General features: G+C 42.0%; 2 long non-coding RNA genes across 2 annotated transcripts; one reads left to right on the top strand and one right to left on the bottom strand.

Annotated features, from left to right (window-relative positions):
- Positions 1-23,348: 23,348 nt before the first annotated feature.
- Positions 23,349-42,604, bottom strand: LOC116456869 (uncharacterized). The gene is made up of 3 exons (XR_004244830.2): positions 42,480-42,604; positions 37,606-37,711; positions 23,349-30,110 (listed from the first exon to the last, which is right to left on the bottom strand). It is a non-coding gene; the product is annotated as an uncharacterized LOC116456869 (long non-coding RNA).
- On the top strand, positions 41,372-58,220 carry LOC116456870 (uncharacterized). The gene is made up of 6 exons (XR_009210581.1): positions 41,372-41,459; positions 48,344-48,456; positions 52,128-52,193; positions 52,846-53,008; positions 57,167-57,238; positions 57,332-58,220. It is a non-coding gene; the product is annotated as an uncharacterized LOC116456870 (long non-coding RNA).
- The last annotated feature ends 13,869 nt before the right edge of the window (positions 58,221-72,089 follow it).

The raw sequence follows: 72,089 nt of genomic DNA, 5'->3' as shown, positions 1-72,089 counted from the left end.
ACTATGTTTTAAGGAGGTATTCTCAGGATTATTTAGCAACTTGGGTAAATCTTAAGTAGCTTCTGCTATGACCTTAGAGAAAATTTTCTAACCCTGCCTTGCCATAATTTAGCCCATAAAATGAAGGTTCTTCAATTGTTTTTCCTAACCCTCTCAGAAGAAAGTCATACAACAGAGATATAAAATGGGAAAGACTTTGTAAGTTCCAGATTTCTTTATGAAATTGTCACCAATTATAGCAGTTGAAAAGGTTGACATTAGTCCAAAGTAACTTACATACCATACAAGTGAGCATAGCCCTTTAGCTCCCGACAGCCACCACTATCTGCTGAACCTGGTTCCTTCTCAGTTATCTGTTTGACTTCTTGGATGCACAGCAGAAGCCAACCTCAGTCTGTCTGCTGCTTTAGCATCTAGAGACCCCAAAGCCCTACATCACTTGGAGCAGAAGTTTCTGCATGCCCTGTCCTTCAAGCACATCTTATCCACTTTGCTTCTCCATATTTCAGCTCTTTATGCAGTGTATGGGTTAATGCAAACTGATGTTTTTATGACTTAAATGGGTCTTGTTATTCAAATTTAATGAAGATGATACTCTGGATCTGATCTCCACATTTTATGTCCAGATCTAAAAACTTCAACTTGATAGCACTTGTTGGCACATTAACTTCCATGCTCTCTTATTAAAAGTCATTTTAGATTTTTTGATTTTGCTTTTAATGTCCTTGATAATCAGGACCTTAATGGCTAGTATGTTCTCTAGAAGTAGAATTGAGTTACCACTTCTATAAATGTGTCATAAGTGGGTGTGGAAAAAGCCAGAGCTCCAGGAAGATTGCTCTGTTTCACTTTCCAGATATCAAGTAAGTTCATCTAACCGGGGAAACTTCATTCAAATCCAAACCCTAGCTGCAAGGGAGTCTGAAAACAGAGACTAGAGCTTTTTGATTTTTCCAAGTAGATCTGTCCTCAACTCCCTTGTCATCTCAGCAGCATTTGACATCTTCTTTGAAGTCTCTTCTTCTCTTGGCTTCTGTGATATAGAACTCTCCTGGGTTTCTACCTACCCTTTTGTGGTTTTTCTTCCTCTGCCCTTTCCTAAAATGTTGATGTTCCTTGTACTTATGCCCCAGATCCACTTTCTTTCTCATCCTATGTGCTTTTTCTAGGTCATCTCACATGTGTCCAATTATGATCTATTTGCTGTCAACACCCAAGTCTGCATCTGCAGTACATATGACTCTTCTAAATTGTAAACCTATGTAGCCAACTCGCTACTAAAATTGTGTGTCCCCAAAACAAAGCAGATTCAACATGTTTGGTATGAATCCATCCTATTTTCCCTTAAAATGTTTCTTTTCTCTGTGTTTTCATTATCCATCCAGCAATCCAACCAGAATCTTGAAATATCAGAGGATTCTAATTTTTATCTGGTGGCTGGCTTCCAAGAGGCAGGAAGCAGAAGTTGCCAGGTCAGTTAAGAGCTATGTCTGTAACTGGTGCATCATCACTTCTGCTGAATTAAGTTGCTCAAACTTAATCAAAAGATTGACCCAGATTCAGGTTACCAAGAGTAGAGAAACTGACTATCTCAGGATGGGTGAGTAGCGAGTCCATATTGCGAAAGAGTGTGTGGAATGGGAAATGTCATTGTAAGCATCTTTGTGAAGTGCAATCTGCAACAACATCACAATCAGAAATCAAATTCAGACTCAACTAACTCCCAAGCCAAAACATTTAATCATTGCTATACTGCTTCACATATTCAGAAAACACTTTCCTCACTTCTAGAAAATAGCTGAAATTAAGAAATTTTGGTGCTTCTCAATTATTAGTTAATTGTTTATTCACTTATTCATCCAATATCTTCAGGTACTATAGGTAGCCAGCATCTACAACAAGCCCAGGCATTGTTTGAGTGCACACAATAGTGAATAGAATAGACAAATCATTGGTCTCCCGGAGTGTAGAGTTCATTCTTCCACAATTGCATAAATCGTTTCATTGTAAATGATGGAATCAGAATCAGTTGTTATTAATGGCAAGGAATGGTCAGTTTTTGACCCTAAGGAATGTTGGAATGAAGCTCTTCAGAGAAGCAGAGGTCTGCACAGAGTTTAAAACTTAAGCCTGGCCCACAGTGCATAACATTGTAAAATATTTAGAGCTCTTGGTGGCATGTATACAGGGAAGAATGTAAATTTTAAATATTTACAGTTGATAAGTATAATTTATTATATGATAATACTTGACACATACCAGCTTACCAAGAAAAATGCTTGAAAGTTGCATTCAAGCAAATTAATTTTACATCCTGTCCTGGGGTCAAACTGTGGCTCTGGCTAAATGGCCAACAGTTGGTAGGCCAACTGCCAAAACAATCAGTGGGATCACTGTGCAATCCGATCCCCTCATTAAGACAACTGAAACGCTAACAACCAAGTCCAATGGACTCTATAGCAATCGAATCAATTGCTCCACCATCAGATAGAACAGCTCTCCAATCAAATTAATTTAATTGTATTTGGTTTAGTTAAGTGACATGGTGCCTGTTCTCTCCTCATACATAGCATGGCATAACGCTAGCTTTTGAAGGGATCCTGAAGAACATCTAGTTCTATGCTTCTCAAATTGGGAAAAAACTGTGGGCAGTGTACACAGTCACCAGATAAATGTGGTGTGTCTTTCCGGATTGCTAAATGTATCTTAAAATTTGATAGGAAGGGGGAGGATACATTTATATATGTAAACAAGTACATGTATATCATGGATTATGTATACTCTGACAACACTAACAAAAATGTCAATCTCAGTGATTTAAAACAGCGAAGCTTATTTCTTGTTTATGCTACACATCCATCAGGGTCAGCTGGGGGCTGAGTTCCTAGCATTCTTCATTCCATGATTCAGATGAACAGAGCAGCCTTTATCCAGAACTCTACCTATTGCCTTAGTGGAAGAAAAGACTAAAGTAGGCCACGTGTGGTGGCTCACGCCTGTAATCCCAGCACTTTAGGAGGCCGAGGTGGGCAGATCATGAGGTCAGGAGATCGAGACCACCCTGGCTAACGGGGTGAAACCCCGTCTCTACTAAAAAAAAATACAAAAAATTAGCCGGGCGTGGAGGCAGCCGCCTGTAGTCCCAGCTACATGGGAGACTGAGGCAGGAGAATGGCGTCAACTCGGGAAGTGGAGTTTGCAGTGAGCCGAGATTGCGCCATTGCACTCCAGCCTGGGGGACAGAGTGATACTCTGTCCCCCGCCAAAAAAAAAAAAAAAAAAAAAAAAAAGACAACAGTAAATCTAGAGGAAATAATGGGCTAGATCTTAATACTCCCACCTGGACGTAGAACATGTCACTTCCACACACACTTCATTGGCCAAGGCATGTCATGTTTGACTCAGCTATTTTCAAAGCGGCAGGGAAGGGGAATCCTACGATGTGTCCAGAAGAACTAGAAATATTTGGTAAACAGTAGAGTCACCTGTCAGCCAAAGATGGCTGCACTCAGGTGAGTTGAACAAAAGTTGCAGTGAGCCCTGGCATGTCTGAGGAAGACCTGGACAGGCACTGGAACCTGGAGGAAGGAGAATATAAGGCTCAAGATGGAAAATCAGGAGCCAGATACCACTTTCAAGGAAAACGTAACAATTTTAGGTATCATAACTAGAAAAATTAACCAGCTTCCAGAAGCAGAAAAGAAACTACTCCAACATGGATCAATATATGTTGAACTTAATGCTGTTCTCCATGGCCTAATAGCAAACAGTCTTTTTCTATGCATCTTGAACATGACAGAGGCTCATATAGCTGCCAACTCACCAATGGCAGAGATGCTATTTCTGATAGTACATGTATTTTACAGAAGTTTTGTAAATTTACCTTTGAATTGAGGTCATTGGAATTTGAAACCTGTACCATAAAATGAGGTGGATTGGTTGGTCTTGTTTTTGGTGGTCTTTTCTTGACTATACCTATGAATGGTGGCTTAGAAGCCAGATATGAATCAACTCTGTTATCAGAGAAAGGAAACATCTTAAGTTACTAGACCAGAATTTCTAAGCCTGACTTTAGAAAGATGTTGTGTATTAGTCAGGGTTCTCTAAAGGGACAGAACTAATAGGATAGATGTATATATGAAGGGGAGTTTATTAAGGAGTATTGACTCAACGCAATCACAAGGTGAATCCCACGGTAGGCCGTCTGCAAGTCGAGGAGCAAGAAGCCAGTCCGAATCCCAAAACCTCAAAAGTGGGGAAGCTGACAGTGCAGCCTTCGGTCTGTGGCCAAAGGCCCAAGACCCCCTGGCAAACCACTAGTGTAAGTCCAAGAGTCCAAAAGCTGAAGAACTTGGAGTCTGATGTTAGAGTGCAGGAAGCATCCAGCACGGGAGAAAGATGAAGCCTGGAAGACTCAGCAACTCAAGTCCTTCTACACTCTTCTGCCTGCTTTACTATAGCCTCGCTGGTAGCTGATTAGATGGTGCCCATCCGGATTGAGGATGGGTCTGCCTCTCCCAATCCACTGACTCAAATGTTAATTTCCTCTAGCAACACCCTCACAGACACACTCAGGAACAATACTTTGCATCCTTCAATCCGATCAAGTTGACACTCAATATTATCTCTTACATGTTGGTTCCCGTTTTGCTCCAGACTGTGTTTGCAGGATTCCTTTGGTATAGACAATATACAGTACTTATAAAAGCCCTTCAGTTACCAGAACCTAGCCTAGAAATTCACCGATTTTAAACAATATGTACACAAATAAAATGGTAATGAGGAAGATTTGGTGAACAGTATTAATGGTTACCACAGAGTAGGGTGCAAAGTTAAAATCTTCAGGGTAAAACATAAAACTTCAAAGTTTCTTACACATATGTAGCCACTAAAATATTGACTAAATAAGGGAATCATAGAAAATGACATGAACTTGCCTGAAATGTTTTATCTTAAAAAACATAAATGTATTTTCATCCCCTTATCTTTTGATGTCTAAGGGGATTTCTATGAGAATGGGTTCATCGATTGTCATTTCCCATTGTCTTTCTTGCTCATAATAGTTCTAAGTGCATTGTCCATGTGAGAAATTCAAGCCACTAGAAAAGCAAATGGTCTGAAAAGTCCCTCAAAATGTTCTACAATTCTTTAAAAGTCATCTCATCAACACATTACTGGAAGCAATTTTTTAATGACTTGCATAAATCATAAATTTCCAAGCCATTTAATTTAGTGTTTTCACATTCACTATTCATTTTAAAATACTTTAAATATACAGACAAGAATCTATCCTTGCATATCAACCACCTTGTTAGTTCAGCTTTCATAGAAATACCAGATTTACTTCTTTTTGTACTCATATTCTGTACATTTAAATAATATTTAATTAAGTCATGTTATGTAAGTACAAAAGACACAAACAGTTTTGGGGATAATATGACTCAAGTAGCAGGAACAGAAACATAACGGCATATCAGTGGCATATGGGCCACTAGCCTGAACCATTCCTGCACATCAGGAACTAGTAAGTAGAGAGCACCTGATGATAATCTGGTAAAGTGATTAAATTAAAAGAAATTGGATTAAATTTTGGTGGAAAAGTTGAAGAGCACTGATTCTAGTCCAATATTCTTATATTGCAATTAACGATTCTAAAGCCTAGAGGCTGTAAATTATTTAAATTCATTTATTCACTCATCCATTTACTTAGTGGTACATTCACAGGCAGTAGAGTATAGTGGATAAGAATGTGGTTCTGACACCAGATTGCCTGGGTTTTGATCCCAGTTCTGCTTGTGACCTTCAGCAAGTTTCTCAATGTTTCTTGTTCTCGGTTTCCTCAATTATAAAATGGTGAGAATAGGACCTATCTCATAGGGTTATTGTGAGGGTTAAATAAGATAATGGATGAAAGTGTTATGTAAACGTTAATTTATTACGATAAATTAATTCATCTGATGAATATTTGTTGAATAAATACCATGTGCCATGTATTGTCCCTTCCCTCATGGAGTTCATAGTTGAATGTTCAGAGACAGAAAATTGGCAGTAAGCTTTGAAATAATTTGTTACAATTTAGTTACATTCTGTCAGGAATTACAGGGTGGCATGAAGGAGGCTTTCATCTCTATATCCTCATTTTAGTACAGAGTATGGCACATACTAAATGTTCATTAAAATATGTCTGGAATTAACAAATAAACACATGACTTGCCAAAAATAATACTTATTTAATAGATAAGATGAACGAAAAGTAAAGATATCTAATCTAGTGTTTCCAGTTCACTAAAATGCCTTCTTTAAATAGGTTTTTTAAGATTTGAACTTAGGTTAGTAGATCCAGAATTGTAACTTTTACATGATAAGTATTAGTACATTTATGTTTATAAACTTACGAAAAATACCAATAGAATATTATTATACATTTGAACCATGACTTTTATGTGCTTCAAAATGAGTTTCTTCATTTGTCGTGGTTTTTTTTAATTATATGAATCTTTTGACTAGCAAGGGATGTTTTTGAAAGATAAGAAAACAATGAAAGTTGAAATGTTCTATTGCCCCCAAACCTAACCAAACAGACCCACCATTTAGCAGACCTCTGGGGCCTTCTCTAACTCTGATGACAAACACATGAAGGAAAACTTCGGCTCTCTGGGGCTCCTGGAGGAAATGGGGGAGGGATGTACAAGTCTAGGTAGCTCAGTTCAAACTGAAGGTTTACGCCCTATAAACAGTGAGAAAAGATGTAATAATGCCAAGATGCATGATATGTTCTCCTGACTTCTTAAATAGAATGTTCTGAAAATTCACTGTCCAGTTTTAGCACAGTCAATTATAGCTAAAAAATCCTCCCTAACTGGAGTTGTAAAGAAAAGAGTGGCCCCAGTCTATCTCTGTTTGTTCCTATTTCTCCCATGCGTAATCATTTCTGAGATGTGTAAAATGTGACATGACTGACAATGAGCAAACATATTTCTGGTTCCAGACATATAGTTACCCCAAATCAAGGCCAAATCAAGATCCCATTATCTGCTAAGTATACATGTTTTTATGAACATTACAGGGCAGAATATTTAATATTTGAGACTTTCGGTGTTTAGTTTTTTTATAGGCACCCCTTGATGCAGATATTTGGCAGCACTTTGCTATTTGGTTATTATCAAGAATTAACATAGATGATTAAGCCTTCAAAAGTCCATTTTGCTTGTGTTGTAGACTCCTCTGCTGTCCTTTGAAAGTCTGAACTATTAATACATCTCCTCACTCTTTACCTATTCCATTTTCCTTCCTCTCTCCCTCTCTGCTCCCTTATCTTTTCTGTATCTCCCTCTCATAATCTTTTTCTCTCCTTCTCCTTCTCCTTCTTCTTCTTTCTTTACCTTCTCCCTGTCTCCTTTCACTCCTCATTCTCCTTTCCCATTTTTTCCACCTTCCTTCCCTTTTACCCACACTCACTCCTCTTTCCCCATCAGCAGTAACCTACATAGTAGCTTTGGAGCTTTGTCTACAGTTGTCCTGGCGTTTTTTGTTTGTTTGTTTTTTATTTTGTTTTTCCATAAGTTATTGGGGTACAGGTGGTATTTGGTTACATAAGTAAGTTCTTTAGTGGTGACTTGTGAGATCCTGGTGCACCCATCACTCAAATACACTGCACCATATTTGTTGTCTCTTATCCGTCACCGCCCTCCCACTCTTCCCCCAAGTCCCCAAAGTCCATTCTATCATTCTTATGCTTTTGCATCCTCATAGCTTAGCTCCCACATATCAGTGAGAACATACGATGTTTGGGTTTCCATTCCTGAGTGCTTCACTTAGAATAATAGTCCCCAATCTCATTCAGCTCATTGCAAATGCTGTTAATTCATTCCTTTTTATGGCTGAGTAGTATTCCATCATATATATATGTGATATATATCATATATGTGTGATATATATCATATATGTGTGATATATATGTGTGATATATATATCATATATGTGTGATATATATATTATATATGTGATATAGATGTGTGATATATATCATATATATGTGATATATATATCATATATGTGATATATATATATATCACATATATATCACAGTTTCTTTATCCACTCATTGACTGATAGGGATTTGGGTTGGTTCCACAATTTTGCAATTGTGAATTGTACTGCTATACATGCGTGTGCAAGTATTTTTTTTAATAATGGCTTCTTTTTCAAACGGTAGTTTAAGTCACAGGATTTCATGGAGGTGTGTCTCCTAAGCCTGCCAACCATTTAGGACTTCAGATCTGGAGATAGAATGATACATATTTAAAGAAGAACTGATAAAAATAAATACAAACTGCCAGTCAACACTTGACAGCTTGCAAAAGAGCTCTCCTAAAGAAAACAGAATGAATGCAGTGCAGTGCAGCAGCGTGAGGAGGTCATAAAATTTCAAACTGACAGCCTGAGCAGCCAGGCAGGAGGAAAGACAATAGAAGCAGCTTGATTTAAACTTAGCAAAGTAAAAACACAACATCGGATCTGGGAAGAGTTGATGATAGCTAAACTAAGAATTAGAAAGTGGGTTCGAAACTTCCTGTGGGATCCCAGGCTTGGCCTGTCTTCTCACTCTGTGGACTCTGTGCCAGCGAACACATCTCCTTTTCATTTGTCAGCATTCTGTTTCTTGTTAGAGACCGGGATTCCCGGCAGTGGGAGAGATCAGCACTGCTTGAAATGCAGGACCTGTGTTTCTGCATGGATCTCTGCACGCTTGGATCCTCATGCTGATGCTGCGGGAGATGCTGCAGGTTGTCCCAGCTACCTGGGTGGCATCTGAGAACAAGCCCTTGTCTCTTCCAAGATGCAGCTCCCTTGTGGTGCCTCCCCTCCCTGCACATTCCCAATATTCTTTGCCTTGGACTGTTTTCTTTCATTCTGAACTTGCCTGAGCCACCTCTCCCCTTTGCATGGCCAAAAAGTTAAGCATTATGGCTCTGTTCTTTTTGTAGGAGAGGAGTGTTGGGGGACTGACTGGGAGGAGACAGAACGGAGTCACCCGGGATGATAGAAATGTTCCATATCTTGGTTGGAGTGGTGGTTGTATGAGGTGGTGTGTGTAGGTAAACGTTCATCTGGCTGTATATTTAAGACCATGCACTTCACAGCAGGCAAGTTACTCCTTAAAAAAAAAAAAAGTAAGAGGGTCTAAAACCAGGAGATCTGGGTTTGAATCCACTTAGGGTTGTATAATCTCTATAAACATGAATAAATATAGTACCTGCCACACAGGTGTTTGTGTAGATGAAAGGAAACAAAAAGCACTCCGCCACATGTGACATGCTGGGTATAGGGTTTCTACTCAACAACAGATTACAAGTATCATTATTATATTTTGAGAATAATAATCTCTGAGCATGGTAGTGATTGCAGCTTCTTTGATTTAAAATCCCTCTTAGCATATTGGAGCATCTGGAGGTCATGCTTCAGGGCCTTAGCTCAGAGGTACGACTAAGTGGGTGTTTTAGGTACCAGGACAGGTTAATAGGTGAAAATTATTGAGCCAGGGGCCTCTGGGTGTCTTTAAATTATACCAGCCAGGCAGCCCCAGTTGCCTGGCCCTTCCACGCAGGCTGGCCCCACCTGTATTCCACACTCATTACAGCCTCGTTTCTGGAGTCGTGGAGGCAAATTTTTGATGAATTCAGTTTTGGCAAACAAACTCTACTCATAGGCAAAATATAAACTCTTGAGCTATCCACTGTAACATCAGTGCTATGACTAATGGCATTATCTCAATTCAGCAGTGAAAAATTCAAGGCTTTCTGATTCTTTGCCGACCACCATTAACATCTGTTTTACTATGTTGTTTTGATCACTCTCCAGGAAACAAATGGGTCCCTGATATTTATTGCTGACCTCTACTTTGCATGTAACTGCCTGGAAACCCATAGAACCACAGAATTTTGGAGCTCTATGAGGTCTTGAAAATTAACTAAGTGAAAACCTCTTGATTTACAGATGAAGCAGGACAAGTAACTTCCCCAAAGTTCATTCGTTTTCAGAAAGTATTTAGCAACTGTGTGCCAGGATTTGTGGTAGACCCTGGATTACATAACCTGGCATGGAGAATTCCTTCCAGTTCTCTTCCAGAGTTCCCCCAAGCCAGACTACTCTTAAATCAGTACTGCCTGGTATGCATAGATATCTGTAATAAGCAACTTGAACAGAACAGTAGCCTAAACAGTACAGGATGGCTGGAGTGCTGAGTTAAGTCATCAAGGGAGAAGCAGGGGCTCAGCCAGCTGGCACTGAAACCATGTGGGCCTCTTGCCCAGGTAAGAACCTAAGGCCCACACGCTGAGCTGGGTGGAGGGAACACAGCCTTCACTACTGCCTTGCCTGTTTTCCTCTTATGATCTCCTCTGCTGCATACAACTCTTTGGGGCATCACCTTTGTTTCCTGATTTCCTGATTTCAAGGCTTCTCTAGACAATCATTCTGTTCTTAATTCAAGTACTTAAGTGTGCAGGAAAGGGAAATGGAATACACAAGTAGATTGGCCCCGGTCTCCAAAGGCCCAAATCAGGGACACTGAGTCCATTTGGTGTAGGGCATTAAAGCATACTTTATCACCCTACAGGCAAGTGACCTAAATAAGTGAAGTGGACCAGGAAAAAGCATCGAAGGCAATTAGAGAGATCTACCCTCCATCAAGGGATAGTAAATATTCAACTCATTGGGTTTTTCCATGAAGCACGGTGAACTCTGCATTGCCACATATTCAGATATTTCAGATAGGCCACAAATGTTGATTTTCTTAAGATGATGTTTCCCAGTTTTTAAAAATCACTCTGTGTGTCAAGTATAAAAACATCTGTGGGCTCCTGGGTTGCTTCCCCTCATCAACTACTTCCCTAACGGATGGCTCAGATATGGTGTCTTAGACCATTCTGGCTGCCACAATGAAGTACCATAGACAGGGTGGCTTGTAAAATAACAGAAATTTATTTCCATTCATTCTGGAGGCTGGAAGTCTGAGATAAGGGAGCCAGGGGGTGGGATCTGGTGAGGGCCCTCTTCTGGGGTTCAGGCTGCTGACTTCTCCTTGTGTGCTCCCGTGGCAAGCTCCCTTAGGACTCCTATAAAGACACTGATTCAATTCATATGGGCCCTACTCTCATGATCTCATCTAATTCGAATTATGTCCCGTAGTCCCAACTTCCTTAATGCCATCGCATTTGGGGGTAGAGTTTCAGTGTGTGAATTTGGTGGGGATACAACATTCAGTCCATGACAGATACTATTTCAAATTCAAAGTCAGCAGAGGGATAGAGAATGAGAATGGGCTGAGAGATGTTTGGATGCTAGAGTCTGTACCTTACCTCTTGGTTTAGGACAGGCAATGTCAATATTGATATTGTGAGAGAGAGCTTTTATCACAAAGAAGCTGAATTCCAGCCACACAACTCACCTGTCCCTTTGGGAAAGTAATTTATGCAATCTGAGCCTCTTCTTCTCTATTGGTGATATGGGCTCAGGCCATCTTCTCAGAGATTTGTCATTGAATCAATAAACTCAGTGTTGTTGAGTTACTCCATTCGGTCACTTAGTCATTCAAATATTTACTAAGAATCTACCATGTCACATGCTTGAAATCAGTAATGAGCAGAATAAACACAGCCCTGGATCTCAAAGACTACACCATGGAGAGGGGAAGACAGACAATGTCGAAAGCAGTAAGCATGCAGGGTGAAAGAGCGGTGTTGGGGGCATAAAGTGCCACTGAAGCGACTTGTGATCAGACCCTGGACCCTTGCTGGCCTTGTCTTCTTCCCCTCTCCCATGGCTTATGGTGTTCTTGCCACACTGGACTCCGAGCTACCTCCTGAGCACACCATCCTCTTCATGCCAATCTCTTTTTCGTCTTTGCTGTTTACTCTGCTGAAATAACTTTTCACCAGATATTTGCAGGGCTGCTCCTTTACGACGTCCTCTCAACAGTCCTAGTCTAAAGCAGCAGCCCCAAGTCCTTCGCTAGTCTTCCCTGTGACTCTGCTTTATTTTTTTATAGCACTCGCCACCACCTGACATTCTCGTGCATGTTTGTTTTGTTGTTGTTATTGTTCACCGTCTATCCGCTCCACTGGACTGTAAGCCCCATGAGAGCCTGTACTTTTGTCTACTTTGTTCACTGCCCCAACTCCAGTGCCAGATCAGAGCCTAGATCCTGGGTTTATTCATCAAACATTTGCTGAATGAATGAAGGAAGGAGACATACAGGGGAACCTAATTTAGGTTAAGGGAAAGCTTCCTAGCAAAGGAGATGTTTAAGCCAATGAATTGGCCAGATAAAGAAGTTATTTAGGCAAAGAAGGGAATACAAAATATTTTGGGCAGAAAACACAGCATGTGGGGAGTCCTGGAGATGAGTAAGAGCTTGTTCACAGCAGCGAAAGAAGTTGAGTGTGGTCAGTGACAAAGCGTGGAAAGGGTGGAGTAAGGGAGAGGGCTGTGAGTGGGGAGCCAGAGGGCTGGAGTAGAGAGCCCTGGAAGACCTGAGAAGGAGTTTGAACTTTTTCCCACCAGCAGAGGGATGCAAAATGGTACAGCTACGTTGGAAAACATTTCTGCATTTTCTTATCAAGTTAAATCTGTCTTTGCTGTACACCTAGAAATGTCACTCCTAGGTATTTACTTGAGGAAATGTGAACTTACATTCCACAAAACATTCTATGGGAATGCTTATAAAAGCTCTATTCTTAATTACCAAAAAGAACTGTTCTATATTTTTCATGCTGTGATTACCTGACTGTGTGTTTGTCAAAACTTACATAATTATGCATTCAAAAGAGTTATTTTCACTGTATGGATATTACTCTTTAAAGAAAAAAACATGGGAAATGGATATTACTCTTTAACTTCTAAGAAAAACACGTGGGAAATTATTAGAAGGTTTTCCGTGGAGAAGTAGCTCTGTCAGGTTTGTGTTTCCAAAAGATCACCTTGTCTCAAGGACAAGAAGAATGGAAACAGAAAAACCAATGAGAAGTCTATAGCAGTGGAGGAGGGGAGAGATAACGGTGGCTCCCACTCTGCTGGTAAAAGTGGAGATGTAAGGAGTAGCGGACTTGAGAAATATTTAGGAAGTAGAATTGGCAGGACTTGGCAATTAATTAGACGTGGGAAATGAGAAAGAGGGAGGAGTCAAGAATAATAAAGTAGTGGTTCCGTGGAGCATGCAGGAGGAGGAGGAGGAACAGGATCTGGCAAGCACAAGGTGTGAGGATAAGGTGAGATAACAGCAGCTAGGTACACGTCAGAGGTGCGCTTAACGTTTTCATCTGCTGGACTGGGTTGTTCAGTCTTATTTAGCTAAGTAGCGAAGTAGCACATGCCTGAGTGCTCACTTCTAAGGGCCTCTTTGCAGCCATAAAATCCACCTGTCTTATTAGTCATCCTTGTAATTTCACCTTCTATACACTCTCGCCAGAACACTCCCATCTTCCAAATTCAGTGCTGCTCGTGTGGGTGATCAAGCCCTGGTGCCAGCTCAATTCATGCAGGTCCAGCCACATCATTAAGCTAGTTATTAAGTCAGATGGCGGACCATTCCTCAGGTGCATCCCTACTTTCAAGGCATTTTTTTTCTGTATCCCTACAAATGCCCTAGTAAAGAGACCTGTCTGTCTACCCTCCCAGAGCCTTTAGCACCTGCAGTTGGTGTGGCTTGGGGAATTTTGACCCCACAGAGGAATGACGAGCCTCCACACTGCCCTCTGCTTTGTCAGCTCCTTTTATTCTCTGGCCCAGATAAAGCTGGATTGTGCATCTGCAGCCAAACCACCTTCTACTATTTTCATGTGGCCCCAATTCCTTGTGGTCTGGCCTGGCAAGGAGGAACCCAGACTGCATGAGTGTGGTTCCTGGAGACTGTAGATTTCTTTCAGAACATTTACAATTCCCAACCAATGTCATATTATTGATCCCGAAAATATTTTTGTGAAGTTAATTGGAAACTCTTGCTTATATTTAAGAATATGGGGCGGGGTGCGGTGGCTCATACCTGTAATCCCAGCATTTTGGGAGGCCGAGGCGGGCAGATCGTTAGATCAGGAGATCGAGATCATGCTGGCTAACACGGTGAAACCCCGTCTCTGCTAAAAATACAAAAATTAGCTGAGTGTGGTCGCGGGCACCTGTGGTCCCAGCTACTTGGGAGGCTGAGGCAGGAGAACGGCATGAACCCGGGAGGCAGACCTTGCAGTGAGCCGAGAACACGCCACTGCACTCCAGCCTGGGTGACAGACAGAGCCAGACTCAAAAAAAAAAAAAAAGGGAAACTGAAAACCCAGAGACATTCTGGATAAATCAGCCTAGATTCTAACTGAAGATAATGGCAGAGTGTTGGTTTCTTATCCTTGCCTTAGAGGCATGTGGCAACTTTACTGGCCTTTTGTAAATGTCAGATTCAATGAAATTGCTTTATAATGGTTACCTCTTGGTGGGTGGGATTGCGGAATGGTTTTGATGCTCTTTGTGATTGTGTGTTCTGTTTTTTCCATAGTAAGCATGGGTTCCTTTTATAATTGGGAAGAAAATGCAAGAAACTATTAAAAAGCAGCATGCCTAGTATGAAACCATTTTTAAGGAAACAAGTACATGTGAGACTATGCATCCAAATGTTTGCAGCAGGCAGTCAGCAGGTCTGTCTGGGAATATGGGTGATTTGTCTTTTCTTCTTCATGCTTTCTGTGTTTTTCCAGTTTCCTGTGATAAATGCAAATTACCTCTGTGATCAGAAATATATAAACTATTCTTTAAAAAATGATGCATAGCATTTCTCTCCTTGATTAAGTCAATAGGACTCGGAGAGTGAGGAAACCTGGCTTCGTCCTGACCCTGAAAGTAACTGGCTCGGTGAGCTGAGGCAAATCCATTCAGAACGATCCATTTCCATGGCTTTAAACAGGGGTAATGATATCAGTGCAATCTACCCCCTCATCAGTGTCAGCCCTGATGAGCTAATGCATGGGAAAGCATTTAGAAGGAAGATATGAAGCTGCATTCCACAACTAGAACTGCTGTCCCATAAATATTCTGTTAAATATTATTAAAGCAACATGTTGCAGTTTGAAAGCACATTATTTTTATTTTAAGGAAACAGACTAAATCACAGCTATTAAACCAATCTCCTGTACTTTGGCATTTCTTGTGCCAACTGATGTCATGTGAGAGCAGAAGGGAAAAAGGTTTGTCCTTATATTCCTGGGTATCTTGCCACCATCAGAGGAGGTGGCACTGGGAAGGCCAAGGTTCCTTGGGAGCACAGGAAGCCAGGCGTTGCCCACTCTAGCAGGGTTTCTCCCCTTGTCCTGGTCGTGGTCTGGTTTGAACAGGGATTGTGGGAATGCTGCACCCCCGTGCTTCTGAGCCTTGTGGGTAACCGTGCCCAAATCTTCCACAAAGGCAGAAAATCAGACCCTCTTGGCTGCACGTTGTCAGAAAATCTATGGCTAAGACGGTTCCATCAGGGAACTAAAGCTATTGTTCGCTTCCAGTTAAAAGTCATGTAATTATCAATGTTCAGTCATATAATTTTATGGCTATGATGACTCACACAGATTCTCTGTAAGAAGAAAAAAATGACACAGAGAGAACAGCTTATAGATCTCTCTGATATATAGCTATATGCATCACAGAGGGCGAGAGATTTATATTTCTTTGAATTTGAAGTTCCGCTGGTCATTTAAAAATATATTATTAGGGTGGTGTTGCCCGCTCTTCCCTCCTCAGAGGTAGAAATGGAAATCATTTAGTGTGGGAACTCAACTCATTTCAAGTTTTCTGTGGCTGAACACTAGTGGAGGAGGGGAAGGCTTCTTTCAAATGCTTCTATTCTGATCACACTTTTGTTAAGTTTTTCTGTTGTTAAATGACTCGCATATTGGTGGAGCTGAGGGTGCTTGAATCACTTTTCAGTATTATACCTGGCTTATTTTTTTCTATCTGTCTAAAAGAAATAAAAAGTAGTTTCCCCACTTCATAAGCAATTTAGGAATTATCCTAGGGTTAGAGAAAACAGAGGTTAAGTTTGTGAATATTAAAAACTAAGCATTGGGGCTGGGCACGGTGGCTCACGCTTGTGATCCTAGCACTTTGGGAGGCTAAGATGGGTGGATCACTTGAGGTCAGGAGTTCGAGACCTGCCTAGGCAACATGACGAAACCCTGTCTCTACTAAAAATACAAAAATTAGCCAGGCGTGGTTGCATGCGCCTGTAATCCCAGCTACTCGGGTGGCTGAGGCACGAGAATCGCTTGAACCCAGGAGGCGGAGGTTGCAGTGAGCCAAGATGGCACCACCGCTCTCCAGCCTGGCTGACAGAGTGAGACTCTGTCCCAAAAAAACAAAAACAAAAACAAAAACAAACCCCGAATGTTAGAAGAGAGCTTGGGGTAATCTGATCAGATTTCTGTACGTGTAAGCAGGACTGCGTTCAAGCCAGCCTGGAGAGATCGCTGTCTCTCTTTCTCTGTCACAAGATATTACATAGGATGGGTCCTGGTCTTGATTCAGCCTCCCAAGCTGAGGGCAATAGATATTAGAACAGGCACAGGACTTGCTAAGAGGCTGGAACCACTTTTGTAACTCATAGAGCACCACACACCTTTACCTACATAGAAAGAAGGCAATAACGGGCTGGGCGTGGTGGCTCACACCTGTAATCCCAGCACTTTGGGATGCCGAGGTGGGTGGATCACCTGAGGTCAGGAGTTCAAGACCAGCCTGGCCAACATGGAGAAACCCCGTCTCTACTAAAAATGCCAAAAAAATTAGCCAGGTGTAGTGGTGAGAGCCTGTAATCCCAGCTACTCGGGAGGCTGAGGCAGGAGAATTGCTTGAACCTGGGAGGCGGAGGTTGCAGTGAGCCAAGATCATGCCATTGCTCTCCAGCCTGAGAAACAAGAGTGAGACTCTGTCTCAAACAAACAAACAAAAAACAAAAAACAAAAAAAAAAAAGAAAGAAAGAAAAGAAAAGAAAGGTAATAACGATGCTGGAAGGTTAGTGAGGGAGAATTTCTCTGAACACAGAATATTCCCTCCCCTCCTCTTACTCAAAGCAAGTGTATGATGGGAGGGGAGGGGAAGTGAAGGTGCTGGTCCACAGGGGAGAATACCTCTCAATCTTGCCCACCTACTCCAAAGCAAGTTGCTTGCAGACTGCAGAAGGGCAAGGCTGCTATGGGATCAGAGATAATTCTTAGGAAAGTTCAGCAGACGTTCCCCAGGATTGGGAGGGCACAGAGCCTGCAAAAATCGAAAGGGGGAAGCTGATGGAACGAGCCTCGATGGTGGGTAAGAGAGAGAGCTAAAGGCAAAACAAATAGCATTTTCACCTGAGTTGGGAGGAATGAGTGTCATTCATGGGGCAGTAAGGACACCTCAAATGACAGCTGGACTCTGGCTGCCTTGAAAGGACCCAGGCCCCACCAGTCCAGTCCCACCTGCAGGGACTGGCCAGCCCAGCAGAAAGAGACTGGTGGGTAAACTGTCATGTAGGAGCTAAGGGGGTTTTGGAGAGATGGCCCTGCAAGGAGGTCTCCAACAAACCAACAAAACTGGGAGGATGAAAGAAAAAGCCAGGGTTTGCCATGTAGGTGGCACCAAGACTGTACTGCAGCAGTGCTCCTCAGATACGACTTTCTGCCTCTTCTCCTCTCTCTGTCCCCTTGCCCTGGTTCTGGAGGAGTTCGATGCGGCAGAGGAAGTTGGGGGAGAGTGTCACAGGTGAATAAAAAACCAGTCAATACCCTCTGCTCTTCCCTCATGCAAATATCTGAGTCTGGGTCAGGCCCGAAATGGCAGAGGAGAGGAGCTTTGAAGCACATGAGGAACTGAAGTTTGGGTTTATAGGAACTAGACTTTGTGATACCTGAAAATAAGACCTGCTTGGGATGTGACAGTAACTAGAAGGGAAAAGGTCTGCCTGAGATACTCTTCAGGTGTGGGGAAGAGAGATCTGATGGAGAAGTCAAACAGAAGTCCATGGATGAGAGAAAAATTAGTTTCAGGAGCTAAAAGGCCAGCCCCACAATATTTCCTTTATCTGAGCAACGATTGCAGGGAGAGAGGTCTTTGTATGCCATGATTTTGTGAAATTTTTGGAGGTGTGCAGTCTTGGGACTTGACATAAAAATACTCTTTTAATTTCTATAATACTCACCCTCTCTCTTTTTTGCAAGCCTCTGTCTGTGATAACGCTGCTTCATCTATTAATATTTCTGGGTTTAAAGAACTTTTCTCTCCCACTTACCGGACAGAGAATTTGATGGTAAGAACAGTCTAGATAGTCCAGAGTGTAAAACTGAGACTTTTAAAGTTAGTTTTCTGTTGAAATACATATTTAGAATTTGTAAAGTATAACCAGGAAGGCTTTCTCAGAAAGGCAGATTCAATTTTCATAGAATTCATACTATTTAATAACTAATGGAACAGTGACTAAGACACCAAACTCAGTCTGGTTCTGCCCCTTTTTAATTGTACAACCTTGAAAAAATTACACAACCTCTCCTCACCATATTTCCTCTTTTTTAGTAATAGTAATAGGTACTTACCTTATAATCGGGAGGACTAAATGAATGAATACATGGACTGTGGTAAAGACAGTGTCTGGTAACTTGGTAATGACTTAGGACTGTTAACTATCGTTGTAGACACCGTAGGAACCGAAATAATATCTTCTTGGCCTACACCAGAATAGCCTGTGATAATTCTCACGCACATCTATAGCTTTCTGTCTCTTCCTTCTCTTCCTAAGGGTGTTCTCTGGCAGCAGGAGTAAGCTCAGTTCAAGTATGGGCAGCCAGAGTGCTGGGCGTTAACATCCCGGATGAGACTTTTAATCAATGAGGGATAGGAGGTAGAAGATAAATGCCCCAGATCCCCTACCTTTCATTGAGTGGATTCTGAGCCACGTTCCACCCAATCTCTCAGGGAATCCCCAGTGCGATACAGCTCCAGTTGCCCATGGCAGTAACTCATTCATCATGCATCCTGTATCCACTTACATCTCCTCAAGCCCTCACGTCCCCACTCCTTTGTCATGTCTCCTGAGATTGCCTCTCAAATAAACAACTTAAACCCAACTTAGTGGGGAACCTTGAGGGAACCAAACCTAAGACAGTCCTTTTTTAGGTAAGTCCGCTAAGTTCTTGAAATTCTATTTTATACATTTTTCATATCACCTACAACACATAAGAATTGTGGAATTCACAACTAGAGCTCAAATACTTGTTGATTTTTGTTTTTTATTTTTATTTATTTATTTTTTGAGACAGAGTCTCTCTCTGTTGCCTAAGCTGGAGTGCAGTGGTGTAATCTTGGGTCACTACAACCTCCACCTCCTGAGTTCCAGCAATTCTCCTGCCTCAGCCTCCTGAGTAGCTGGGATTACAGGTGCCTGCCAACATGCCCAGCTAATTTTTGTATTTTTAGTAGAGGCAGGTTTTCATCATGTTGGTCAGGCTAGTCTTGAACTCCTGAACTCAAATGATCCACCTGCCTTGGCCTCTTAAGGTGCTAGGATTACAGGCATGAGCCACCGCACCTGGCCACTTGTTGATTTTTAAATCTAGATCTCCGTTATTCAGTATCTCTCCCTGCATCCCCACAAGCTTGTAATTAGAACTGTATTCCTTTTTTTTTTTTTTTTTTGAGACAGAGCCTCGCTGTCGCCCAGGCTGGAGGGCAGTGGCGCGATCTCGGCTCACTGCAGGCTCCACCTCCCGGGTTCACGCCATTTTCCTGCCTCAGCCTCCCGAGTAGCTGGGACCACAGGCGCCCGCCTTCTCGACCGGCTAATCTTTTGTATTTTTTTTAGTAGAGACGGGGTTTCACTGTGTTAGCCAGGATGGTTTCGATCTCCTGACCTCGTGATCCGACCGCCTCGGCCTCCCAAAGTGCTGGGATTACAGGCGTGAGCCACCGCGCCAGGCCATTTTCTTAAGATTTCTACTCAGAGCACTCCAGGGCTCTTAAAAGGGTTGCGTTTGCTCATCCTGTGCTCCTAGAGCAAAACCCAGTATCTGGCAATACTAATACTCAAAAAAAACTCTACTGCCTTACCAAACAAAGCCTTATTCTTTACGTTAAATTGAAAACTAGCTTGTTACAAATTAAACTCCAAATAATGAGAAAGCATCAGCAAACATTATATATTCTATATTAATATATATTAAATACATCAGTCTAATAATTGTGTCGAGATGGTCTGGACCTGTGCTGTCCAATAAGGTATTAAACACCCATGGCTAATGAGCCTTGTGATATACTGCAAAAATAAAGTGTACCCAAGATTTTAAAGATTTAGTACCAAAAAAAGAATGTAAGCTATCTTATTGCTAATTTTTTTATATATTACATGCTGAAATATTTTTGACACATTGGGTTAAATAAAATACCTTATTAAAATTTATGTCACTTGTTTATTTTGACTCTTTTTAATGTGACTACTAGAAAATATAAAATTACCCATGTGGTTACATTATATTTCTATGGGACAGTGCTGGTCTAGAGAGTTCTCACACCCATACCTATCAAGGATCACTCTTCTCAACTGCCTTTCATGCATGGCAGTTTTCTTAGTCAGCCTCTAACTGAACATTGTATGGCCCATGGGCCTGTCCCAGAGGCTAGATACCTGAAGGCTCGATACTGCCTACTGCTTGAGGCTGGGCTAGGGGCAACATGCCATGAGGAAGAGCAAATACAATGAGAGCCCGGGTCGTACCTGTTGGTCTTGTGCACATTTGTCTTGGATCCCAGAGAGGGAGTGAGGTCGTTAAAGCCATAATATATCAGTAACAAATCATAAGAATCCAATACCTGTGTCTTTGTTCAAATGCCTCTGCTTTCATTTGATTGACTGGCTGATTTCTGGCCTGTGGTGTGCCTAAATAGTATAATTTCCTCCTGACTCAATTGAATAATTTGAGAATTTGGAATCCAGAGAGATGTGCTTGAGTGTAGGCCACGCATTTTCTAGCTCTTTAGCAAGTTATTTTACCTTCCTAAACCTTGGTTTCCAGCTCTGTAAAACAGGGATAATGATACACGACTGTGTATTGCACAGAATTACTACAAGGAGCAAATCAGAGAGTGGGCAGCTTAGATTTATGTGGACTAGACTCTAGGATGAGTTCTTAAAGTGATAGTAGTTTAAGAAGCTGCAGAAGATTTGACTTCTGAGTAATTGAAATATCCCAGAGAGCATCCAGTGGCTGATGAACTGTTCTTCCCTTTGCTGACCATCTCAACACAAAGTCCATGGCAGAGTATGGACCAGAATACGTGTTATTGTTGAATGAGCTTAAATAAGTGTATATGCGACATATTGGTTAGTAGGAGAACTATCCCTATGTGTTTGTTTGTTTTTATAGCTATGTACACATTTTCATTCTTGAGAACCCCAAGGAACAAAATGTTATTGGCTTCCTCTCCAGAAACAAAGAACAGCTGCATTTGTCTGGGACATTTCCCAAGCTGCTCCTACTTCTGTGTGTGAAAGATGCTGTTGATCTACCGGCCCAACAATGAGGAGAGAGACTGAATTCCTACCACTCTCCTCCACAGGCACTCGTGCAGAACTGGGTGTGCCACGTGGATACTCTAGGGTGTCTTATGACCCCATAGCAATGGTGTTCAGTAAAGGGAGCATTACCTGCACTAGCTTTCCCCAAAACACACAGTGGAGACCATGGGGCCCCAGTGGAGGAAAGACCTGGAACATCCCTGCTTCTACCAGCAGTGGTCTCATTCTGACAATTGATGCTATACAGAGTGTGAAGCTGGTAGAGTCTTGAGAGGTGATTCTCAACCCTGGCTGCCCATTAGAATCTTTTGGACAGATTTTGAAAATACCCAATGTCCAGGCCTTGATCTTGATATTCTGATTTAAGTGAATTGGAACAGGGTGTTGGCACTTGGAGCTTTATAAAGCTCTCCCGGGTTGAGAATCACTGGTCTAAAATCAGGACTAGAAGCCCTGTCTCTCAATTTCTCATTCAGATAATTGGTGAAAACATGGGCTTCAGACTCAGATATCTTTGTATTTAGAATTCTGACTCATTTGTTAATTAATTCAGTCCTTGAATGAACTATTGAAATTCTCAGTTTCCATGTTTCTAAAATGGAATAACACTTAGAGCATTTTTAGAAAAATTAAGTGTCAAGACTTATGTCTATTTATTGTAAGCAACTTGAGGATAGGGACCTTCTGGTAATATAAATAACATTTAACTAAATAACTGTGATGTGTCAGACACTATACTAGACACAGCAAGGGCAACAATTATATTATCTCACTTAAGCCTCACAAGACAACTATATGTGAAATAAAGAACAATTCTGTGGGATGAAGAAAATAAGATGCAGAGAAGTCCCCTGTGGATGCCCAGGATCTCACAGGCTACAGCAAAGCTAAGATTTGGACTTCCATTTTTCTGACTTGAGAGTTCATTATTTTAACTGATGCAGTACAATGTCTCCCTAGCCTGTGCTAAATGCTGCATCATTAGCCCCTAGCATGATGCCTGCCACATGAAAGGTATTTAATAACATGCAACAAATGGATACAAATGAAAAGATGTAAATTAATGAATGAAGTACCTAGGTCATGGTAGACAGGTAACATTAATTCTCTTCTCTATTGATTAAATCTCTCCATTAGTCTATCAGATAAAAAAGGTTTATTTTAATCAGGGGCAACATCCAATAAGGAAAATTATAACATGCCTTATATTATTGCTGTTGCAAAATGAGAAACTAGACTTGCAGCAGATCAATCCCATTCTTTCATATGCTATTAGGCGGGTTATGATTTTAACTTGGAGTATGTTGATAGCTCCAGATAAGAAAGCAAATATTGGGCCAGATGCGGTGGCTCACGCCTGTAATCCCAGCACTTTGGGAGGCCGAGGTGGGCGGATCACTTGATATCAGGAGTTCAAGACCAGCCTGGCCAATATGGTGAAACCCTGTGTCTACTACAAGCACAAAAATTAGCCGAGCATGGTGGCTTATGCTTGTAATTCCAGCTACTCAGGAGGCTGAGGCAGGAGAATCGCTGGAACCTGGAGACGGAGGCTGCAGTGAACCAAGATCATGCCACTGCACTCCAGTCTGGGTGACAGAGCTAGACTGTCTCAAAAAAAAAAAAGAAAAAGAAAAAAAAAAAGAAAAGCAAATATTGGTTCATGCCCAGTTTTAAACTCTTGTTAATCTTCCAAATTACTATTTGGATACTAACTGTCAGAATGTTTTATGTATTTCCTACATGGATTCTGAACACAGCTGTGTTAAAACTCTGTGGGCTTATTTTAACACATTAGAGCAGCTTGGAATAGTTGGAAATACACAATAAGTGGAGTCAGCCAGCCTGAGTTCAGGTTTTGGCCATCCACTTACCAGCTGTGAAGCTTTAAGCCCAAGCATCTCAAATGAAGTATTCATGGCCTGGAGGTTTGGGACTTTATGGTGGAAGGTCTCAGAGATTCAGGATAAACAAGATTCATTCATTCATGCATTCACTAAGCAAATATTTATTGAATGTCAGGCATTGTCTTACAAGTGAAATGAATAAGACAGGGAAAAGTTCTGTTCTCATGGAGCTTTAGATTCTTCAAAAAGAGACACATAAATAAAATAATTTCAGGTACAGATTAATGTTTTTTTTTCAAATGAAAATAATATAAAACTATTTTAAAAGCCTGATAACATTGATTAATGAATGCTGATAGTTGACAACCAAAGTACACATTTTCCTTTCTAATAGTACCTTGTTTTCAATTAGGTATCTGCCATTCCTACACTTTACCTATGGAATGGGTCTGGTTGGCTCGTAACAAAGATATTCAACTTCTCATTGGTTTAGGGTGGCCATGTAACCTAAATAGTTTAATCAGGGTAAATCTCAAGACTCTGGTATTCTGGTGTGTAATGTTGGCATTCAAGTTTTTTGTTGTTGTTGTTCTGCCTTTCCTCTCAGAACCAGAGGATGAGGATGTAAAACAAAAACTTTTGGAGCCATTTTGCCACCAGGATGAAAATAGTTTAAGGATGAAGCTGACATGACAAAGGTGCAGGTAAATGAATTCCATTCAAAAGTAGGCTTTCTCTTAAGCTTGCTTTATCTCTGAACTTCAATTCATAAAAGCAAATACATTTCTTTATCATTTAAGCCAATTTGAACCCGATCTTCTGTTTCTTGCAGCCAAAGAATTCTCTAACTGATACAGAATTTGGTACCAGGAGTGGGATGCAATTAAATATAAACTCTAAAACAGACTTGTCTGAACAGGGATAACTAGGCAAAAAGCCTGTTGAGACTCAGGCCATATGTCTGCAAGGTATATCAGGGGAAATGGTAGGAAAAATTCAGGAGTTTGGATTACAGTAATGTCTTATAATAAAGAGACAATCTTAAGACGAAGTGGCCTATCTAAAAGCAGAGAAGGAAAAAATATGGCCTTACTTAGGAAGACCCTCTCTGAGTATGAACTGCAATCCAAAATGACTAGAATCTAGTGGTGTTGCAAAGACTAAATACTCCACTCCAAGTTAAGGTTCATACATGTGAAAACAGGAGGTAAGATGGGTGCAACAGACAACACTAACCCCTCAGGCTACTCCCTAATACTTCCTACTAAAAAGTCTCCATCTGACAGAGCAAACAAGTACAGTTGTGATAGAACCTGTATTAGTCTCTTCTGCATTGCTATAAAGGAATACCTGAGGCTGGGTAATTTATAAAGAAAACACATTTCTTTTGGCTCACATTTTCTGCAGGCTGTACAGCAAGCATGGTGCCAGCATCTGCCTCTGGTGAGGGTGTCAGGAAGCTCACAGTCACGGCAGAAGGCAAAGGGGAACCAGTGTTTCACATGGTGAGACAGGAAGCAAGCAGGGGGTGGGGGAAAGTGCCACGTTCTTTTAAACAACCAGATCTCCCATAAACTCGGAGTGAGAACTCACTCATTACCACGAGGAAGGCACCAAGCCATTCATGAGGAATCCACCCCCATGACCCAAACACCTGCTACTAGGCTTCACCTCCAACATTAAGGATCGCATTTCAACATGAAATCTGGAGGGAACAAAACATCCAAACCATATCAGAACCTGAGGGCAGGGAGCAAATCATTATACTCCAAGTTATTGTCAGAAACTTCCAGAAGAAGAGCCAAGATAAAAGTGGTGATTACACTAAAGCCTGACGTGATGATGATATAACAGAGGCCTGTTTTTAGACAGTGGAAATTGCTGACTCAAATAGAATGAGCAGAGACAGGCTTTCTGTCTATGGTTTCTAGCCCATGGAAGTGATTTGTCAAATATACTGATGATAATTAAGTTTTGTAAAAAGCTATTGTATTAGTCTGTTTTCATGCTGCTATGAAGACATACCCAAGACTGGGTGATTTATAAAGGAAAGAGTTTTATGTTTTTTGTTTTTGTTTTTTTTTTTTTTTGAGATGGAGTCTCACTGTGTCGCCCAGGCTGGAGTGCAGTGGTGCGATCTTGGCTCACTGCAAGCCCCGCCTCCTGGGTTCACGCCACTCTCCTGCCTCAGCCTCGCGAGTAGCTGGAACTTCAGGCACCCGTCACCATGTCTGGCTAACGTTTTGGTATTTTTAGTAGAGATGGGGTTTCACCGTGTTAGCCAGGATGGTCTCGATCTCCTGACCTCATGATCCACCTGCCTCGGCCCCCTGAAGTGCTGGGATTACAGGTGTGAGCCACCGCGCCCGACCAAAGGAAAGAGTTTTAATGGACTCACAGTTCCTCATGGGTTGAGAGGCCTCAGGAAACTTACAATCTTGGCAGAAGGGGAGGCAAACATGTCCTTCTTCACATGGCAGCAGAGAGAAGAAAAATTAGTGCCCAGCAAAGGGGGAAGCCCCTTATAAAACCATCGGAACTCGTGAGAACTAGCTCACTATCACCACAACAGGATGGGGGAACTGCCCCCAGTATTCATTATTTCCACCTGGTCCCTCCCATAACACATGGGGATTGTGGGAACTACAATTCAAGATCAGATTTGGGTGGGGACACAGCCCAACTATATCAGCTATATTGCTAAAGAAATTCCAATCCTGGATAACCACAGTCCATGTCTGCTCAAGTCCTAAGGCAATCTCAGGCTCTGTAAAGTTACACACACAGAAAAGGAAAAGGGGATGCTAAACTTATACAGCCCCTGGGAAGGGAAACTTCTCTAGATATGGCTATGGAGGTCAATGAACAGAGAAGAGTCTCCCAGAGATGAAAACCGGAGCCTGCAAGATTGCTTGACTAAGATACTCCCCCACTGTCAGAGCATTATCAGACCATAATGCTGAAAGAAAGAAAGAAGATCCTCAGTATCAGCATCTCTAAGTCAGAAGCTCAAGATTCACCCTGACTGATTGGATTGTTTAAGTCATGTTCTCATCCCAAGTCACATACCCGTCCTGGGGGATTACGTCTTGTATGTACTAATGTCCAGTGTGTGTGTTTGTGTGTGTGTGTGTGTGTGTGCGTGTGCACGTGTGCGTGTGTGTTTTCTCAATTCTCTTTGTAATTGACATTTTTTATTGAAGTCATTCTTGTTCTTTTCTTTATTGTGTATTGAATGTGTGGGTGATTGGTAAATTTGCTATAGCCATAGTTTTGTCTAACTGCAAAGAACTACATCCAAAATGAAGTAAGATTTCATATCATCCAGAAGTCCTGGACTTGGAGACAGATGCTGCAACTGGATAATACTTTGGTTGTGTATTTTTAGGAGACAGAGTGAGAATGTTTTATTTAGATATGGACATTTTTGAAAACGAATGTATGGAAAGATGAGTGGACTTTCTAAACCACTTCTATGTATCCAAGGATTTAGCAAATAATGTATTATTAAAATATTAGGGCTGCGTTTCTGACAGTCAGAGAAAGGAGTTACAAATAAAGGTGGGAAGCTAGAATGAACTCTGTAGTGTTGAATTGGAGTTGGAGGTATCAGCATGAACTCATGGCTTTTAATTTATAGATACATACAGAAATAGACACAGATATATGCATGTGTGTTCCCACATGTATTTCCTATTTCTGTCTGCAGAGAGAGCTTAGAAGCAATGACACCCAATACCAATTAACATACCAATTGCCCAGATCTTGGTTTCTTAATACCATTTACCAATAAAAGTTACTAGGTCTCTTGGAGAAAGTGGCTGATTCTAGGTCTGAGACAGGGTAAGTATAAGATGGGCATGAATTGCCTTATAATGGCAGAAATAAGAAAATACACCCACAAAAAGATTGAGAATATGTCAAAAGAACACAGGAGGCTACTTGAAGAAACTCCCAACAGTCAAATCTGGGACAATTTGAGCAATAAAATAATGTTAGTAATGGATTATAATCCAAGGAATAAAATAAGAATGCACAAGACTATACTGATATTAACAAACAAATAAATGGGAGAGAAGAAGAAGTACAGTAGAATTCCAACTAATAAATATAAAAGAAATAATGGAGTTAGAAAATCGCCATTTGGCAAATACTACCCTAATTGCTTTAGGCAAGATTCACCAATAAATTTTAAAATTAGTGAACAAAACTATGATGACTAACAAGATATTTACATATGTCAAAATATGTCACCTCCCTCATCTTCTATCTGCTGGCTTTATCCCTATTTGAGCCTTCCTATATTGGTTAGCTTTCACTTCATAAGTTTCATATTAATTACAAAGCAAACAATAGTGACATTATAGTAGGGAAACATGGCAGGCTCCATGTTAATTCAGTGATCAAAATTTTCATGACCTATAATGGTCCAAATTGGCATCATATGTCTGATTACGATGCACTAAGATGGATACAGCATCACTCTGTAATATTTATTCCAAAAATATATAACCCAAATTTAAATTGTGAGCAAACATTAGACAAACCCAACTGCAGTGCCGTTTCGTGAAATAACTGACCAAAATTCTTTGAAAATACTAAGGTTACCAATAACACACACACACAAACCTCCTCCAGATTAAAGGAAACATAACAACCAAATGCAAAGTGTGATCCTGGATTAGGTCCTGAGCCAGAAAAAAAGATCATTAGGATAACTGATGATATTTGAATAAGGTCTACAGATTAGATAATAGTATTATATCAGAGAAAAATTCCCGATCTTAATCATTGTACATAGTCCTGTTAGATGTCAACATTTGGAGAATCTTGGTGAAGAATATGGAGAAAGCCTTTGTACAATTTTTGAAGCATGTTTGTCAATAAAATCCTTTCCAAATGAAAAGTTTTTTAAATTTAAAGATGTCAAAAAAACTGCTCAGCCTTTAAAATATTTCCATGTTCATTCCTTCTTCAAATCCTTTCCTGACCCCTCATTTATTGTAATTCTATACTTATGTTTACTTCTCTATTATAATGGTTTCTATTATGACTCAGAGTTCCATAAACTGGCAGCCTGTGGGCTAAATTGGCCTTCAATTCTTTTCTTTTGACTGCCACAAAGCCTCCTCCCTAAATCTGATTTGTCATAGCTCCCCACTACTCCTTATTGTCTCAGTTATCAGTCTGGCTTCCTCATTTAAGATATTTCTTTTTTGTTAGTTTAAGCCTTTCTACCAAAATCTTGAAATCTTGTGTAATAACTTATGCAAAATGTATTTCCATAGATAACTTCAGGCTCTGTTCAAATGATCATATTCGCTGATTCATGGGATCGATCTGAGTTAACGTGCACTTGAATTTTATTACATTATGAAAATAAGTGCTATTTCATTTTTGACTCAGAAATAGCCATTAGTCATCAAGTCGTAACACTGATCTTTGAGGTTAATAGCAATTTAGATCAATCACAAAATATATGAAAATGAGGAGATTCCGAGAGATTCTGTATTTACTCATTTCTCAGAAACCTGATGGGTCTTGCTCTAGGGATTGCATCATCTCTTCCAGAGTCTTCTCCTACTCCATAATCCAATCACCTGGGAAGCTTTTAAATACTCTTTCAAAGCTTTTTTTCAATGCTTAAAAAATACCTAGACCCTACTCTCAGAGATTCAGATTTAATTGCTGTACAGTAGGGTACAGGCATTATTAGTTGCTTCATAAAAAAAGGAGGACCTATGACTTCCTCTTGCCCAAAGCTTTATTTCTGAATCGCTTGGTCTAACCCATTCATTTCTCCCACCACTTGGTGTCTTCTTAATCCCACAGACTTCCAAACTTACTATTCATGCTTCAGTTTCCATCTTCAATTTTCCCATTGAACTTGACTTCTGGCATTTTCTTTTTTGTGGCTCTCCATCGGCCATAGTAGGGTCACCCTCTGTGAACTGCTTTAGGTTTTCTTAGGAAACTGCCCACACAACTGGCTCCAGAGATTTTGCTACCTCAATGTCACCTCCCCTGTCTTCCATCTGCTGCCGGATTTATCTATATTTGAGCCTTTCCATATTGGTTAGCTTTCTCCGCCTTAAAAAACCACCTCAAAACTTAATGGTTTAACACAATCAAATGATCCTACGGAAGAACTAGTATTTCTTCTAGTCTGAGCCAGTTGGGCTGGAGTGGAACTCAGTGACATCTTTGAGACCCTCAGCTGGGCTGACTGGGACAGCTGGGGCTCTTCTCCACATAGTCTCCCATCCTCTGATCAGTCAACCCGGGCTCATTCATGTAGTGATGGGAGGGCTCCATGGAAGCAGCAAGAGAGGGCAAGCCCTAGGGAGCGAGTGTTTCTCCAGGCCTCTGCATGCATTGCATGTGCTGATGTCCCATTGGCAGCCATAGTCATTCACATGGCCAAGTCCAGAGTCAACGTGGGAAGGGGCTACTTGCAGACTGAGGGCCTGAATCACTGGTGGCCATTGCTACAAAAGTAGACAATCGTCTTCCCTGAAATTCCAATTATTCACAGTCCTTTCACATGCAAAAATATACTGATTCCCACCAGGATCCCCATGAATTGCATTCAATTATGGCAAAGTCTAGGATCCTGTGATTTCTGTCAAGTCCAAATGAGGGTTAGGCTTCTCACATGCATTTCCTTGGCTGTGACTTCCCTGGATCCAGAGACCTGTAAATTAAAGAGATAAGTTATATGCTCTGCACACACTCAACAAACAATAGTGAGACAGGGATAGGACAATGGCAGTAAATACGTCCCTTAAAAAGGGGAATTAAAAGACATATAGCAGTCACCAATTCCAATTCATAATCCTGCTGGGCACATGTTGCCAGGTCCCCCTATTCGGACAGCAGGATCCACTCTGCTCCAGGGGAGTAGCTCCCAGTCCATTGTTCTCTATTACTCTGGGCTCCTCCACCTGGGCTCTGGGCCTTTCCTCCCGAGACAGCCTCCTTTTTCCATAGAAATGGCCTGCGTTGGCAGCTGAATAGCCTTCTGAGCCTACTCCTCACTCAAAAAAATTGTGGGACCCAAAGTCATTTTTCAGTTTGTGAAATCTCAGAGCCTTTTACTCCGATCTGGCTAAGTTCTCCACCGCACCCCCCACCACCCCCCAGTAAAATTCTCTTTAAAATATAGGTCTTCTATTATTTTCACTGAAGTCTACCACATGCTCTAAAGTCAGGTCCATAATTCTTTTTGTGAGTGGTCTCTCACTGCTTTGGGCCTGTCTGGCTGCTGTGGAACACCTGATGATTCTTAAAAGCCTTTTCGTCTAGCTGAGATGTTCCATTGGGAATCACTTTGTAAAACACAAAACCCAATATTCAAGAATAAGTAAGGTTCAAATAAAGAAGAAGGGAACCTTTCTGCAAAGGTAGCAATATAGGGAGAGGCCAGGAAATTGCAATGAACACATCTGGGACACTCAGTTCTCCCTGGATGCTGTGTGGATGGGTAAAATGAGATGAAAGGAACAAGGTTGAGTCAACAGCCAAAATTTGACAGCTACCATCTCAATGTATATTTAGCATCCTGGAATTTTTTTTTTTAATTTAACATTATTTTACAAGTATGTTTGCAAATTATTGCATGGTATTTATCATATATTATTTGAAATGGCTGGATGGTTCTCCATCAATTTAATATACAATCATTTACCATTCCCCTATAGTACTACATTTAGGCAGTATTGGTTTTCTGCTGTTTAAATAACTGCTATGATCATCTTTATACATTTTTATGTTTAAGTCACTGATTACAATGTGTTTTCCAATCTTTCAAGAATTAGATCACTGGGTAACATATTTAAGGCAAGTGACTTAAGTGGCCAGTGTTTTCTAGAAGACTTATACCAACTCTCAACCCTTTAATCTACCTGTTAAAGTCCACTTTAACCTACCTGTTTCCCTGAAGGCTTAGCACCATAGGGTTTTATCACTTTTCTTTCTTTTTTTAAAGAATTTTAGCAGACACAATGGCATCTCCTGATTTCTATGTACATTTTTTAAATTTATAAATACTACAATCATTTATCCTTTTGCTAATTTAGCAAAACTAATTTTCCTTGTGTAAAGTTAGCTCTAATCCTAGAGTGTAAAAGATAAAAGGCCCAGCTGCAAATGATAGAAATGAAAAAAAAATCCAACAATAAAAATATTAACACTGGCTTTTTTCTTTTTTCTTTCTCACATAAAAGAATTCTGGGGATAGCTCAGGGCTGCCAGGAACTCTGTATTGTCAGCAACTTGTGCTTTATTAATCTCATCACTCTGTTATCCTAGGTGACAGCTTCTGCCTTATGATCTGCATTCCAGTCAGTGGGAAGGAGATGGGGTGGGAATGTGATAAGCCACTTCCCTTGAAGGACATTTTCCAGAAGGTGAGCGCCACATCTGTTTATATCCCATTGGCCAGCACTTAGATTTATTTCCAAGAAGAAAAAGGAGAACAGATACCATGTTGACCAGCAGTCTCTGCCACAGACAGCTAATCTCCACCTTCCACTAAGGCTGAGAAATTACCAGCATGGGAGGAAAAGGTGGTGCAGTTCAGCAGAAGAAGTAAATGTGAGAAGAGAGGCAAGACTTAGACTGGCAAGGAGAGGCAGGTGTGCAGAGGCGGGAAAATACCACTTGCGTGAAGTCAGCTTCTCCCTGATTCTAGACTCTTGGCTGCTTCACCCTCAGCCCTCTCTGATAGACCTTCCACCTCCTCCCCAAATTTTAAACAGTTTTTAATGCCCGGCTCAGATCTCAAATCTTCCCTGACCAGGACCAGACCAAACAGTCATTTAAAGCTAGACACCAAGCTGAGTCTTCTTATATATCATTTCTGTAAGTTTAATTGACCCCAAGAGATTACAAATACATTGCAAACAGACATAGTACCTTTCATTTTTCAGTGGCCACCATCACCTACCAATCTAGCTTTCTGTATTCTCTTATCTCAATTTAGTCATCCCTAGCTCTTCCCAAATATTCTGTTTGTTAGGAACCCAGGATTTTAAAGTTCAGTGAATGTAATTTTCCCAAGAAGGTAGCAGATGTTTATTTACACCATCAGCTTTTGTGGACTTGTAGTTGGTAAACAGACAATATGGCACTAGGATAAGAACACTTGGAACTTAGTAATATGACATGCTTTTCATTTGGTTGTTTTGTTTTAATTTCCACAGATCTGCTTTTTAGATAACCCACAGTTGCCAAATCGTATATTTCTGAAAATCACTGTGTGTGACTTGAAATTATCTATCAGAACACATTATGTGGCCGGGCGCAGTGGCTCACGCTTGTAATCCCAGCACTTTGGGAGGCCGAGGCGGGCGGATCACAAGGTCAGGAGATCGAGACCACAGTGAAACCCCGTCTCTACTAAAAAATACAAAAAAATTAGCCGGGCGTTGTGGCAGGCGCCTGTAGTCCCAGCTACTCGGGAGGCTGAGGCAGGAGAATGGCGCGAACCTGGGAGGCGGAACTTGCAGTGAGCCGAGATTGCACCACTGCACTCCAGCCTGGGCGACAGAGTGAGACTCCGTCTCAAAAAAAAAAAAAAAAAAAAGAAAACAGAACACATTATGTATATGGAAAATTGTGAAATGATGCTTGATAAGATGCAATAATTTGTTTCAGGAAAAAGGGGTATTTACTCATTTTTTCACAAATATGTAATATATATTAAGTGTCTGCTACCTACAAGGCACAATGCCAGCTCATGTGGTGTCAGATAATATGGGGGACCCAAAGATGAATCAGGCCAGACCAGGATTCTGCTCTCAAGAAAGTTTTAGTCTTCTAGGTGAGAAACACATACATATATGCTAGCATATAACCCTTTAATTATTCCTTTCACTGTTAGAAGATGGAAGAACCCCAGTGGTAGAGGGAAAACCTTGCCATAGATTGATCAAGCACAAATAGGCAAACAAAGAATGGCTCAAAGCAGACCTTGACTTTAGCCCCTGAGTCTCCTCTCAGTCTATAGACTGTGGGAATTTGGGCCCACTACTTATTTCTCTTCTGTAAAATGAGGATAATAACACCGACATCACACTCAATACCTGTCTTGTTAGTCCGCAGAAGTCATTAAAGATTCTGCTGGGCACAACATGCTGTAAGATAGCTAATGGCCTTATTAAGCAGGCTATAAACTACAACTTGATACAATTATAAATGAATACATTCTTTTATAGCTACAGAATTATTCAACAGATCACTCATTCCAGATCAAATGGGTCAGCTTGCTTCACTTCCAGAAAGTTCTTGGCGTTTCTTGAATTGTCAGGCTGAGGCTTGAAGAAGGAGGAACCCCTGAATTCCGGAGTCAAGGTAACCACCGGAAAGCCAGGTGCTTGGGCGTTCCTCTTCCCTGGTTGCCACTAGGGGAGGCCCCCGGACCTAAAAATACCTCTACTGGCAGCCAGGGAAGGGAGTAGGGAAGAAGCCATGTGGGGAGATGGGATGAGAAATTGGGAAAAGAAGGTGAGAGAATGCCAAGGAAATCTTGTTTTGCCTAGAGATAGTGTCTAAGGTCAGTCCTTTCCTTCTCCCTTTGTCGTTGGAAGTATAGCTGAAGACTGAGGAATTACCACCTTCTTCTTTCCCTTTTCCATATCTAGTTCTGTCTTCTTCACTCTGGGAATTCTGATGTGGCAGGAACAATGGGAAGGGAGTGTAGTGGGGGTAGAGGTGAATACCAGCAGGATCCCTTGGTTCTAGCACCTGAGCTGCTCATCTGGACAATGTAGCACCCTCCAATTCTGTACTTTTGTCATGACCACACTTGGGAAACTCTGTTCCTCTTCCTCCATCTCTCCTTCCAGAAACTGGCCTTTAAAGGTGCTTCTGAGCTATGGACCCAGATTAATCACCCAGTAAACTGAAGTTATATTTGGGGTACTTTTCTGGTTGCTGCCTTATTTGTGTATATTGCAGCTTATTGTGTATAGCAACCTTGAGATACTGAAGAGACCTGGGTACATGGGAAGAAAGGCAGAAAGGACACAGTGGGTAAGAGCATAGGAGTGCTCCCAACTACTTCACCAATAAGAGGCAAAGCCTTTAGAAACTGCCTGCCTCTCAGTTGCAAATGATATATTTGGATGGACTCAGGTCATTGTGTGACAAATCAGAAACCAAGGTCTGAAGTCCCGAGAATGAGAGTTGTGCCTGGAAGATTGAGGGTGGGGAGAGAGGAAGACTGCTGTAGTGGGGTTGTTGAAATGGGGACCCTAGATCTTTGGCTTGAAGGAAGTGGACACTGGGATAAGTGCAGTCAAAGAACTGATGATTGACAGAGGGTGCCCCAGAACAGCCCACTGGTAGGGATTACTAAGTCTAAAGGGGTACATGGGCATGGGTAATTTTAAGAGAATTACATTCCAAATCCTAGTTTCCATATATACTCTTTCTCAAAACTGATCATGTTTGGACACCCCTTGGCTGTCATGCTAGTTCTCATACTTGATTCCTTTTGTGCGATGGCCTCAGTGGCACTTTTTAAAAGGAAAGTCTACCTGTCATGCATGCCAAATCTCACCAGGGTGTACTGTCCCCCAGAGGAAAGCCCTGGATGGTGCCAGAGAGGGTCAACCTGAAATATCGATGCCTGTGTCTCACATACATATTTTGCATTGATTTTAAGTAGGAGGAGGTGAAAGATTAACATTATAGTTTCAAATTAAAGCAAACTAGATGGACATATTTGCTTAAACATTTACTCAAACTCACGGGTGAACCATTTCTTTCAACTTTTGCCAAAAGACTGTGTACTCTAAATTCATGTTTATTTTTAAATTTGGATACAAGTTTCCTGTTTGCTTCAACTTTTCTGTAGATTTAGTGGCACAATGGCTCCTCTTTTTTTGCTAATAATTTCCACAAAATATAATCTTATTCTAGCAATAAGCAACATTCATTCATGATACACCAATGTATCTTTTTATTTAAAGACTAATTTCCTCTGTATGTTTAATGGTTATTTTAAAATGTTATATTATAATGGCTTTATTTTATCCAAGTATGTGCTAATATAAATTGTAATGATAAATCAATGCAGAATATTTATTAACAAGCATAGTCTTCTGGTGACAGAAAATTTCAACTAATTTTGTATTAATAATAATAAATATTCAATCTAGAAAAAATTAAATACGTTAAATTTTAACTTATGAACTTATTTTGCTGCCAAGAATTATGATGTGGTGCTCAATAAGAGATTATCAAGTTTAAAAGCATCTTATACTAATAAAATTCTGTGGGTAACATAAGATAGAAATATGAGTTCAAGGAGAAAAAAATAAAGGATGGAAAATTTCTGACTGTTACAAAAGAGCTTATTCATGTGCTTTTTGAATACAAGAAGGTGGGTATTTAATACATTTAATTGAATGATTTAACAGTTTTAAAAGTCAATGTGCCAGAAATTATATCCTCTTTAATTATTTAAACCTGCAATAAAAATTTTATGTTAATTAAAAAATATGTGATGGGGATACATAATTTTTCCAAAAATGTTAGGAGGTCTCAGAACAAAGCATCGTGTCCAGTTCTGCCCTAGGAAGAAGGAGATGAATGTGGAAAGGGAACAGGGTGGGGGAGGAGGGACTGCCAACTCTGGAATTTTGCCCAGGGGCAGGGCCCTTACCTGTGTCCCCTAGCCTCTCTGGGGTGCCTCTGCCTTGTGGTGAGGGGATCTTGTCTGGCTTTCTAAGAGAATATGAAGCAGATGAACCTCCAGTGCAGACACTTCATTCTGCATAGTATTTGCTCAAACTGGCATCCCAATGGATTCCAGTGGTATGTCCTTGACTCTGTATAGTACTGTGAAGTTCATCCTGGAGTGGTCAATACCCTACAGGAGAAAGAGCTGGTGGAGTGGGATATGGCAGGGGGGCAGCTAATCAGACGCCCTGGAATGCTAAAATCTTGGCAAAGCTGCCAGACAGATGAAAACATGTAGTGTTATAAAACTGCATGATGGAATGGATAAGACACATGGATGACCTTCTCATCCTTCACTGTCTAGAGCCCTAGGAGACTCTGAGCACCAAATTCAGGTTTCTCCATGCCTCAGCCTCCCAAGCACAGATGGGCCTCTAACTATCCCTGTTGGTGGTGCCTGCCCAGCCCTCTCCTTGCCCTCATCAACCCTCTGCCAGTGCTGCCTGCTCCATCCATTGCCATCTCATCTCCCATGGCTCCCCAGAGTCTGGCCACTCGCACAGGACTTTTGCCAGCAAATGCTGACTTGGCATAAGGTGCACTGGGTTTTCTGGGTTGAAGAAAAAAGCCAGTCCCATCCTATGTCGGTTTTCCAACTGCTCCAGAAGTTATTTCCATGGTGTGCCCAGTTCTCATAAAGTCAGGCTGTGTCCCTGAGTGTTGACTTGGGGTCTGGATTGGCAGGAATGAGGCAGTTGGGGGAGAGAGTCAGACCCACTGACACACCCTGTTGGCAACAACAAACAGGACACATGGAAATGAAGGGAGTTCTTAGGCAGCCACAGCCCTGTGGTCCCCATGGCTCTGAAGGCCAAAGGAAATATGTGAGAATGTGAGGTGGCTTCTGCATCTTGGAGTTAAAACAATAACCTCTTCAGTCTTCCTTTTTCTTAATGAAACCTAAGGTCACCTTCATGATGGGCAGGTATCACTGCACCACAGCCCTTTAGATCGGGGGTCCTCAAGGTGGAGTCTGAAGTCAGCAAGGTGGAAGCCATTTCCACCATGATACTAAGATGTTTTTTCATGACCACTCTCCCTCAAGTGGATCATGGGATTTTCAAAGGCTCCATGATATATGGTGACATCTTCGCTCTGATGACAAACAGAAGCTGTGCTTGTATGTTCTTCCGTTTTAAAGCTGTCTCAGTTCTAATGTCTACTACAGTAAATATCAATAGACATAACTCAGTAGATATCACAAAATCTCTTTGGTTGTTTTCAGTAATTTTAAAATGTAGAAAAGAGTCCTGAGAACAAAAAGTTTAAGAACTGCTGCCACAGGTCTTATGTTCCAGAATAAGCTTCTAAAAAGAGGCTAGAAATTGCTCAAAATAGCACAGAATTTGAGGCAGAGTCAGAAAGAAAACTCTGTACCACACCACACTGCTCAGGTTTGCTTCAACTTTAATTAATGGGATGCCATTAATGTTCATGCCTACCGTGCTGCACTCTGAAGAATGTTAGGTTTCCCTGAACGAAGGCAGGAGCAGGACCCTCTGGGACAGGAGCAGATCTGATGGAAGCCAGCAGGAGAATCACTTTGGGCTGCAAGGTGACCACATGGGAACAGTCAAGGAAAAATATGCCTCATCTCCTGGATTCCAATCGTAATCTAATCTGTCATGGGTAAGATTCCCTTCTTTCTGTTAATGGACGGCTCCTGCAGTCTTTCTAGACGTTGAGGGACATAACAGTTGGGGTACACATAAAAGAAGTCTTAGAAGTATCTAGAACATTTGTCCATTCATTCAATGATGTATGTATAGTACCTGCCATGTGCCTCAGACAGGTGTGGGCCCCAGAAATACAGCAGCCACAGATAGACATGGGTCCTTCTCTCTACCAGCATGGCCCATCCCCTCCATTTCAGATGCCAGAGGCTGGAGGGATAATGTGACCTGCCCAAAGCCACACAGCAGTTGAAAAAGAAGCATCTACTGTACATATGTCCTCTGGGGGATAAAACAGAAATAGGTGGCACATTTATGGCCCCAAATGAGTTTATGGTCTTGTCAGAGAAATGAGAGTTATACTCAAAATGATATAAAGACTTGGATGGCAAAGCCTAGGTATTCCACAGTGGGATAATAAAATAGTTGTTTAACTGCTTTAACTGCTTTAAGGGCAGTTTTTTTGGGGGGGAAATCATTCAGGGGGATAGGGCTTTTGATGGTTTTCATTTATTTAATATTCAATTTATCGGCCATGTATGGAGGAATTAAATAAGAAATTATGACGGATATGTACAATCAAGTGGAAAATTGGTGTAGAATTGATTGAGTAGAGACATAGAGTGAAGCTTAGGCTCTGAAGTGTAATCCCAGCACTTTGAGAGGCTGAGGCAAGAGGATTGCGTGAGCCCAGGAGTTCCAGGCCAGCCTGGGCAACGTGGAGAAACCCTGTCTCTATAAAAAAAAAATGCAAATATTAGCTGGGCAAAGTGGCACTCACATGTAGTCCGAGCTACTCAGGAGGTTGAGATGGGAGGATCACTTGAGCCCAGGAGGTGAAGGCTGTAGTGAGCTGTGAATACACCACTGCACTCCAGCCTGGGCCACAGAATGAGACCATGTTTTTTTTTTTTATCTTTTTTTTTATTTTTTTGAGATGGCGTCTTGCTCTGTTGCCCAGGCTAGAGTGCAGTGGCGCAATCTCAGCTCACTGCAAGCTCCGCCTCACCGGTTCACACCATTCTCCTGCCTCAGCCTCCCGAGTAGCTGGGACTACAGGCGCCCGCCATGACGTCTGGCTAATTTTTTGTATTTTTAGTGGAGATGGGGTTTCACTGTGTTAGCCAGGATGGTCTCGATCTCCTGACCTCGTGATCCGCCCGCCTCGGCCTCCCAAAGTGCTGGGATTACAGGCGTGAGCCACCGTGCCAGGCCTTTTTTTTTTTTTTTTAGAAAAAGATTCAATTTATCAAATTACACATGTGAAACTCAAGCTTCTAATTGTGAGGTTTTAAGTTCTACCTATAAATAGAACAAGATCTGCAAGCCTAGCAAATTTTAAAATTACCTTTGAAGTCCTTAAATTAATATTCTGTATCACTTATAAATTCAGTTAAATGCCTTTAAACATTTTAAGCTGCATGTACAAATTTAATATATTTTATTTCCTTTTTAAGGAATTCAACTGCCTGATTTAACAAAATTATCTGATTATCCTGATTACTGAAATAACATCTTAAAAGTTAACAAGTCACCATCTTGTAAGTATGGTTAAGCTTAAGTTTTTAGTTGTTTGCTTTTTTTTTTTTTTTTTACTTTTCAATATTAGGTAAAACTTAGTAATATTTTCACTTAAAATTAAAAGTCTAAATTAGTTAATTAACATTTTAATTGAAATGTCAAGACTGACCTATTTATAACTCACATGCCTAAAATACCAAATGTGCACAGATTCCTAACACAAAAGTATTAATACTGTTGAGTTGATATTCTTAAACATTTCTATATCCAATTCTACCTCTTTCTGAAATAAGACTTAGCTGGGGAATAATCTGGGTCATTCTGTCAATTTCTGGGCATCGCTTTTTTTTTTTTTTGCATTGTTTTCTCAACTTATTGGAAGTTGCACAGCAATCAAATATATTGGCCTAGATCTTTATTAGATTCTTACTTGCTGCCTCAATCTTGAGAACACTTAAAAGTGGTGCCCCTCAGCCGTGGCCTTTACATTCAGGTGACAATAACTCATTCTTTTGCTGCTCAAGCAAAATTTCAACTTCTGCTCAAAATGGTCCTTTAATTAGATTTTGCTTTTCTTTGGATCCTAAGATATGTGAAAGTATCTGATGTCAAACATAAAACACCCTTGAATTGAGGAAAGCCTGTATTCTTCTATTCCCCCTATTTTTAGAACTTCGTAACTCTTAGGAATGTTAACATGTGGTGTCTGCTGTGCTAAGCGTAGTGAGTCTTTTCCATATGTGAGAAATAAAAAGTCCTGCTTGTACTTTATATTTACATTTTGACCCCTTCCACTCCACTCCCTATAATCACATTTTAAGTTGAGGCCCCGGTCTTCAAGGAATTTAGTTGTGCATTCTTTTCTCTAACTCTACGATAAGCTCTTTAAAGAGTTACATTCACCAATAGATCTCTTGAAATCCTCAGCACCTAGCACAGGATGCCCAGTGTATTTGTTAACTTAGCAATGTTTGATGAATTAAATAAGGTATTATGATAAAAATGTACAATCAAGCGGAAAACTGGTTTCAAATTGATTGAATAGAGGCATAGAGTGAAGCTTAGGCTTTGAAGAAATTTGGCAGCAAAGAGGATGTAAAGATACGTGAGGTCTTAGGAAGAATTCTGTGGATTGCTGGGAATAAGTGAGTTAGAGAAAGAAAATAACAACGAAGGTACTGAGTGTGTAATTACTACGTGCCAAGCTCAATTTCAAATGTTTTATATGTATTAACTAACTCATTTAATTCTCCTAACATTTCTGTAGGGTAGACAGCATCATTATTGCCATTTTACAGAATGAAGAAACTGAGGCACAGAAAGTTTAAGTCATTTACTGCTATACTGTTTGTATGATAATTTACTTTAAAATATTTCAATGTAGGCTGGGCACGGTGGTGCACGCCTGTAATCCCAGCACTTTGGGAGGCCAAGGTGGGTGGATCACCTAAGGTCAGGAGTTCAAGACTAGACAGGCCAACATGGTGAATCCACCGTCTCTACCAAAAACACAAAAATTAGCCAGGCGCGGTGGTGGGCACCTGTAATCCCAGCTACTTGGGAGGCTGAGGCAGGAGAATCACTTGAACCTGGGAGGTGGAGGTTGCAGTGAGCCAGATCATGCCACTGCACTGCAGCCTGGGTGACAGAGCAAGACTCCATCTCAAAATAAATAAATAAATAAATTCAACACAAACTTCAGTGCGACATTTGTATGTATAACTTTAGCCCTTGGGGTAGGTAGTTAACATCAGGAATCTATACCCCAAAAGTGGCCATGTCCCCCAGGCCCCTTCTGCCCAGTCTTGCCTGGCTGGTTGATATGGTTTGGCTCTGTCCCCATCCAAATCTTATTTCCAATTGTAATCCCCACGTGTCAGAGGAGGAGCCTGGTGGGAAGTCATTAGATCATGGGGGTGGCCTTCCCCTTGCTGTTCTCATAATACAGTTCTCATGAGATCTGAAGGTTTAAAAGCAAGGCACTTCCCTTTTCACTCTCTCTCTCTCTCTCTCGCCGCCATGTAAGACTTCAGTGCCTTGCTTCCCCTTTGCCTTCCGCCACGATTGTAAGTTTCCTGAGGCCTCCCCAGCCATTTGGAACTGTGAGTCAATTAAACCTCTTTTATTTATAAGTTACCCAGTCTCAGGTAGTTCTTTACAGCAGTGCGAAAATAGACTAATACACTGGTCCTGCTGTCAGAGTATTGTTCCATCTATGTGCAAGGTGCTTGTCAGAGTGCTTGAGGACAGAGCAAGGAGAAACCAAGTTTGCAATAACAGATTTGTGGTAGTTTGGTGCCTGCTTGCCTATAAATATTTGTACTTTTAGCAGAATTTGACCTCAGACTTGCTGTCATGTTACCATAGGCTTGTTAGAGGTTGCCAAAGACTGCTCTACCTCTGATCACCAGAGGTTACTAATATCTACTACATTGCTGAAGGCACTCTGCAACTGCCCCAGGTCACACATCTGGCAGGTGGTAGCACTAGCACTCACTCCAGGCCACTAGCGCCCTAATTAGCATGCCAAACTGCCTCTCTGGAAGAGGATTGAACAGAAGCGAGCAGGGCATGAGTGAAGGAGAAGGGTTTTCAGGCAAAGGGAGATATTCCAGGGCATAGCTAGAGACAGCAATGTTTTAAGAGAAAAGATTTCTTTCAGTCAAAAAGGGAGACAGAGAAAGGTATGAAGACAGTGGGTATCGGTGGGTAAGTTTAGAGGCAGAGGGAGGAAATCAGAGCTTCTGCCTGGTGGATCATATTTCCTTGGAGAAGTAGAATTCAAGGGCTTGGATTGAAAGTAAAGGTGGTGGGGATGGTGCTGGCTTACGTTCGGGGGCAATGGGGAGAAAGTCCCTTCTGTGTTTCCCATGTTATGTGAAGAAGCGTTGCCTGGGCCCAGGAGTGTGGAGCTTGTAGGAAGGGAAGCCTCAGAGGCTAAGCGTGGCCCCAGGGTCAAAATGGGGAATGTGTTCCAACCTCCAGTACCTGTCAAGATATCAGGGCCATCCAGTGGGAGGCCTGAGATACAGCCTGTCCCAATGAACATCGAGAAGAGGAGCAAAGCACAGCCCAAAGGCCCCAGTAGCCAGAGATATCCGCTCAGCAGGACTCAACCTTACCTCGAAGGGGAGGACGATCAGGCGCTTTCCTGTCCCTGTCCAAAGTGCGTTGGAGAGTTGAGGATGCTCGCGGTGAATTTTAAGATTTCCTGAGGTCAAAGAGTAGGACAGTCAGTTCTGGAGGAGACAAAATGACTCTGCATTTTGTTCCTCTGCAAGAGCTGATGAATAATTCAAGGCAATGCTAAGTAAGTGAGTTCTGCCAGGCAGGCTGGCTCTGAGCAGGGACCTCCCGGCGGGTTGCCATGGGACTGTGTTCTCAAAGACCCCTTGTTCGTCTTACATACTCCTTAGTGTCCCTGGTGCTGATGCCACATGGCTCCCAGGGAACTCCTTTTCAGCCAAGGGGTTGAATGCCTGCTACAGAAAGGCCCTGGAGGAACTTCCAAACTGAGGCGGAAACAAGAATGGTTGGAGAGACCGTGTGACTCTCTCTTGGGTATTTGCATTGTACTAAGAGGACAAATAGAGGGGTCTTGCCAAAGAAAAGAAAAGAGGTAAAGAAAGTGGGCTGCCCGGCTGGGGAATCCCAGGGACCTAACTGGTCCTCCCTACTGCCTGCTGTTGGGGAAGCCATGGGGCTTCCTTCCCTGCTCAGGGAGACAATCTCCTTCCCAAGGGCAAAACCCCGTACATAACACAGCCCTGCCCCATCGTGTCCCCTTTGGACTAGATTTGTTGATTCTTATTTGAAGGAGGAGATGTCAAGAGCCCTCAAAAACAGTAGATGCCCACCTCCAGCTGGCGAGAAACGTAAACGCCAGCAAATCAGATGCCTCAGACAGAAAGATGATAACCATATTGTCTTGACTTTACCTCCAAATTCAGCTGTTCAGTTATTATTATTGTATCCTATTATACTAAGAAAATACCTTTGAGGCACTTTAAATGAGCAAAACCTCATCTGCTTCCTTAGTAAGGGCAGCTGTGCAAAATCCTGGCACCAAAACCCATTATCACAGAGAACTACCCAATAGAAAAACCGATGCTGTTCCCAAGTGGCCTCTCTCTTTGCCTCCTCACCATGTGGAAGCCTGACCTAGTCCGTCATTCATGAAGTTAAAAAAAAAAAAAAGATGCTTGTGTCATTAGACTGAACCTTCAGAGTATAATATAGTATAATATTCATGGTATTCATATAGGTTTCAGTATAAAATATTCAGTTTGATAAAAATGTGTTACAGCAACTCAGCCGTAAACTCATTTAGGAAATACTTGCAACCAAATCCAGGTCTTGCATGGAACAAGGGAGTGGAGGTTGATCTCAATAAATCTCTCATTCATCTTCAGCATTCCCCAAAACACAGAGTAAGGCAACAGCAGCAGGGGGTGCAAATCCTACTCAGTGAGCCAACCCCCCCACCTGCTGACTTAGAGTTAGTTACTCCTTGGAGTCAGTGTGGACTGAGAACTCTCTGGCCACCCAGGGAAAATTAAACATATTATTTTATTACAACAGATGTCCCCACTTTTTTGTAAAGGGATGCTCCCTTTTATTTTCCCAAAACCATGTACCTGGGGGTAGGAGGCATGTTACCAGGGAAGTCACCATGTGTGTGTGCGGTTGAGGGTGTTGTGTATGTGTGTACTGGTGCAACAGACTGAGTGTGTCCCCCCAGAATTGATATGCTGAAATCCGAATCCCCAGTGTGATGCTATCAGGAGGTGGGCTTTGGGAGCTAATGAAGTCATGAGGGCAGAGCCCTCAGGGATGGCATTGGTGCCCTTATGAAAGAGCCCCCAAAGAAATCTCTCGTCCTCTTTCTGCCACGTGAAGAGGCAGTGAGAAGACGGCAGTCTGCAATCCAGAAGTGAGTCCTCACCAGTTCCTGACCATGCTGGCACCCTAATCATGGACTTCCAGCCTCCAGAACTATGAAAAATAAATCTCTGTTGTTTATAAGCTACCCAATCTATGGTATTTTGTGACAGCAGCCTGAATGGACAAAGACAATTGGGGTGGTAGGGGGAGGGCGGCCTTAGGAGGAATTACCACCTATTAAGATGGAGCATTGAGGGTCCACTCAATGTAGCAAGCAGAGATCAAGCACTGTGAGCCATTCTGTGAGAACGGCTAGGATTTAGGAAAGAGATAAATGGAGACAATAACAATAATGATAATAGAACACTTTCTGTGACTAAACTCTATTCTGAGTCTATGTATTTTGAGAAATGAGTCATCTGGGGAGAAGAGCAACAACACATATCTAATTAACAATAAACTCAGGCCTAATGTAATACACAGTATATTTAAGAAAAGAGCTATGAAATTGCAAAGGAGGGAGCTGGAGAACAACATTCTGCAGTTGGAGGAGAGAGACAGGAAAGGCTTCCTGGAGCAGTGCATTTGTGTTGCAGCACCTGCCCCGGCCCAACCCAGCCTCCACCCAGAGGCACAGTAACAAGGCAGAGGCCCTCACCCCTGCCGGCCACGTGGGAGGCCATGGCACCCATTTGGAGGAGCGCCCCCAACCTCCATTTTATCCCCTTTCTATCTGGAACGGTTGCAAAGCTAAAAGCCTTCCGAGGCTGCCTTGGAACTCAAGCTCTACAAGAGAGCTTGGTTTAGCCAGAGAGCTGCCCTTGCCAGAGATATGGGAGGCAGACAGGAGGCAGAGGCCATTCTCCATGGCTGTAGCGGCTGATGAGTGAGCGTCAACAGATGTGGGTGTTTCGACAGCAGACCTCCAGCTTCTGCTTCAAGGGGTGAGGTGCTTGAGGCAGCAGCCCTGGTAATTGTGAAAGCAGCAGCAGCCTGTTCTCTGGATGCTACCCATGGTTTGGCCTTGAAACCTACACTCGATCAGCAGCCTCGTGACTTCTGCCCCCGCAGCCCCTCCTGTTTGAAATACCTAGAATGGTTTCTGTTTTCTGTACTTTACTCTGAGAAATAAAGATGCTTTGGAGGACTAATTAACAGCTCCTACAGATAAGTAATAACATAGAGAAAATGACAGCTAGTTTGGACCTGGCCACAATCACTACATCCATTTGTTAGCCTCTTACAAATTGGCCTCTGTTCTACCACCCTAAGAGAAAAACCCTATCTGAGATATCCAGCGACCCCATCCTTGAAGAGAGACCCCTTAGTGACCTCTCTGCTTATTTGTTGCCCCTCCCTTCCTTAATATGGTTTCTTCCTGTATCTGACCTTTCTGTGACTACCTTCTCTTTTTCTCTGAATTATCTTTTTTCCTACCTCTATCAAATTGCCTAAGTTCTTGGCCTTCTACACTTCTAACTTTGCGTTCTGTCTCTTGGGAAAATATATTCATGCTTTCTTTTGTCATTTCTGATTATCTGCTATGTGCTAGGAGCTATGGCCCAGGTGAAGTTAAGTTGCAAGATTCTTGTAAGAGAGGCAAGTCAGTTACAGAAAAGGCACTTTCTAGTGCAGTGAGCATTCTAGGGAAGGTAGCCATAAAGGGCTTTGAAAATGGACGGTAGAAAATGGAAGGTAGAAAATGAAGGAGGCGGCTGGGCGCGGTGGCTCACGCCTGTAATCCCAGCACTTTGGGAGGCCGAGGCGGGTGGATCACGAGGTCAGGAGATTGAGACCATCCTAACACGGTGAAACCCCGTCTCTACTAAAAATACAAAAAAATTAGCCGGGCGTGGTGGCGGGCGCCTTGTAGTCCCAGCTACTCAGGAGGCCGAGGCAGGAGAATGGCGTGAACCCGGGAGGCGGAGCTTTCAGTGAGCCGGGATCGCGCCACTGCACTTCAGCCTGGGTGACAGAGCAAGACTCCGTCTCAAGAAAAAAAAAAAGAAAATGAAGGAGGCTTCACGAAGAAGACAGCTGCCCCCGCAGCTGAACTGGAGAGGACTTTGATAGGTGATAACAGGCTTCAGGGAAAGGAAAACATTTTAACAGGAGGAAATAACATGAGAAGAACTGAATGAAAGTAAAAAGGTACAAGGCACATGGGGAAATCCTACTCGCATCCATAAAGCAATCCAGTAAACGGTGTGCATCACTTAATGACGGATATATGCCCTGAGAAATTTGTCCTTAGTCTACTTTGACATTGTGTGAACATCATGGAGTGCACTTACACAACCCTAGATGGTATAGCCTACTACACACCCAGGCTATATAGGGTAGCCTCTTGCTCCCAGGCTGCAAACCTGTGCAGCAGGTTACCGTACTGAATACTGTAGGCAACTGTAACACAATATAAATATTTGCACGTATATGAACATGTCTAAACATAGAGAAGGTACAGTCCAAATACAGTATTATAATCTTACGGGGCCACCACTGTATAAGTGATCTGTCATTGACCAAAATGTCATTTTGGGTGCATGACTGGTTAGATTGTGAGCTCCGTGGGTGAGGAACCTGTTCACTAGCTGTCTCTCTTCCCAGAATTCAGCATTGCGCCTGGTACATAGTAGGCCCTCACTAAGTACTTGTGAATGAAAGACAAGAGAGACGAGTGGATAAGTCTAGTTCAGAGCCCAAACACTCTCTTCTGCCCACACTGCTGCAGTTACGTCAAGACAGGGAGACAGAGCCCTGAGCGAAGAACTCTAGTCCTCAGCATTTTCCATGAACCCCAGCCAGAGAGCTTCCTCCTTACTTTCCCTTCTACTCCTCTGTAGTTAACCAATCTATTGGGTCGAAGGTACCACTAGCCATCAGCTAATGTTGATGGTTCTACCTTTAGAATTTATACAGAATATAACCCACTTCATATTCTGGATTCTGCTACAACCAAGTTCATTGCTCACATTCCACCTTGATCCCTGACAAACACAGCAGCCAGAATGGTCCTTTCAGGAACATCAGTCCCAGCACATTACACCTGTGCCCTATCCAGCCCCACATGTTCTCCAGGGCCTTACATGGTCTCCTCTGTGATATGGTTTGGCTCTGTGTTCACACCCAAATCTCATGTTGAATTGTAGTCCCCAGTGTTGGGGGAGGGACCTGGTGGGAGGTTATTGGATCATGGAGGTGGATTTCCCCCTTGCTGCTCTCATGATAGTGAGTGAGCTCTCACGAGATCTTGTTGTTTGAAAGTGTGCAGCACTTCCTCATTTACTTGCTCTCTCTCTCCTTCTTTGCCGTGTGAAGAAGGTGCTTGCTTCTCCTTCACCTTCCACCATAATTGTAAGTTTCCCGAGGCCTCCCCAGCCATGTCTCTTGTACAGCCTGTGGAACTGTGAGTCAATTAAACCTCTTTTCTTCATAAATTATCCAGTCTCAGGTAGTTCTTGATAGCAGTGTGAGAAGGACTAATATGCCCCACTAACTTCATGACGAGCATGTACACTCACTGCTTCGACTTCAGCTATTTCCATGCTAGCTAATTTCCTTCTCACGCACGGTGAGACATGCATTTCAATTATCTTCCTAGTTTCTTCCAGCTCTTGCCTATTTACCTCATTCAAAGAGTGTTATTCCCTCTCCTTTCTTGGTCCCTTTTGTGAGCCAAGAAATAAGCTGTATTAAGCCTAATAAACCTAAGAATAATTTTAGAGATTTAACTACCCTGGGGTTTGCAATGAAATTAGATTAAACAAAGAACCTAGTTGGCATCCGCTGAAGTTTGTCAGAATCTTACTTCTGTAGAGTATATCAGCATTCCCACAGAGGTTTCGATTGCCTACTTCTGCTCTCCTAATTAAACCTGCTATTCTTTCGAAGGCCAGCCTCCTTCAAATTATATAATCTTTCCAAAATAATGTCTTACTTAGGATTATTGTTTTTATGATTGTTTAAATAGTAATATAGAAAAATAGGGTTTTCTTATTTCTTTCCTTTGCAATAAAAAATTTTCAACAATATAATAGCTTAAATAGGCGATTGTGATGTCACCCTTAGGATATAATCACTGCTTGTCACATTGTTTCTGTAGAAAAACCAACTCACATAGGACGAAATGTGATGGAGTGAAATCATGGCAGTGTGATTTTCAACCACCAACTTGCCTTGGAAGGGAATGTGGGGATGTGCACCGCTGGAAGCCATGTGAGTTTTGAGAGTATGTAAATTCAGATGACTGGAGGGAATGTGGTGTGGTAAACAATTACGCAGTGCCTATTTGTGTGTGCATAATTGGTTGCTAGGACTGAGCCATGATTAGTCACCAAATTACAAAAGCATGACTTTTCCTTCAGTGGATGTAGCACTTGCCCAGGATACACAGCTTGGAGACAGTAGCATGGGTTAGATTTTTGCCCCATTGGCTCACTCGGCAGAGGTCTGTGTGCAGTGTACAATTTGCACAACTATATTTGGACCCCTGCTAATTTATCCAGAAAAATTGCATTCATATGATGCCCTACAAAATGCCAAAATCTACAAAGCAGTCAACCCGTATAGTCTACAGAGAAAGGAAGGACACGCTTATTCTAGTGACCCAGATTCAAGTCATAGCCAAAGAAGCAGTGAGGATAAAAGGTCAAAGACAAAAGTCACACAATCCTGGAGCTGGGAGAGAAAGAATGGGTCATGGATGAGGCAAAGGGAGACAAAGAGGAAATAGATTGGAGAGAGGGAAGAGAAAGGAAGGAAGGAAAGAAGGAAGAAAGGAAGGAAGGAAAGAAGGAAGAAAGGAAGGAAGGAGCAAAGAAGATTCATGCATAAAAATTATAAGTTATTTCTGAAACATTCATGACCCCCTTCCCCTTTTTGAGGCATTGTTGTGGGGAGACAAAGATGAGTCCTGATCCTTGAGATCGATCTACTCACATGCAAAAGAAGGAGCAAAGCAATTACACACAAACACACACAGACACACACACACATGCGATGAGGCAGCCATCCTTGTAAATTTCAAACTGCAGCAATGCACAAGAAGTCCATATTAGTCAATATTAGTAGCTATGCCAATGAAAAGTTCTTGCTTCTCAGACCAGCACACCACTCTCAGAAGCCAAAGGAGGAGAAAGCTTCAGAGAGCTAAAGTTAAATCTGTTCAGGAGAGGCAATGCTCCCAGGGATCTCACTGTTTCATTTCACAACACACCTCCTTGTGTTGGTGCCCTGGGCACCTGATAAGCTGTAAACAAGAGAGAGATGGGACGTTGATTTTGAGTCTGTGTGTCCTTCAGAGAATCTACCCAGGCTAAGTAAGATGAAAATAAAGGGATGGGCTAGGGCCAGGATTTTAGAGCTTGAACATATTTTGCTGCCTGGGAGAGTGTCTGTAAGCAGATGATAATAATGACAGTTGGCTGTAGGACTTGGCAGATGCATTTCCCAAGCATTTTCAGACTTAATGAGTCCAGAGAGCATCCCGTGGGGCAGGACAGTCACGTTATTAGCAGATTACGGTAAGGAAATGGGGGAAATCTACGGGTTCAAGTGAGTGATGGGGACACCAGAAGTAAGTATCTCAGACTGAATCTTCACAAACACTTTTGCTTCCAACCTTTCTCCCAGGAGGGGCAGGGGAAAGGGGTGACTTGAAGTATGAATGTGATTTCAGGGAAGAGGAGAGTGATTCTCCACATGTGCATTTAGTCCCTTGTCCTCATATTTGCACACACGCCCATGATGCGGCCTGAGCTGGCAGAAGCCACCCCACTACAGTCGGACCTGTATATATTGTACCACTCGCACAATTATACGTGGGACCCTGCAAAGTTATCCAGAAAAAAATGCACTCATATGAGCCCTAGTCATCCGGCTGCCTAGCACTTTCTCAGTACCCTTCCCTGGGTACTGATTTCTGGATTTATGAATCCCACTTCTCCAGGAAGAAGCCAGAAACTCACTTTCCTAAGTTGTCTATAGCTGGACACAAGCATGGCCCTGGCCCCTCAGACAGACCGTGCCAGACTTTGATTGTAGGAGAGCCTGGTGGAAGAAAGGGTGCGGGTGGAGGAATTCTGATGAGGGTGACAGGAGACACTTAGTTTGCAGAGGCAAAGTTTGCAGGGTTCCAGTGGTAGCTCCCCTGCTGTGCTGTAACAGCAGAGACTCTCCTGGAGCAATAATTAAGGTATTCTACCCAGCTCAGTAGCCTCCAAGCCTGATTGTCCAACTCTCCTAGGCACTCTGTGTAAAAACCAATACAGTTCAGTGACTACAATTGAAATAGCTACAGTGAATTCTGTTGTTTGCAACCAAAAACTCTTACTAATTGTCTTTGTACTTACAGGCAATGCAAAAAAAAAAAAAAAAAAAACCCAAACTCAGTAATAAAAATGAAATTTTAATGTAACAATTTTAGAAAGCATTTAGGTATTCAGAAATGCTTTTGCAAAAAAGTATAAATGTACTTATACTTTATTTTAAAATCAAAGAAACAGAATCCCAGAGAAACCTAGTCATATATCAAGCTGCTTAGCACATTAAGATTAAAATGAGAACTAGGGGCCGGGTGTGGTGGCTCACGCCTGTAATCCCAGCACTTTGGGAGGCCTAGGCGGGCGGATCACCTGAGGTCAGGAGTTCAAGTCCAGCCCGGCCAACATGGGAAACCCCGTCTCTACAAAAAATACAAAAATCAGCTCTGCATGGTGTGTGCATGTCTGTAATCTCAGCTACTCAGAAGGCTGAAGCATGAGAATCACTTGAACCCAGGAAGCGGAGGTTGCAGTGAGCCAAGATTGCACCACTGCACTCCAGCCTAGGGGATAGAGTGAGACTCTGTCTCAAAAAAAAAGAAAAAAGAAAAAAACACGAGTTGAATGCAACATTTTATAAATCAAAATTAATGTAAAAATCCATGATGAATGAACAGAATATCAAAATTTTAAATAAAGACAAGATCAGTATTACTGATGTTTCCCTTTGTCTCAGACTCTGATATATAGTTACTTATGCTGTCTTTAGGGAACTTGCACATGTTATCTTTAAACAAATTCATAGCACAGATTAGACTACTTTGTTGCCTCTTCAAATAGTCAAAGTTTAAATCTTCTTCTTCCTGGTATGTGAATCTTCTTCAGCAGAATATATAGTAGCATCTCTCTCTAGAAGCATTCCTGAGCCCACAAATTTGGATTAGATCAGAATCTCTGTGTCCAGACCTGTCTGGATCTTGCAGAAATATTAATGCTGGCAGAATCTCTAAAATAACAGAGTAAACTGAACCAAATTAAACACAAGGAGACGTAAGATCAAATTTTAATGAATATTTGGGCTGCTGGCTACCCAGCACTTCTCAACAGGTGAATGCCTTAATAAATCACAAGGATGGGAGTAATTAGTGTTCATTTCCCACTATATGCCAGAGGCCACGTTAGACACTTGAAACAGTGGATGCTTCTTGTCACAATTCCCATGAGGCAGGAAGTCCTATGACAAAAGTGAAGATGAAGTTCCTAGTTAAGAAGTGGCAGAGCCACATCATAAGCCCAGGGTAACAAACACCAGGGCTGAAGTCTCCCTGCCACATCATGCTTTATTTTAAGAAAGTGGACTTTTTTCTCAAGAAGCCTGAGGACCACAAAGCATCAGGCCTGGGCTTCCCCAGCAGGCAACTGGATATCGTTAGAACGATGGCTTGGGGAAAGCCACAGCTTCTCTTTTATGAGTGAAGGGAGTGGAAGGAGAGACAGCTGCAGCCTACGAGCCTGGAAATCTCTGTCCAACAACCAGCATCCCTCAATTCTCCCTGCCCTGCTGAGGGGTTTGTCTAGTCCCAAAGAAGCACCTAACACACTTTTATGCTCAATATACAATCCTAGGTGTTCTGATATGAGAAGAACTTCTTCAGAAGGTATCTTAATGCATATGGGGAAACTGAGGCCCAGGTAAGTAAATTTTCATAGAAAACTGAGACTAGAACCCAAGTTACTCAATCCCCGATTAAGACTGAGTTCATCACACCATACAGCCACGCAGATTAAGTCCTGACTCTGTCTACGCAAAAGACTGTGCTTCGTCACTGAGGCTGACAGACCCTCTTCAAAAGGTTTAGTCTGTACACCAAAGGTCAAAAACCAAACCAAACAAAACAAAAACTGGCATTTTATAGGCTAAATCTAGCTTGCAGCTGTAGTTGGGTTTTTTTTTTTCTTGGTTTGTCAAGTGTTTTTGAAAAATTTGAACTAGTTGATATAATTTAAAAATCAGGAGTTTTCACATGCAAATCCAGATTTCTGGCTCCCCTTGAAAAAAATCCAAGATCAGGACACACTGGAACCACTTTCTCACGTGGCAGCTATTGGTTAGAGCAGGTGGTGTGCTGAGCCAGATCATACTGGCTCACAAGAGCCAATGATAAAATATTCAGAGATCTTGTGGGCCACGTGTTAAATGGTAGCTTGAAACCAGCCGTAGGATCATTTACACCAGCCATGTTACCATGGAAACATGGACAGTGGAAACATTTGTCCATTGTCCATCTGCTCCTGCCCACCATTGGTCAAGGACGATGCCACCAGCAAAATTCTCTTGTTCTAGATTGCACATACATGAGTTGTCCTGGAAAATCCCAAGTCAAAGAAGCTGCACTGCAGGAAATCAATATGGTGCATGCCCCAGGCAAGGCATCACTGACTACACTTCCAAGAAACAAACGCCTGCAAAAATCAGGACAAGTTGATTTTGAAGCTGTGCAAAACAGGTGTCTATATATTGGCTTTTTTGAATAGTGTAGCTATGAACATTCTTGTACATCTCTCTTGTGCACGTGTATATATTTCTGTCAGATACACACCATAGGACTGGAATTGCTGGAACATAAGGTATTCACATGTTCAACCTTAGGAGAAATGGCCAAACAGTTTTCTAAAGTGCTCTTATTTATTTACATTCCCACCAGCCATAAAGGAGAGTTGTGGTTGCTTCAACATTTAGTGCTGCCATATTCTTTTTCAAACCATCACTTAAAAAATCACTTCCTATTGGCTCAAGATGATTGTCAGTTTGTACCTCTTTGGCTATTTGGTTTACTTAGCACCACATTTTATATTAGGCCATTTGTGTTCTGTGTCATGGCCACAGATGTGCTCACTTATTCCATGCTGATGGGGTAAGATCAACAACTTCACTTGACCCAAGTGGCAATCCAAAGCAAACAAGGAGGAAGGAATAAGTCAATAAAATTCCCAAAAGAAGTCACCATAATTGATTACATTTCATTTAACAGAAAACTATTCCAAGTCTTTGACTAATTTGAGACTCCCTGTTGTGATACAGAATCTCTTCCTCTGTGAGTTATTATAATTCTTGCCAGGAATATCCAGGGACCTGCTTTCCTCTGCTCCAAGTCTCAGAGTCCAGGCTGTTTGTAACACGTAATCTGTGATTGAGAAACAGGAAAAAAGGGAGACCATCTTACAAGGTCTGGTCCCAAACCTCCTTTCTCTTTAGTTCCAGCCCCAAATCAACCCTACTTGACTGTTCCCTCATGCCACAAAACAACGGAGTGCTCTCATTCCGAAGTGCTCCCTTGGCTCCCACTGGTCATGATAAAATTCACTTCCCGGTAGTCGTTTTGGCCTGACCTCCAACTAGGATCACCTCCTAGGAGATGCACCAAGTCTGCGAAAATCACCCTCAAGTATATCTGGCTTCTAAACGTCCTTTCCAAAGACTGAGCAGTAAGGATGAATGAATTGCAAATAGAAGCCGTTTCTTTTTAGGAAGCCCAAAGAAGCTCCCTGTGTTCTTCCTCTGCGACCTGGAGCGGACAGCCCACTCTTTGGCCATGATGAGCAGAGGCTCTCCAATCCTGCCTCTACCCTTTGTACTGTTCCAGCCCACCCGGGACAGGCATTCTTAGGTACACTGCTGGTCCATCCTGCCATGCCGGACCGTTCATGCCATGCCCACAGGGTGGTGTCCTGGGGGAGAGTCCTCCTCTCGAGAAGGGTGCTCTTTCTTCACCATGGGCAAAGGGAGGTCAAGCTGACCCCAACATTTTGTGTTGGCAAGCATTCAGGAGATGCTTAGTAGCTGTCAATTATCTCAACACCCCCTCATGTCCCAAGGAAGAAGTCACAAGTCATAGCATTTTTTTTTTTTTTTTTGAGACAGAGTCTTGCTCTGTCGCCCAGGCTGGAGTGCAGTGGTGCAGTCTTGGCTCACTGCAAGCTCTGCATCCCAGGTTCATGCCATTCTCCTGCCTCAGCCTCCTGAGTAGCTGGGATTTCAGGCACCTGTTGCCACGCCCGGCTAATTTTTTTGTATTTTTTTTTTTAGTAGAGATGGGGTTTCACTGTATTAGCCAGGATGGTCTCGATCTCCCGACCTCGTGATCCGTCCGCCTTGGCCTCCCAAAGTGCTGGGATTACAGGCGTGAGCCACCACGCCTGGCCAGCGTTATTCCTTTGACATGTATTCCTTCTCCCACAGGACAAAACTGGCTTGCTCACGAGTGGGTCCACATATCACACACTCCAAACGTGCCAATTCACCATACTTGCAGGAAGCAGGCAGCAATGAGGGTGACAGAAAGACTTCAGAGCTTCATCCGAAAACTCCTTTACTGAAATAACAGCAAATATTTATTGCTGGGCTCACTATGTATACTTACTAAGCACTTTCTATATATCTCATTTAATTCTCACAGCCCTTTGAGGCAGCTACTAGTATCTGCCCATTTCATAGCTGTAGGGACTGTGTCCATGAATTCACAATTAGGAAGTGGTTAAGGTGAGATTCAAACCCAGGAAGTCAACCTCCCAAGGCCATGGTCCCAGTAGCTATATTGTAGCAGGATTTCTTACCCCATCACCCAGCTGTGGATCCTCCACCCCCAGCTACCTGTTTTCATCTACCTTCTTTGTGGTCCCAGCTCCCAGGCTATCCTGAAAGTGTCTCCAAGGCTTTTGGTTGGGAGCCACCCCAACCTCTTGTCTTCTCCCCAAACCCCCAAGAGACGTTCTAAGATCAGAACCCTTGAAGCATTTTGAGCTGCCTAGTAGCAGAGTCCACACCAGTAGCCCTCAGCTACTAGCAGAGCAGAGTCCACACAACAGACCTGAAATCCTCAGCTTCAAGTCCCAGCACCATCACCCAACAGGAGTGAACATTTAGCAGGTTATCTAAACTCTCCAAGGCTTGGTTTCTATGTCAGCACCACAGTGTAATAATAACGCCTGCCTAATAGGGCTTTTCATAGGATCCAGTGAGCTGATGAATGTAAAACAGTACAGTTAAGGGCGCAGTGAGTACTAGCTTTCACTAGTCATAAAACACCTGTTCAGTTTTTAGTTTTTGAAATCTTGAGGTTAGAAAGTGTAAAATGGATTCCCTTTTAATTCTGGCTTTTCTCCAAGTCTTCCTTTCCTTTATCTCCATTTTATTCCCTGTTAGAAGTCTCCATTCTAACGGTGTGAGTACTTAACACAGTGCCTGGCCCTGAGCAGGAGGCAATGCCAGTGTTACTCCTTCCTTCCAGCTTCTGTTCTCCCCACATCATCCTGATACTAACTTATCCTTTCCCTCTTCTCTTGATATTTTTGTTCACCCTTTTCTAGCTGCTTGAGGGGAGCTGAGAGACCTAGACACTATATTTAGAGTGGCTTAGGCAACATCCACAAGGCCAGAATAGCTCATCTGTCCAGAACTAAAACGAGATCCCTGCTCTACATACTCTTCACCCAGCCCTTTTACGGGGTATCCAGTGTCTGACTTTGGATCATGATTTTGTCTTACAGAGGGGTGTTATCAATGTCCATTAAAACCACAGAGTGGCTGGGTGCAGTAGCTCATGCCTATAATCCTAGGACTTTGGGAGACCAAAGCAGGCAGATCACTTGAGCCCAGGAGTTTGAGACTGGCCCAAGCAACACGGCGAGACTCTGTCTCTACAAAAAACACAATATTATTTGGGTGTGGTGGTGTGTGCCTGTAGTCCCAGCTACTTGGGAGGCTGAGGTGGGAGGATCACCTGAGTCCAGGGAAGTTGAGGCTGCAGTGAGCCATGATTGTGCCGCTTCTCTCCAGCCTGGGCAATAGAGTGCGATCCCATCTCAAAAAAAAAAAAAAAAAAAAGGCACAGAGCATTTTATCAAAAAGCATCAGTAAGACACCCGCGAAAAGTGGCTTCTTATCTCAGAAGTGTGGTTCTGTTCATGTCAAATACGCATTTTCATATCTCTTGTAAGCACATATGATTGAGGTTAAATCTCATACTCATACTACTGCAGTGGCTCTTGATCAGGGAGAGTATCAGAATTGCATTTCCGAGATTTCTCAAGATGGCTTTAAAATCACAGAACCAGGGATGTGTGTGTTTTGATTCAGACACTGTTCCCACTTCCAGACCCTGCTTCTGCCTTCCCAGTCAACAACCATTGTCCTCATAGCTTTTTAGATGGTGGGCATCCATCCAAATGAACAGCTCTGGAAATGAAATCTTAAAAAATCAGAATAGGCTGGGCCCAGGGGCTCACGCCTGTAGTCCCAGCACTTTGAGGGGCCAGCGTGGGAGGATTGCTTGAGCCCAGGGGTTCCTGATCAGCCTGGGCAACATAGTGAGACCCTGTCTCTACAAAAAAATTTTAAAAAATTAGCCCCGACAGGTGGAGCGCACTTGTAGTCCCAGCTACTTGGAAGGAGGAGGCAGGAGGATTGCTAGAGCCTGGGAGGTCGAGGCTGCAGTGAGTACACACACACACACACACACACACACACACGTACGTATATATGTATATAGATAGTCTAATTTCTGTCCAAAGACGCCCTACTTGCTCCTTGATTCTCTGTCCTTTTAAAACAGCCTGTCTTTCCAGTTAACACCTAAGGCTCTGACTTACTTTCTTTTCCCCAATAGTTGTCATAGCCGTCTCCAGCATGTGTTCCTTCTATATTTCAGACATGGCATAGGAGACACAGCAATAACTAAGTAAGTACAGCAAATCAAAAGATGGAGCCCCAAATTGAAGCCAAGTCTACTATATCTTATCAATTTACCCAGTAACATTGTCTCTCTCTGTAGAGGTTACCCTTTTATGCACATAAATGTGAATTAGAACATCTCTGCCCTGCACCTTTCAGCAGTACAGCTCTGCAACGATGCACGCTGCCATCCATTTCACTGGAACATTTGCCGTAAAGTTGCTTTTAAAAGACATTCTCTTACAATACTGTCAATGGCCCTTGCATTAAAAATGAGAAAAATATGGAAACATGTATTAAAATATTCAGAAATAAATGGCTTTTTTATTACATAAAAGCTCTCATGTGTCTCAAAGGTACTGAGAATAGAATACTTTATCATAAATTAGATTATTATTGCTGGGAAAAGATCTATTTTAATGCCACTTTTCTTGGGGATTAAACCAGACCCTAACAGTCCATTTGGGGGTGTTCATAAATGTGTAAGTCAAATACTGAAAAGCTTTAAGTGGAAAATACATGCTGATGAAGCAATCTTGGAAAAGACAGAACACATTCTGTTTGTTCTCATGTCTGGCAGGGGGCAACTATCGCATCCAGAAAAAAAAAAAATGAAGATAATGACTTCTCTGCAGCTAAGATGAAGATCCACTGAACTTTGGGGTTTAAATGCAACATTAGAACTTCAGACTCTCAGCACCTAGGTCTCCAGCTGCTGGGTGGTGCCAGCATCAGAGATACACTCTGCAAAACATATACTGTCTTAGGAAAATGTGACCCTGTTGTCCTTTCAGGCCCATATTCCACAAGGAGACAAATGGAGACTTAAAAGGAAAACTGCAGCTCCGAGCGAAGAGAGAGCAAGTTGTCTTTTCTGATACAGCCAGGAAATAAGATGTTCTGGTTAATACGTGCTAAAGATGTGGTGCTGACTTTCAGACTCAGAATATGAACACATGTATTTCTCATTAAAACTATATTAAATGTTATTTGGCCATTGTTGAATCAGTCATCTTGATAAATATTATCTTCGTACAGTCCTGAGCAGAGAGTCAGGGACTAGAATGCCACTGAAACCAGCTTTTTATAGGACACGGTTTTCATGGTTTTAGGGCATGGAGAAACTTGCACAGTAATCCACAGTATTTAATGATTTAGGCAGGGTAGGAGAAAAGTGATGAGCATTCATTTTGCTAGCAGTGTAACTTCCATGGAGAAATGGTATACTGATTGTACTTCACATTCCCTATACATTCCCTATACATGATCCAGCACTGTGATCGAAGATGGAAGGAATCTCTTCATAGCTCTCCTTCCTTTTTCTATTCTCATTTCCTTACCAATTCCCTTTATCCCTGTGCTTTTACATCTTTATTTTTAGTCAAAACCCTGTTACTCTGCTGAAAAGTTCTGTGTGTGAAGCTGGATACTAAAAATGTCATGATTGCCACTTATTTGGAGGAGTAGAGGGGAGGATGTGGGCAGCATAGCAGCCCAGGCCAGAAGAGAGGAGCTGGCAGGGAGGAAGTTTGGCTGAAGGACAGGCCCCCTCAGGACTGATTTCTTGGCAGTCTATCCAAGTCCTTGGGTGTCTGCACTGGAGTTATAATAATAGCCAATATTTATTAAGCATTTTGTCAGTGCCAGGATCTGTGCATTATCTTCTTTAATCCTTACATAACCCTGTGCAGTAGGCACTATTACCATCTCAATTTAAAAGATGAGGGCTAAGACTCAGTAACTTTAGGTGAATTTCCAAGCCCACCCATCAACTAAGTGGCCGATCCAGCTATGTTTCATTTCAAAGCTTGAACTTAGACCATCCCCCTCCAATTAATTAGCTATGCCTTCCTTCTTACGCTTATCTCTTTCCTCTCTCTCCTTTTTAAGATTATAAAGACTTTGGCCAGGCACAGTGGCTTATGCCTGTAATCCCAGCACTTTGGGAGGCTGAGGCAGGTGGATTACTTGAGGTCAGGAGTTCGAGACCAGCCTGATCAACATAGTGAAACCCTGTCTCTACTAAAAATACAAAAATTAGCCAGGGGTGATGGTGGGTGCCTGTAATCCCACCTGCTTGGGAGGCTGAGGCACGAGAATCACTTGAACCCAGGAGGCAGAGGTTGCAGTGAGCTGAGATCGTGCCATTGCACTCCAGCCTGGGTAACAGAGTGAGACTCTGTCACACACACACACACACAAACACACACTATGAAGACTTTAGAAAATGTGCTTCTGTGTCCTTTAAACACTATTAAAGAGCAAAATGGTAGTTCCTGGACCAAAGTTCACAGGACCCAAATCCTTATTTCTATGTAGCCACCAACTCACTGTATTATCGTGACACTGGACCACTGGCATCTGTAAAATTAGGAAGTTCGACTAGATGGTATCTGAGGATGATTTGGCCTCTGACATTGGGTGAATCCCCAGCTTCTAGGAGAGGGTGTGGGCCATGACTCACCTGGGCTATTCCCACTTGGGATGTGACTGGCAAGAAGGCAGCACCTATGATTGTAGTGACTGGATTTCCAAGCCTCCAATTAGGACACCCATTACCTGAATCACTGCGTGATAACAAGTTGTAATGGTAACATCAACCCTACTCCAGAAGTTCAATGATATGGAAGGTGGGTAAATCCAGACCCATTCTCTTGTGGAGGGTGAGGCACTTCATGAACTTCTATGTTTCTATCACCCTATCTCTCCTTTGATATCCGGTCCCTGAACTTCTCCTCCAGCAGGCAAAATAAAGCCAAGAGTGGTGTATCTGTCCTATTATAAAATCATACCCAGGATTCTGGACTCCGTAGCTGATTTCATCTTATTGACATGTGTTCGCATATTGCCTTTTGTTAAGTGGTTCCAAATCCAGTTTGTAAAGTATGAGATGGCATCAGTGCTCTAGATAGAGCAAATACATTCTCATTCAGAGCAAAGGTGACCACCATAGGAAGCAAGTTTTTAAGCCCTTCCCACTTTAGGAGAGAGAGAAAACATAATTAAGCAAATTTGCCATGATGAGAGGCCTGGCTCTCCTTCCATATAATGGGGATAGAGCACTGTGGAGAGGAAAAGTGCCAAATGGTATGTGATTTTTAAAACCTCCTACGCATTTAATAATTAATGCTTGTTTTTCTTCCATTTTTCCCCACCCCCTCAACTCCTTTCCCCAGTCATTACAGCTCTTTGATATCCCCTCAGGAATTATGATATCTCCAGCTGTTTACATAACCAGAGATTAAGTCCAATTGAAGGAGAAATTTAGGCCACAGAAAAATCAGGATGAGAAAGCCAGAAATGTAGTTTGCCTTGGGGTCACATTCTGAGATTCAGTCATAGCAGCCTCAAAAGCATTGAGCAAAAGTTTTTTGGTGGACTCATGAATTGGAGGTGAGAGTGGTTGACTGTTATTTGCAAAGCTGGATTAAGTGAAAGCAAATGGTAACTGATACGAGCCTCCTCTCTGGCAGGAATCTGCTGTGCATGAGAGATAAGATAAAGCTCTAATAAAAATACTGACTTAGTTTCTGCCCTTTTGTGCTTACCTGCTCTGCTCCATGTTATCTCATTTTTGTAGGCTTGACCCTGCTGCAGTTTGCAAGTTTCTAGGTGAATAACTCTTGCATCTTTGTACATGGTGGGTTTTGTGCATGGAATTATGTTGTCCAATCCACTGCCTCTCCTCCCCCATTGCCCCCACCCTTTCCCTGCTCTGACTTGAGCCGGCCTGATGCTGAGGCAAAATAAGCCATTACTTTAATAAGCCATTATTCACAATGGATTGGAAAGACAAGGAGGCCCACAGTGAGCTGACGTCGGCCTTGTATTCCTAATCAGGAAATAGCAGATAGGGGATGTGCATGGGAGGGAGGGTTTGCAGCAAGAAAACTTTGGGGCACTTCTTGGGTGAAAGGGGAGGTGGGAGGGGCCGGGCAGGCCCAGGCAAGGACAGTTGCTCCGGTGGACAGTCTGAGTTAGTGCCTCTTGACCTCTATCTGGGTGTAAGAGAATCACTTGTGTTGCTTATGAAAATGCAGATTCCTTGGCCTCAGCTCCAGAGATTCTGATTTGGTCCATAGGGAGTGGGTTTCAGATAATTCTAATGCAGGCAGCCTAGGATCAGAAACACTGCTTAAGGGCAATGGGCTACCTGTACCAAGAAGGGTTAAGGAGGAGGAAAAAGAGCAGAGAGTAAAAAAGTGCAAAGGTACCTGAAGGCAGCAAAAAAGTAAGGTCTTTGGAGTTAAACTTAGATTCCAATCTCAGGAGCATTCCCACTTGATCTTTATGAACATTCTTCCCCATGTATAAAATAAGGGGAAATAACAATCATAATAATAGTTCATATGCAAGGGTTTTTATAGCCCAGGGTTACATGTTTTAGTGGGTTAGCTCATTTATACCTCATCGCACTACAAAGAGGACATAGCATTATTCTCATTTTATACCTGAGGAAACCGAGGCACAGATGGAGTGTTAAACCGGCCTAAAAGGCCACACCGCTAACAAGTGCTGGAGCTGTGATTTGAACCCAGGGAGTGTAAGTTGGGGAAATGGGGGGAGAAAATGTGCAGGAAATATCTGGCCGCTGCCTGACACACAGGGCTCAGGTTAGTGTCCTTCCTTCCCAGCGTGCCACACATGTTGATCAGCTGCCTGCTCCAGTAGAACTCTACCAGAATTGCTGGAGGATTGGGCTGGTGGGGGGAGGCAAAGAGCACTGGATCTGAAGACACATCCTGGAGCCTCAGTTTCCTCATCTCTAACACGAGGACAGCAATGTCCTTACATCACAGCATGTGATGGTCAAATGAGCTCATGCCTGTGAGAAGTATTTTATAAACAGTGTTTAGTACAAATATCCACTGGATTATGAAGATGAATACGGGCCCAGTCATTGCACAGAACAGCCCAAAATATCTTCTTCAGGTGTCCTTCCCCTCTATTTTAGTGACCCTGAGTATCTCTTTGGATAAAATAAGAATATGTGCTAATGTGTTTTCAGATAGTGGCTTAGTCTTTCATACCTAAAGGGGCCTGGTTCTCTTGTGGGTGGAGAAGGAAGGAATTTAGGAATTTAGGTGAAAATGTTGAGGCTGCTCCTTAGGAAAAGAAGGAAGACTTTGTCTTTTTATATGCGTGTGTGTGTGTGTGTGTGTGTGTGTGTGTGTATATATATATATACTTTAAGTTCTGGGGTACACATGCAAAATATGCAGGTTTGTTACGTAGGTATTCATGTGCCATGGTGGTTTGCTGCACCCATCAACCCATCATCTACAATAGGTATTTCTCCTAATGCTATCCTTCCCCTTGGCCCCCCAACCCCTGACAGGCCCCAGTGTGTGATGTTCCCCTCCTTGTGCCCATATGTTCTCATTGTTCAACTCCCACTTATGAGAGAGAACATGCAGTGTTTGGTTTTCTGTTCCTGTGATAGTTTGCTGAGAATGATGGTTTCCACCTTCATCATGTCAAAGGACATGAACTCATCCTTTTTATGGCTGCATAGTATTCCATGGTGTATATGTGCCACATTTTCTTTATCCAGTCTGTCATTGATGGGCATTTGGATTGGTTCCAAGTCTTTGCTACTGTGAATGGTGCTGCAATAAACATATGTGTGCATGTGTCTTTATAGTAGAATGATTTATAATCCTCTGGCTATATACCCAGTAATGGGATTGCTGGATCAAATGGTATTTCTGGTTCTAGATCCTTAAGGAATTGCCACATTGTCTTTCACAATGGTTGAACTAATTTAACTCCCACCAACAGTGTAAAAGCGTTCCTATTTCTCCACATCCTCTCCAGCATCTGTTGTTTCCTGACTTTTTAATGATTGCCATTCTAACTGGTGTGAGATGGTATCTCATTGTGGTTTTGATTTGCATTTTTCTAATGACCAGTGATGATGAGCTTTTCTTCATACGTTTGTTGGCCGCATAAATGTCTTCTTTTGAGAAGTGCTGTTCATATCCTTTGCCCACTTTTTGACGACCTTGTTTGTTTTGTTCTTGTAAATTGTTTAAGTTCCTTGTAGATTCTGGATATTAGCCCTTTGTCAGACGGCTAGATTGCAAAAATTTTCTCCCATTCTATAGGTTGCCTGTTCACTCTGATGATAGTTTCTTTTGCTGTGCAGAAGTTCTTTAGTTCAATTAGATCCCATTTGTCAATTTTGGCTTTTGATGCAATTGCTTTTGGGGTTTTAGTCATGAAGTCTTTGCCCATGCCTATGTCCTGAATGGTATTGCCTAGGTTTTCTTCTAGGGTTTTTATGGTTTCAGGTCTTATGTTTAAGTCTTTAATCCACCTTGAGATAATTTTTGTATAAGGTGTAAGGAAGGGGCACAGTTTCAGTTTTATGCATATGGCTAGCCAGTATTCCCAACACAATTTATTAATTAGGGAATCCTTTCCCCATTGCTTGTTTTTATCAGGTTTGTCAAAGATAAGTTGGTTGTAGATGTGTGGCATTATTTCTGAGGCCTCTGTTTTGGTACCAGTAGCTTGCTGTTTTGGTTACTGTAGCCTTGTAGTATAGTTTGAAGTCAGGTAGCATGATGCCTCCAGCTTCGTTCTTTTTGCTTAGGATTGTCTTGGCTATATGGGGTCTTTTTTGATTCCATATGAAATTTAAACTAGTTTTTTCTAATTATGTGAAAAAAGTCAATGGTAGTTTGCTGGGAATAGCATTGAATCTGTAAATTACTTTGGGCAGTATGGCCATTTTCATGATATTGATTCTTCCTATCCATGAGCATGGAATGTTTTTCCATTTGTGTCCTCTCTCATTTCCTTGAGCAGTGGTTTGCAGTTCCCCTGGAAGAGGTCCTTCACATCCCTTGTAAGTTGTATTCCTAGGTATTTTATTCTCTTTGTAGCAATTGTGAATGGGAGTTCACTCATGACTTGGCTCTCTGTCTATTATTGGTGTATAGGAATGCTTGTGATTTTTGCACATTGATTTTGTATTCTGAGACTTTGCTGAAGTTGCTTATCAGCTTAAGGAGTTTTGCGGCTGAGACAATGGGGTTTTCTAAATACACAATCATGTCATCTGCAAACAGAAACAATTTGACTTCCTTTCTTCTTATTTGAATACTCTTTATTTCTTTCTCTTGACTTATTGCCCTGGCCAGAACTTCCAATACGATGTTGAAAAGGAGTGGTGAGAGAGGGCATCCTTGTCTTGTGCTGGTTTTCAAAGGGAATGCTTCCAGCTTTTGCCCATTCAGTATGATATTGGCTGTGGGTTTGTCATAAATAGCTCTTATTATTTTGAGATATGTTCCATCGATACCTGGTTTATTGAGTGTTTTTAGCATCAAGCGGTGTTGAATTTTGTCAAAGGACTTTTCTGCATCTATTGAGATAATTGTGTGGTCTTTGTCATTGGTTCTGTTTATGTGATGTATTACGTTTATTGATTTGTGTATGTTGAACCAGCATTGCATCCCAGGGATGAAGCTGAGGTGATCATGGTGGATAAGCTTTTCAGTGTGCTGCTGGACTCAGTTTGCCAGTATTTTATTGAGGATTTTCGCATTGATGTTCATCAGGGATATTAGCCTGAAATTTTCTTTTTTTGTTGTGTCTCTGCCAGGTTTTGCTATCAGGATGATGCTGGCCTCATCAAATGAGTTAGGGAAGATTCTCCTTTTTTTCTATTGTTTGGAATAGTTTCAGAAGGAATGGTACTAGCTCCTCTTTGTACCTCTGGTAAAATTTGGCTGTGAATCCGCCTGGTCTTGGACTTTTTTTGGTTGGTAGGCTATTAACTACTGCCTCAATTTCAGAACTTGTTATTGGTCTGTTCAGGGATTTGACTTCTTCCTTGTTTAGTCTTGAGAGAATGTATGTGTCCAGGAATTTATCCATTTCTTCTAGATTTTCTAGTTTATTTGCATAGAGGTGTTCGTAGTATTCTCTGATGGTAGTTTGTATTTCTGTGGGTCGGTGGTGACATCCCCTTTATCACTTTTTATTGTGCCTATTGGATTCTTCTCTCTTTTCTTCTTCATTAATCTGGCTAGCGGTCTATCTATTTTGTTAACCTTTTCGAAAAACCAGCTCCTGGATTCATTGATTTTTTGAAGGGTTTTTCATGTCTCTACCTCCTTCAGTTCTGCTCTGATCTTAGTTATTTCTTGTCTTCTGTTAGCTTTTGAATTTGTTTGCTCTTGCTTCTCTAGTTATTTTAATTGTATTGTTAGGGTGTTAATTTTAGATCTTTTCTACTTTCTCATGTGGGCATTTAGTGCTGTAAATTTCTCTCTAAACACTGCTTTAGCTGTGTCCCAGAGATTCTGGTACATTGTGTCTTTATTCTTCAAAGAACTTATTTATTTCTTCCTTAATTTAGTTATTTACCCAGTAGTCATTCAGGAGCAGGTTGTTCAGTTTTCATGTAGTTGTGTGGTTTTGAGTGAGGTTTTTTTTTTTTTTTTTTTTTTTTTGACAGTCTTGCTCTGTCACCAGGCTGGACTGCAGTGGCATGATCTTGGCTCACTCTCACTGCAACCTCCGCCTCCTGGGTTCAAGTGATTCTCCTGCCTCAGCCTCCCAAGTAGCTGGGACTACAGGTGTGTACCACCGTGCTCAGCTAATCTTTATATTTTTAGTAGAGACAGGGTTTCACCATGTTGGCCAGCATGGTCTTGATCTCCTGACTTTGTGGTCTACCACCTCAGCTCTCCCAAAGTGCTGGGATTACAGGGGTGAGCCACTGAACCCAGCCGAGCGAGTTTCTTAATCCTGGTTCTAATTTGATTGCACTGTGGTCTGACAGACTGTTTATTAATGATTTCCATTCTTTTTCATTTGCTGAGGGGTGTTTTATTTCCAATAATGTCATCAAATTTAGAATAAGTGCTATGTGGTGCTGAGAAGATTGTATATTCTGTTGATTTGGGTTGGAGAATTCTGTAAATGTCTATTAAGTCCATTTGGTCCAGTGCTGAGTTTAAGTCCTGAATATCCTTGTTAATTTTCTATCTCATTGGTCAGTCTAATATTGACAGTGGGGTGTTAAAGTCTCCCACTAGTATTGTGTGGGAATCTAAGTCTCTTTGTAGGTCTCTAAGAACTTGCTTTATGAATCGGGGTGCTCCTGTATTGGGTGCATATGTATTTATGATAATTAGCACTTCTTGTTACATTGATCCCTTTACCATTATGTAATGCCCTTCCTTGTCTTTTTTGATCTGTGTTGGTTTTAACTCTGTTTTATCAGAGACTAGGATTGCAACCCCTGCTTTAGTTTTGCTTTCCATTTGCTTGGTAAATATTCCTCCATCCCTTTATTTTGAGCCTATGTGTGTCTTCGCATGTGAGATGGGTCTCCTAAATACAGCACACCAATGGGTCTTGACTCTTTATTCAATTTGCCAGTCTGTGTCTTTTAATTGGGGCATTTAGCCCATTTACATTTAAGGTTAATATTGTTATGTGTGAATCTGATCCTGTTATTATGATCCTAGCTGGTTATTTTGCCCATTCATTGATGCAGTTTCTTCACAGTGTCGATGGTCTTTACAATTTGGTATGTTTTTGCAGTGGCTGGAACCGGTTTTTCCTTAAGTGCTTCCTTCAGGAGCTCTTGTAAGGCAGGCCTGGTGGTAACAAAATCTCTCTGCATTTACTTGTCTGTAAAGAATTTTATTTCTCCTTAGCTTATGAAGCTTAGTTTGGCTGGATATGAAATTCTGGGTTGAAAATTCTTTCCTTTAAGAATGTTGTATATTGGCCCCGACTCTCTTCTGGCTTGTAGGGTTTCTGCAGAGAGATCCGCTGTTAGTCTGATGGGCTTCGCTTTGTGGGTAACCCGACCTTTCTCCCTGGCTGCCCTTAACATTTTTTCCTTCATTTCAACCTTGGTGAATCTGACGATTATGTGTCTTGAGGTTGCTCTTCTCGAGGAGTATCTTTGTAGTGTTCTCTGTATTTCCTGAATTTGAATGTTGGCCTATCTTGCTAGGTTGGGGAATTTCTCCTGGATAATATCCTGAAGTGTGTTTTCCAACTTGGCTCCATTCTCCCCGTCACTTTCAGGTACATCATTCAGACGTAGATTTGGTCTTTTCACATAGTCCCATATTTCTTGGAGGCTTCGTTTGTTCCTTTGCATTCTTTTTTCTCTAATCTTGTCTTCATGCTTGATTTCATTAAGTTGATCTTCAATCTCTGATATCCTTTCTTCTGCTTGATCGATTTGGCTATTGATACTTGTGTATGCTTCAAAAAGTTCTTGTGCTGTGTTTTTCAGCTCCATCAGGTCATTTATTTTCTTTTCTAAACTTGTAGTTCTAGTTAGCAGTTCCTGTAACCTTTTATCAAGGTTCTTAGCTTCCTTGCATTGGGTTAGAACATGCTCCTTTAGCTTGGAGGAGTTTCTTATTACTTATCTTCTGAAGCTTACTTTTGTCAATTCATCAAACTCATTCTCCATCCAGTTTTGTTCCCTTGCTGGCGAGGAGTTGTGATCCTTTGGAGGAGAAGAGGCATTCTGGTTTTTGGAATTTTCAGCCTTTTTGAGCTGGTTTTTCCTCATCTTTTGGATTTACCTATATTTAGCCTCTGATGTTGGAGACCTTTGGATGGGGTTTCTGTGTCTGGGAATCCTTTTTGTTGATGTTGATGCTATTGCTTTCTGTTTGTTTTCCTTCTAACAGGCAGGCCGTTCTGCTGCAGGTCTACTGGAGTTTGTGGGAGGTCCACTCCAGACCCTGTTTGCCTGGATACACCAGCAAAGGCTGCAGAACAGCAAAGATTGCTGCCTGCTTCTTCCTCTCAGAGCTTCATCCCAGAGGGGCACCCACCAGATGCCAGCCAGAGCTCTCCTGTATGAGGTGTCTGTCGACCCCTGCTGGGAGGTATCTCCCACACAGGTAGCATGGGGTTCAGGGACCACTTGAGAAGGCAGTCTGTCCCTTAGCAGAGCTGGAGCACTGTGCTGGGAGATCCGCTGCTCTCTTCAGAGCCAGCAGGCAGGAACGTTTAAGTCTGCTGAAGCTGCACCTACAGCCGCTCCTTCCTTTAGGTGCTCTGTCCCAGGGAGATGGGAGTTTTATCTATAAGCCCCTGACTGGGGCTGCCGCCTTTCTTTCAGAGATGTCCTGCCCAGAGAGAAGGAATCTAGAGAGGCAGTCTGACTACAGTGGCTCTGCAGCACTATGGTGGGTTCCACACCCAGTTTGAACTTCCCAGCAGCTTTGTTTACACTGTGAGGGGAAAATTGCCTACTCAAGCCTCTGTAATGGCGGATGCCCCTACCCCCACCAAGACTGAGCATCCCAGGTCAACTTCAGACTGCTGTACTGGCAGTGAGAATTTCAAGCCAGTGTATCTTAGCTTGTTGGGCTCCATGAGGGTGGGATCTGCTGAGCAAGACCACTTGGCTCCCTGGCTTCAGCCGCCTTCCCAGAGGAGTAAGCTGTTCTGTTTTGCTGGTGTTCCAGGTCCCACTGGGGTACAAACAAACAAACAAAAAAACTCCTACATCTAGCTCGGTGGGAAGACTTTATCTTAAGGAGGCTATGAGAATTGCCAGCATTTAGGACATCCTATAACATTTCAGAATATTCCATGTATGCCAAAAGGTGGAAGAGTTCGACCCACAGGTCAAGACTTGAGATCTCAAAGGAGAGATCACAATCTGATACCCAGCCCTTGTTGCCATAAACCCAGACCAGCTGGAAAAACTGATACATCTTTGTGGCGTATATACATTTCGCAACATTTTTAACTCAGACATAATCAATGTTTTATACCTGCCACTGGAGGTTTGGCTGAGCTCTGTTTGTACTGTGGTAATGCTTAAATCAGAGCCTCCTTTTGGGGAGAGTTGACCCAGACTAGCAGATAGGAATGTGACAAGAGCCACAGTTTCTAGACTGGACAACAAAAGGAAACCAGAAAAACAATTACTCCAAGTTGCTGTCTCCTTTTTCTAGGAGCCTTCTCATCATGGTTGTCAGAAAAACCTCAGAGCCACCAGAGGAAAATAATAATAATAATAAAGATTTTTTTTGCCCATAATGAGAGTTTGCAAAAAAAAAAAAAAAATTGTGGCAAATCAGTACCATTACCCAAGTGGGAGACCTATGCACTTCCTCCTAGAAGAAAAAGAACCATTTTCTGCTGGGAAACATAGACAGTAGACCTGGGAAAAGTTCAGTTTTCTTTTAAAAAAGAAAATTTGTTTCCCAGTTTACTTCAGCAATGGGTAAAACTCAGATGAGACCCTCTTAGTTGGTCTTCCCTTAAGGCAGCCCAGAGTTCAGGAAGGCAAGAGTCGAATTCACTTTCAGGAATTCATTTCAATTTCTTTTTATTCTATTCTGTTTCCTTCAACACAGTTTGATAAACACCCAGGGAAGTGCTGTGAATTGGAGAACCATGTAGGTGCTGGGAGACAGAACGGGAAGAAGCAGGGTTGTGCTTCTTCTCTTCTGAATCCAGATTGGATATGGGCATCACTTGACCAAACAATGCTCTTTTGGGCAGGGTGGGACCAAAGAAGATAAAAAAGCCATAAAAAAGGCAGTATCAAAAAAGATTCAGACTGGTATTTAGGCAGAAGAAACTAAAGCAAGGAGATATGAAGATTTAACTCTAAGCAGACGAACTGAATGTAATCCCCATGCATGTTGTTTTATCAGTGAGATAATAGAATTTGAGAGTTTATTATTCTTATGGTTTGAATATGGTTTGTCCCCACTAAAACTTGTATTGAAGCCTGAACCCTAATGGTGGTGTTAGGATGTCATGCCTTTGAAAGATGATTAGGTCACTAAGATGAATTAATGTCTTTCTCTCCAGGCTGGATTAGTTCTCCTGGGAATGTGTTAGCTCTTGTACAAGTGGATGAGTTCCCTCAAAAGTAGGTTGTTACAAAGTGAGGTTGGTTCTTGTGTTTTGCCCTTTTATCATATGCACCCAGTTGCCTTTCTGTTTCTCTGCCATGTTTTTGATATAGCACAAAGCTCTCACCAGTAGCCACCAAATGTGGCTGCCCAATCTTCAACTTCCCAGCCTCCAGAGCTGTGAGCTAAATGAACCCCTTTTCTTTATAAATTACCCCATCTCAGGTATTCTATTGTAGCAACAGAAAACAGACTAGGACAATATGTACTTTCACATACATCACTCGACTTCATTCTTAAAACAGCCCACATTATCACCTCAATTTTGCAGAAGACACTAAAGCTGAGTCATGACATGCCCAATATCTTGACATTTCTATAAGGCCAAGACAGGACATTGAACCCATGCCTTCTGTCTCCCAATCTAACTTTCTTTCTGTTCTATTATATTCTCTATCATCTTACGTTCACAGAATATCTGACTGTGCTAAAGGTACTTTAAATTGTGTTGTCCTATGTCTACTTCATTTGTATTTTGCTTAAATCTCATACCTGTAGTAAAGGAGCCTTTGGGAACTGTGGTTTTCTTTATTATTTTGTTAATTAGAAATATAAGACAGAGGATTATCTTCCTCAACTTTAAAAGTTAGAACTGGACTAGGTAATGTCTAGCACTGTTTTAATTCCAGCATTCTGAATCTGTTATTACATTAGATCTAACTTCATTTTTTTAGTCTTCCAAAAACACAATAATTACAAGTAATGGTGTTCATGCCAAATTCATTAGAGTTTGAAAACAGGGCTATATTTCAGCTCTTTGGAGGCCAAAAATGAACTTTGATATTTTTGCAAGTGTGAAAATTATTTCAGCTGTGCCAAATCAACTCAAAACATCTGAATGGTCTGCCTCCAAGTAACATAAAATTTTCTCTTTTATGCTTTGAATTTTATTCTAGAGAAACTCTATTCCCCTAGATATTGTATTAAGAGGCTGAAAAGTTGCAGGGAACCTTGGTGGAGTGATATATGCTGGGTAGGCTGAAAGCCAAACTATTGTTCTTGCTATTTCTCAATAGAGAAGAGAAAAGTATTTGCTAACTATCCCTGGAATCTCTGTCAATTAGCTTGGAATTTAAGGGATTTTCCTGATGTGCTTTGTGGAGGTCATTAAATGTTTGGATTCCAGGTGAATGTCTGGAACTCTGCAGTAGAAGATAAGTTGGCCCAGAAGACCAGCTTGGTGGAGGATCCTACTTTATTGTAATCAGTGATCTGATGAGTCTTTGTAAGGCAGCCATCTTCCCCAAGCTCAGCCCTGTCAACCACCATGGATGACACAGAAACGGTTTAAGACCTGTCTACATAAATATCTTGAGAGTAACTTTTTCAAAATGCAGTCATGCAATCCGGGTTCTTAGGCCTGACTCCAAGGAAGGAACATTTCTGTGAGTGATGGTAGTAATCTATATATTTTAATGACTGTCCTGGTGATCCTTATGTGTGATGTAAACTGACAACCCTAGCCACGCAGTTTTCTAAAAACCCAAAATTTACATACACACGGAAAACAGTATTATCACAACATAATTCTATATCTTATGGAGTCACAAATAGCAAAGCAGCAGCCAGATGGCCAGCTTCTGTGGAGTTGCTGGAGAGGTGGCTAGAAGACCTCTTAGGATCCCAACACCTGCTAGAACCTATGAGACAAGATGCATTAAGGAGGCAAAGAATAATGTGGACAGAAAAGTGAGAGGTAGGTGCTGTTTGGATAGTGGCAGAGAAATTCATGGATGCAACAGAACTCATGCTTGACCTTGAGAGAAGGAGAGAATATGGAAAGCTAACATTTTGTTGAGAAGATACTCAGCTGTTTTTCAAATGTTAAATATCTTATAGGCTAAGGCAGATATATTGAGGCATTCAGTTAAGTAGCTGCTTTCATGGACCTTGGCAGGTGGGGTGGAAAAGGAGGGCAGGGAATTT

Source organism: Hylobates moloch, unplaced genomic scaffold (genome assembly GCF_009828535.3).
Source record: "Hylobates moloch isolate HMO894 unplaced genomic scaffold, HMol_V3 SCAFFOLD_17, whole genome shotgun sequence".
NCBI lineage: Eukaryota > Metazoa > Chordata > Mammalia > Primates > Hylobatidae > Hylobates > Hylobates moloch.
This window is presented reverse-complemented; position numbering and strand designations above follow the sequence as displayed.